Raw genomic sequence first — 72,089 nt, forward strand, 5'->3', positions numbered from 1 at the left:
TCTGCTAATTTAGCTATCTCACCCAGCCCAGCATGGGGTCAGACATGGGCCAGCAGAGTGAAAGGGAGCAGCTCACGTCACTGGATGACAGCAGGGAAGTAGATGGTCCTTAGATTGGCTCAGATGTTTCATAAAGCCTCACCCTCCTGCAAGCATAAAAGTTCTAACACTTATCCATCTCAATGGCATTTGAGGCAGGAAACTGTTCACCTTCCACCAACAACAGACATTTCACAGGTGTGACAAATATTTCAGTGAGGTAAAACAAGTAAACAGAGTAATCTGCCTATCATTCTGTCCAGTGAAAGCTCTATTGGTGGCCTACAAAACGAAGACATGTTCTTTACTGACCAGGAATCTCAAAATCCACTCATTCCCTGCCACTCATTCCTACCTTTTTCCCATCTAAACCAGTCGAAAGACACGAGACAGGCAAGTGACTCCTTTAAAAATCATAAGGTCCTTTTGCCTTAACAGTGTGCATTTCTGGACATGAGAACATTCTTTTAGAAAGACTCTTTTCAAAAGCACTCTCTATTCCAGGCACGCTAGTTTATCATTGTCATTACTGAGATGCACAAGGCACTTGCAGAGGGATTATCCTCACAGAGCAGGAACAAATCATCTTTCAGCCAGCACCAATAATGAAATGAATGAACCAGCTGGGAGCCTCGATGCAAAATATTTCATTAGATAACCTCCACTACTCCTTAGTAAAATTTAGTACAGTTTTTATTCACAACAGAAAAGGTACCATGTGTTCTTCTAGTAATTACTATAAATACCACAAGAATTAACTGCTATGAAATACTTGTTTTTAAATAAACTTCTCTCCTTCCTCTGTGCAATATTAGCAGAGAAGACAAATACAGCAGCTTGAAATAGCAGAACTTGAAGAAAGCAGGAGGAAATTTAGCACCCTTTATTTTGCCTCTTCATGCAAATTACATATATTTGCACTTCAGTAACACCTAGAAACAGCAACCAGGGCATCATTCTGCTGAGAAGTCTGCTGTGTCTGGCAAAAACGGATCCTGCCCATTGCCCTTTGAACCTAACCACAGCAACACAGGAGGGTCTTTAAAGTAGTTGGCAATTGCAAAGGATTTCTCCCTTTCCCCCAGTGCAAAACATTAGTTCTACTTGCCACAACACATTTTTTGAAAGATGAATCTACAGCATTCACCAGATATAAATACTTCATTAATATATAAAGACTCAGCACCTTTTTTGCCACATGTGGAGGGTACAAAAAGTAGGAATGACCAAGTGAGGTAACTTACTCTTTCCTGTTTTAGAAGTTTTTTAGTAAGGAGACTCAAAGTTGCTGATTCAACGGACCAAAGTTAAGACTTAAAAAAACCCAACTTTGCAAAAAGAGAAAATTAAGTCATACGCAGAAATGCAAAACCAGCAGCACCAAAAAGAAAAAAAATCTCATTTCCTTTGGCATAGAAAGGGAACAGGCAAGTGAGATGTCAGAAAAGGTAAGTCACAGGCTGTAACTCCACTTCCCATCATCAACAACCAAACAGCAAAAGGGTTCACTTCAACAGACAACCAGACCTTCCGTGTTCCATGAGAAAGGGAGAAAATTTCACCTGGTGCAAGTGGTGATGTTGAAAATAAAATAAAAATTCTAAGAGGAAGAACAGAGTAAGTGACTAAAGCCCTTCTGAGACAAAGGGGGGAATCAAAAAAAGAGGGTGGGGTAAATAATGACCCTGGAGCTCTTCACAGCTTTGAGTGCCATTTTGTGAAACAGTAACTGAACTCTACGCAGCCAGTCAAAAATTACATAATATGCTTTCTTTAGTGACACAGTGAGAATATTTTCCTTATCGTTTCAATAAAGTGAATGAAAAAAATATAAAGAAGTCATACAAGAAAAAGAGAGGTTGCACAAAAGTCACAATGTTCAAAACAAATGCAGTGGCAGAACCACTGTCGAGGTGTGCTTTTTGCATATAATAAAACCTCGTTATGTATAATCCCAAAACATATTCAAGCAACTCAAAAGGCCACACATGCATTTAAAGATTAGACAGATAGCTCAGTGCAAAACAGTACACTATCTTGTACACTAAACTTTTCTGATGAGCAGGAGAAAAGCAGAATTTCTGTTGCTGTACATGCCAAACAAATTGTACTACTGTAATCTTTCTTCCAACATACTCTTAAATTCTCTCTATTGATAGAAGGAAGATACAAGTTAGCCCTGCATTCACTGAGCTTAGCATAAACAGAACTTAAAAGTTGCACTGTTAGACTTTTTTCCCTGATTTTAATCAGCTGAAAATATTTATCAGGAATAAACACAGTTCCTGAAATCTACAAAGACTTGGGTTTACAGATGTATCTCACTGTTTCCTACAGTACTTTTCCCTTCCCTGTTATGTGCCTGCCACATGCAACACAACTGAAAACACAGAGCAATCAAGACACTGACTTGGCCAAAGTGGTGCCAAAAGCTCCAGGAGGAAGGACACACGTTTTGGGGCTGGTTTTATTTTTTAAAGAACTTCCAGTAATCATCATGTTAGGAGTCACAGCAGTAGAAAAGTATCATTAAAAAAAAATAAAATAAAAATCGAAAAGCAGAAGAGCTGTTGCTTTATGACTTATTCATATATCCAAAAAGAAGTAAAGTTCACTAAACATTCATAAGCAGCACTGAAATGCTGAAAGCTAGAGCACATACCCCAAGCTGAATGACACAATAAGAGTGAAGCATGTCTTACTCTGACATTTACGTTTTATTTCATAAAGATTTGTAAGGAAAATACATACTTAGATATTTAAAATTTCCTTAATATTTAGGGAAAAGTAAGGAGCACATTTAGCCAGCTCTACAATTGCAGAGCTCATTGCACACCCACAGCTCTAGTGAAATGAAGGAGAAGGGCAGGACAGCGCTTAAGTTCACACCACAGAATTGTGGTTTTGGCCAAGTGGCTTCTCACTATCACATCAGAGTTGTCTGCCATGAGGTCAGCTGTGCTGTCCTTGGAAATAAGCATTAGGTGACACATGGAGAGGTAGCAGAATTAGGAGAACAATGAAGCACACAAAACAAAGCCTCCAAATTCAGAATAATATTATTTCTGTATGTGTGGTATGTTGAGAGCTTCTCTGTGGCTCATGCAGCGTGTATACATTGCAATCCTTGGTTATTAATTCCTATTACAGAGTACTGCATAACAGGTGCTACTTTTAAGGACTTAAGGGAGGCAGCTGGTTATTTGGGGGGAAATGCTGGGGACTGTAAAGAACTTCTTTTTTTGATGAATAATAGTCCCTCCTCATCCCCTCCACAACTGAAAAGACAAGGAAGAAAAGCAAACACTGAGTAAGGTTCCTGTTTTCCAGTCTACCTGTGCTGCTTCTAGCTACTCATTAACTTTCACACATATTAACCAAACAATAGAAGAGAGGCAAACTCGGTTTTTCCCCTTCCCCACAAGAAACAAATGAAGTAAATATTAGGTTTAGAACCACCAAAATCACTCCAGAGATGCATCCTACCATCAACAACAGCAGTGTGGCTCAACACTCAATGATGGATCCTTACTATTGCCACAGGGCCATAGAAACACCAAACACACACTTCTGGAGCCAAAGTTTTATCTGAAAATTCCCATTCTGTAATGTAGTCAGATACAGCACATCAAGTGATGCCCAGAAAAAATAAAACCTAAAAATACCGGGTATCGCTGACCATCTGTTCTGACAACTTCATAGCCAATGTTCCTGCCATGTCTATTTGAGAAGCTCTATATATACAAAAAAAAAAAAAAAAAACCAAAACAAAACAACAAACCCCAACCCAAACAAAAAACTCAACACACCCCACAAAACACCAATTTGCTTTCATAGGTCAGGTGCTTGAAATGACAGCTTTCTTGTCCATTTGTAATGCAACACACTACATCCAAAGCAAGACCTCAAAAGTAGGCTTAAGGGCAACTGACAGTGCACAGACTAGGACATTCGACAGATTTTTACCTCAGCAGCTCTCAGGATTTAGATTTTGCCCTAGGCTCTAGTGAGGGGTCAGGGGAGACTCAGTAAGCAGTCCCATGGGTAAGAAGCCAGCTAACAGAGGACAAGAGCAGTACTATGAGGAACTTCTGACATCAGAGAGCAAAGGAGTACAGGCTCCTCCTCCACAAGGACACAAGGTGGTAAAGAGTCAGCATCCACCTGAGAAAGGTGCCAGCATCACCACCATCCACCAACACCAGTGTTCCTTCAACTCCAAATCAAGCAAAATCACAGCAGGTGCTAGAGGATTCCTCCCCTTAAAGGGCTTTCTTTTTATTAGCAATGAAAGAAGAACAAAACCAAGACCATGCAGCACAAACCCCCCTGTTGTGACCCCTAAAATGATGCACAGTCTACAAAAGACAAACTAAAATGGACAGAGCAATGGACCTTTCACTCTCCTTAATTCAATTCTCTCCTTTAAGTCAGTGCACTGTTATTACCCTAGCAATGAGACTGTAACACTGAAGTTTTTCAGCCTGATGGTAAAATCACGTAGTGTCCATCCATCTCCAATAATAGCAATATTGAGACAATGAACTCTATTGAGGCATCTAATAAGGCAGATAGTCATTTGCATAGTACATTTTCTGTGACTCTCTGTAATACAACATCTCAAAGACTCAATTCAGACTATTCTCCTTTCCCACAGACATTTTAAAAAAAGGATTCTTTTACTAGAAAAAGAAACAATGACCGCTCCCATAATAGGAGAAAGCAAAAGATAGGATTTTCCTGTCTACGATGGGTGCACCCTTTTGCCTGTGTATTTTTATTTAGTTGGGCTTGCCCTTTTTTTTTTTTTTTAAACTCTATGTGCTTTTCATCTCTGTTGTGGCTTGAATGCTCAAAAGTATATTTCTGATTTTTTCTAACAGGCTTTGAGCAGGAAGCACTTTGGGATCCCCATTCACGGGTACAGGAAAATTTCATCTTTAATTCCTCTCCTACAGTCTTTTTCTTCCTGTCTTCCCATACTCCTCTGCTACACGACTCACTGAACATTTGCTGGACATACCATAGTTCTGTAGATACAGCAGCCCGCTTATGAACCCTGAGTTTTAGGATGGGGTTTGCAATACAGTACTTGGGTAAACTTGACAAATCACTTCCTCTCCAACAGAGTGTAACAGCCTTGAAGAAAATGTACATGCATGCAATGTACACTGTGCCTCAAAGTCCAGCTCAAATAAGGTCTCCACGTACGGCCATATAGAAGCAGCAACAATTATGCCCTTGCTTTTTATAATCCTTCTGCTTTCTCCTCTTTCAGTAAATAAGCCTGGACTTTGTCAACGTTTTAGTTCACACAAGGAAGTACATATGTTATTCCTGGAGGTAGTTAAGTTACCTCTACCTATACAAGGAGAACACACACTCAAAATACCGTTTCACTCTACTAAAACAGCTCCTGTCTGATCTGCCCTCTGTCCCTCAGCATAGTCATAGGCAAGCTCCAGGATATTTTCCTAAATCATCCACCCCATTTCCTCTGACAGTGCCCACAAAAGGAACAGCATGAGGGAACACATCTCCTTAACTCATCACTCAACTCCCAGCTTGTGATACGATCATTACTCTACCTTTGGCCATGAACACAAGCTCTCTGCAGCCACCCAGGCCAGGGTGCAGCAGAGACAGATAACTCAGCTGTTTAAGTCCTTGGAGACTCCCCTGCCAGGTCCCAGAAAATCGGCAGCAACACATACTCTTCAGATGGGTCAGGCATGACAGACTCCCTGGGGAAGGCTCAGCCATAGCACTGCTCTTAGGTTAACCTTGGGCAACTCAGTGCTGGGCCACTGTGAAAGCGAAACTAGATGGCATTTTTGGCAAGTCAGAGAAGGTCAGTGGAAAGGGAGAAAAAGCTGCCACACAACAGCCCCAGTGAGGAACAGCACTGCACTCTTTATCCAAGTTTGTGCTTTTATCAGATTATGCCACAGTGTTAACATTGTTTATGGCCCTATTTTGTGTCTGTGAATCACCCACTACCAGAGACTCTTCCTCCACCCCAGGTTATAAATAGCACCATATACAGAATGGAGCTTGTGAAGCAAAGGAGACTTGCTGAAACAAAATAATGTATACTGAACTGACAAAAACCTTTCAAAAGCCTTTTTCATTTATTTATAGTGCTGGCTAGACAGGCAGATTCCCACATTTTGTAAACCCTGTAGGTCACTATCTCCATTGCTCATTCACAAACAATTCTGCTAATAAAAATAAAACCCCTCTGGTTATAACTGAACTTATTCCCCAGCACACTGCTTCTTGGCACGTGCCTCTTGAAAAGAATCGTTTTTAGATAAGTAATATTATGTATTTTTCCTATTTGAAGGCAACGTATCCCTAGACCATGATATAACAACATGACATTATTTCTATATCTGGAAACATTCAGGCTTTGCAACCAACCTCTTAGAGCTCTATCAGTACAGATAAGTAATCTTCTACCATGTTGCAGTAGACCGTGACTTAAATGTCCATTGATTCCATTTTCATAGGAAAATACATTCTTGATAGCAAGCATAAAATCCATCACGGGGTTTTTAATTCCCTCTTCAGAAATTATTTGCTTGCAGCAGGAAGTTCACAGTGCTATCATCCAGACAGCAAAACAAAGAGATGTGACCAAAAGCTTCAGAGAACAGGCTCCTGGAGTTCAAGTGACACCTTGTTGAACCTATATATAATGAGCTATAGTCCCTAGGGCCCAAACAAGCATGAGCCTGGGTATTAAAGAAACCCAAATTCCCCTTAAGATGGGCTGGATGGAAAGCGAGCTAGCAGGTTCCACTTCAGCATGGAAGACCTTCAGCGCCTGTGCCGAACCCCAGGCAACTCATCCCATCTTTCCATCCCCACACTGGGATGTATTTGCAACACGTCACCTTCACACCAGAGAAGGATTTGGACTGGATACAGATCAGCCTAGCAAGGGACTGCTGAGCTCAAACACCCACATCAAACCTGCACTCACAAATACACACCACTGCAACATCCCCACCAGCTGCACAGCCCTTTTTACCAGGCAGGCACACCAACATCAGGGATGCTGAGGCTGGAAGAAACGCTTGATTTTTCTTCAGTTACAGAGATGTGGGTACACAAAATGCCTGCGAAAAGAATCCCACCCAGATCGATTTAACAGAAACAGGAGAGCCACTGAAGTAAGACTGATGGTGTTCTACTGATAAAATTCCTTGTAAGGGCTTCAGGTGAATGCATGGAAGTACTTCTCTATTCCATTCACCAGTTTTTTTCCCCCTGCCCTTAATCACATGGTTATTTATCAAGCTAATGAGTCCCTAATCAGTTGTAGAAGTTAAAGCCTGTTGTAACAAGGTTCCTCTTTAAACACTGAGGAGTAAAACAAAGCACTCAAATGCATATTTAAAGAACAGTTAAATGTATTAATATTGTGGCTCTTTGTATTTTGTAGACTCAACAAAAATCAACTGTTTATAATCTTAACAAAAAAGGAAAATACTAGTGCCTGGAAAATATCACAGTAAGTCTGGACATCATTTAAGCCAAGTACATGTCTTTTTTTTTTTTTATTCTCCTACTGCTTATCTCAATGCAGAGTTCCTTTTCCTTTAGCCTCCTTCAAACAATACTTGATACTAAACAAACAAAACTAAATACCAAAATAAATTATTTCTCACTAAAGGCTCATTTCTTCTCTCCTGTTCTACATTTACAAATATATATGTGTGGGCATACACAGTCTCATGGATATAGATATATATATACAGATATCCTTGAACTGGCTAATGCTACTTAAAGTATCCTATTATCTTACAGTTATGAGAAATAAAACACAGATATATGAAAACTGACTTAAGTATTAAACATGACTTTCTGGCAGAAAGAGAAAACAAGAGTAGTGTCTTCTTGCAATCGCACAGCAGCACTGAAACTCAGCAAGTCCAAGCTGTGTGCCATCAGTTCACTATGTTACTTCAGACCCTCATGCCTTATCCTCCACATTTAAGAACAGAAGTTTCCCCAGTGGCTCAACATATTGATTTTCATCATCACTCTGAAATACAAAGGACCTACAGAAGCAATATTTAACTTATCATAAGCTCTTTCAATATAAAAAAATGTGTCTGTAATGACAATCTTTGTTAGCAAGTCTGATCAATGCAGACGGAACTGAGATAATAAAACAGGGTCGTGACACAATAACAACAATGGGGATCTCCCACATAAGTTCTCACTTATGCAAACAAAGGGGAAACAACCTGAAATCAGGGAGGAAAAAGAAATTTAATTAGAGCTGACTGAAAAGTGAGGCATATGGTTCACAGGAATTTTTGCTTTCAATTAAAACACACTCCTCCTCCTCAGCAAGCTAAATAAATACAAATTAAACAAAACTATTCTGTGACATGTATATCCAAACCCAAAGAGAAGCATGACAGAAAATTCAGGTGGAAGCCACATCATATACCACATGTAACTACAATCTGAGTTCTGCAAAAAACATATTTCGTTACCATGCTAAACAGGCAGTTATTCCTCCTCATCATCACTGCATGTAATTGTTTCCCCCACATCACTAAAACCCATTCCACCCACATACCTAAAATTTTATGTGAGGTGTAGGTAGAAAAGGAAAGGGGGAGATAAAGAGCTGTAAAGAACAGGACCGAATTTTAGAAATAGACTTTTTTGAAGAGGAATCATATTCTGAAGTTTCATATTACTAAAAATGCTAAAATATGAAAGCAGCCATGTTTCTAAAATAATATATAATAGGGAACTGTGTAAAAGACTGGGCTAGTAGGGAAGGATTTTCAATCAAAATGACAAACTGAAATTATGTATATACAGAGAAGACTTAAGAAAACAAGATGTATTTGGTTCGGAAACAAGTATGAGAAATGCTATGAGAAAGGCTGTCCATACTTGCATTAAGAAAACTCAGAATGGGTGGAGCTTTCACTTACTTGAAGTTATAACAGGATTATCTGTAATTGCTAAATACCCTGAAGACCTTTTTTCCTTATGGCCTGGCAAGAAACGGGCTTTCTGCAACCCCTTTAGTCCTTCCTTCGCTGAGGCTGCCCTTGCTGTAGCTAGGAAAAGCTTACATAAATCATAGACACTTGGGATACCAAAATAAAAAGTCTTAATTGACTTGTGGCTATTGGAGCCTTTGCAGAAGTGGAGCAGAGGGGAATAAATGCATCATAAAGCTACTAGTAGTTGCTCTATGCTAAATCAAGCACTGAAAGCAATTCTTACTAACCTATACATGGAAGGAGAGGGAGAGTGGGGAAGGAGGACAGGGCAAAACCAGGTGAAATAGTCAGAAGACACATGTAAGGGAAGTGCATGGGAAGATGGAAAGGGGAGCAGGGAGCTGAGCAGGGCAGCACAGCAGGAGGTGGAGGCTCCACCAGCCAGGTGTCCATTGCCATGGTACCCAAGTATTCATTCCCTGCAAGGAATGGTACCCAGGCTCAGCCTAGGGTTAGGATCACCAGCCACGTCCTGAGTAATGAGGCAGGTCTAAAGTCAAACCAGGAAGTTAATCCTATGGGAGAGGATCCAGATCTGCAAGGCACCAGTGGGTCATCTTCCCAGGCACCTGCTCAGCTGCAATGCCCCCAGAACCCAGTTGGGCAGACTTTCACCTCAGCTTAAAGGCTGCCCCAAAATCCAAGCAGACAAACTCACTTCTTGGCAAGGCTGTACAGGGGGAGCTGCACTGGGACATCCTCCATCTACATCTCAAAATGCATCCAGGCAAGGTGAAATGTCTACAACAGCACTCTGTGATGAGAGGGCTGGCATGCTTATAATAACATTCATTTGGGCATTTCAGAACAGACTGCCTTCCTATTCATTTTCACAACAAACAAGGTAACCCCACTCCTATCTAGGGAGCTTTGAGCAATACCCTGAATTACAAATAAGCAAACAGTAACACCAATCACATCCTCCCCTCAACAGCAGTTACTGTAGAGACTGGAGACTTTGCTACAGTGTGGTGCAGGAGATGAACCAGACAGGCTCACTCCTCCTTAAGCTTTCAGATCATCATGAGTTGACCATCAGCAGACACCAATTATCATCACCTCGTTGTAAGCAGCACACAGCTGGTGATCTCACATAGCAAGAGCCTGCAAGTTCAACACTAGCTGTGTAGAAATGCCTTTTATCACTTTTAAGCAGTACCCAAATTACAGAGGATAGTGCCATATTATCACAGCTGTCAAGCATGCAAAGGTCTGAGGCGCATGTGTGAATTTTATCTTTCTCTCATTTCAGGAAGGGATGTCTCATCCCAACAGGATGTAATTAAAAAGAAGGAGGTGGACTGGTCAGTTTTATTTCGGAGAAAATATAGTTCAGCTCTGTGTAACGAAACAGCACATATTTGGGCACTGCTTCAACAGCTGAGACACGCTGTTAACTTACGTAGGCTTGCTCCTCATGTCCACTTTGTGTTTACTCATCATCCTCCCCCAACAACATATTTCCTTTTCTTTAGAAACTTGTCTTTGCTTTTGGTTCCGTAGAGATGGACATGATGAAAGAGTGAATACACCCCAAGCTCAAGTAGCCTCTCATACACTTGCTTTTCCATGTCCTCCTCAACTGTACCCACACAACGGTTCTAGTTTAGCTCTCTGCATTAAAGCAGGAACAGGAACATCTCAAATTAGAGTCCTCCAAACACCACCCAATACATACAAACCACAGACTGCCCACAAGACCAGTCACAGCACTACAGGACATCCAGAAACAAACTGTAGATTTTGTTCCTCAGCAAAAAGCAGGATTTGCTGTGTAAAGGCAACAAAAGGTTTGTTTCGGTTCTGTACAATACACACTGTCTAGAGCTGGAACAGCCTGAGGGAAGCCATTTACAACAGACATTTTACCAGCATACTGATTTTTGCACCATTTGAATATAATGGTTGCTATCTTTAGCCTCAATTTCTCAGCAGGATCTGCACTGCCATGTACCATCCCTTCATAAGGTCGGAGGCACAGTTTGCTCCCCAGCATCCCAATGCCTCCCACTGCCCTAACTTGCTATGAGTAGCTGTTTGACAAGTGGGACTTGCTCCATGACACATCAAGTATCCAGGGTGACATTCGCTGTTTTGTACAGCCTCAGTGACACTCCTACTCCCTCTTCCCAAGCAATCAAGTGGTTTACCACAGGCTGCCCTGTGTCTAGAGGTGAATGTCTTTCTCGCAGCACAAGAACCCCTTCCCCATCTGTGACTGATGTAAGGAATGCCTCTCCTAGCTACAAACCCACCAAGAATTAGCCAATTCACTTAGAGAAGAAAGCGATGAGACCCCACAACCCAGCTTTTGTCTGATTTATAACCCATTCATGATCAAAAAGGAACACTGTATTCACAAAATAGAGGAAGTTGTATGAAGGAAGCTTTTTTCCCCTCCAGCTCTCATTTTTTATACAGTTGGTGAGCAGAAGTGAATCCTGGTGGAGACAGGTGTGGTGGGGCACTATGTTGAGTTCCTACATGAACCTGTTGACTGAGAAAGATTTTTATTTTGAAGTCATTGCCAGAGACCCTAACCCCATCAAGATTCCTTAGTAGTAGCCATGTACAAATGCAATGTCCCATGGCATTTACAACCTCCAGGTCACAAAACACAACTAGCGCAATAAAGGGGAGGAAAGGGTGAAGAGAAGATATGAGGAGTGAGCAGATCCCATATTCTCAGACAAATATTGACACAACAACCTACTGTAAGTCCTAAAACTCCTCAGTCATTAACTTAATCATCAAAACTCCATCTGGATTTCATCAGTCCTATGGATTCCCTGGAAGATGACAACTTTGGGAAAGGAAGAAGTAGGAGGTCTTTGCTCAAAAGAGAAACCAAAGTTTGGCAGTATCTTATCTCCCATCTTTTCCACACATTTCTACAGGAGAAGACAAAATGTTCAACTGACCAGTTTTCACTGCAAAACTCAGATTAACATAGTTGGAATTAATTTTGAGGAAATCTGAAGACAATAGTGACAAATAACACATGTAGCAAGTACTGAATAAATGTCTACAGATGAGATATCCGTTTTCTTTTTCATCTTCCCTTTTTTCAATTAAAAAACTCATTTAGGAGAGAGAAGAAGCAACTAGGGTAGCCAGCTAGCAGGAACAGCAGTGTGGGAGACTCACATCATCTGCAGCAACTGATCTTTAGCAGAGCTGGGCATTACAACTTATTATTCTTCCTAACTTGAAGAGGAGACGGAAAATAAATAAAAAGTAGCAACTGTGTCAGTTGTTGTGAATAGGCCTAAACTTAGGCATCGGACAAATCACTGCTTATAAATCATAAATGCACTGCACATGATCCTGCATGCAAGCATAACCTGTGGGGCACAGCAAAGGCTTTCAAAAATGACCTTCTGTCCAGCAACAGCACAGCAAGCAGGCAATGGCTTTGCTAGGATTGAGCAGGGGCTGCTCTGTGTAAATCACTTAATCATTAACTTAATGACTTAATAACTTCATTGCTAGATGGACAGCAGTCCCTTCCTGCAAGCTGAAAACCAAAACAGTGCAAGTCAATGAAAAGAACGCCCTCTTTTTTTTTTTTTTTTTTTTGTAGGCTGCTCAAACTTTCAGAAATTTAGAAGAGAATTATTTTACTGGTGGAGAAGAGGGGAAAACATGCTCTGCAGTAAATAATATCAGCTCTGACCTCCTGCTCACTCCTTCTGCAGTGTTATGCTTCGCACACTGAACCAGGAAATAGTTGAACAGATACAAGTAAAATTATGAAGACTGAGTCAGAAGACAATAGTTAAATAAATACCAGTTAAACCACATACCGTAGAACTGTCTTTTAGTACTGGGAAATGAGTATCGCCTAAGGCTGTTCCAGATATTGCATCCACCTGCAAATATTTGCTGCTGGCTAGAGCTCAGCACATAAAACTCTCATCAGCACTGTCAGAACTTCACAAAATATTGCAGAAAAGAAAGAAGAAAGTTAGCTTAATACAGAGTACAATAAACTAATTATATTTTAATTAGTTATTTTAATAAACTAATGATATTTTAATCACCAAAAGCATATAATGCCTGGTTGGGGGATTTTTTTTTTAGTTTGAATGTTTGGTGATTATTTTAAAGCACATTATCATAAAGTTAGTTAAGGATACAGCTTTTTTTTTCCCCAAGTATTTTAGGCTTTCAATGTCATGACTATAGAGAGCTGATTATTAGCTTCTTTACTGTGGATATTTTATGACTAGTGTATAGCAGACTTCAGAAATTAGAGTGTTACAGAGGAATCAGGCACACACAATAAAAGCTCAGAAGCAGTTACACTTTAATTACACAGTCTCAAATCCACAAAAAATATGCTAAGACATTTATATTTTAGATCAACTACCTTTCAGCTATTGTGAAAAATCATTACAGCTGGAGAAAAAGACAAGAAGATAAAAATGCACTAACAGAGTGCTGGAGAACTTGGCCATTAAAGTCTTGCCTTATGAAGAAACGGCTAAACATTTTATAACAATATTTCATCTGCAACTGTTAAACTGGAAAAAATGGCCCATTTCCAAACGGATTCAACACATAAAAGAATTTTTTTTCTGCTTCTGTTAGCTGGCTAGCTTTTTTATCTGGAACTATCTCTCAGAAATTTTAACATGTCCAAATGCAAGTCCTTGATAAGTTACAGACAAAGGAAAGTTTTCTTTCCTTTAATAGGGACAAAGGAGACTATTGTTGAGATTTATTATATACATACAATTACCTTCATTGTTATGGAGATTAAAGAACAAAGGCCCAACAGATCTAATTCTAGATCTTACAGCCTTGTCCTTTCCCATAATTATTTCTTAAAATTGGATTTCAGTTAACACATTCACAATACCAATACCTACCAGTGCTTTGCATGGGCTTAGAGATAGTTTCAATTATTCTAACACAGATGTAGGAATACATTTAACTCATCACTGATCACTCAAGTGAACATGTTTGATTTAATAGTACCAACAAAGTGTGGGTTTTTTTAGTTGGTTGTTAGAAGTCTTAAAACTAGTACAAGGTTAATTAGAAAGAATAACTGGATAGTCTATCACTCACTTTAAAAAATGCAAAAAGAACTTTCACAAAAATTTTCCCATTTTTTTTTCTTTCATCTCAGAAATAGGATTTTGAACTGCAGAGAGATATTGAATAATAATTAAAAAAAATACTTTTATTTGGCAAATATTGATGCTGCTCCTTTATCTCACGTGAGAGTATGTCAGCCTCCTTTCATCAGCTGTCAGATACAAGATCTGTCAGAAACCCTGAGTCTAAAACACTAGGCCTGTGTCTGTGGCATCCATAGTATGCCAGCTAAAAAGGCCAGATTCTGACCTCAAAGCTTATTTCTCCCTGGTGCTGATCAGCATGGAACTAGACCCTAGAGGTAAATTCCCCTCAAAGAGTTATGCAAACTGAACCAAAGATAATGAACTTCCCCAAAGAAAGAGCTTTTTATTTTTTTTTTGGGGGGGGTGTGTTGAAGATACGCATTTACAAAGACTGTGGAAAGGAAACTGTGGCTACACTTCCCATATTTCTCCTTTCCATTAAAAAAAAAAAAAAAAGTATAAATCCATAGAAGGTGAAACCATCAAAGACCTCAATTAACCAGGCACAGTCTACTTTACAAAAAAATCATATCAGAACAAGGACATTTTTATTGGTACTGAACTTCAGGCCTAGTATTAGAAGAAGCAGCTGACCCTGCAAGGAGATGGAAAGAACACTAGAATTTCAAGAGTAACTCACACAGCAGGGAGCCATGAACCTGATTCCAAACTTGGTTATAAATGGACGATTATAATATGTGTAGTGTCAAGAAGACATTAGAATTCCCTTATCTGCTTTCACTGGAAGAAAAAAAACCTAAAGAAAACCGAATATGATGATCTAAAAGGACCCTATCTATTTATTGCTGTTCTCAGTTTGAGGTATTTATAAGTATGTAAAGCTCTGGTAGAATCAGAGAGCATGATCTCACAAGCAGGAAAACCCTAAACTCCCTTCTTAACACAATAAAACTAAACATATGTAAATTTGATGCCAGCCACAGGCACCCATTTTTTCCCTTCACAGTGTTTTTCATAATAAGTCACATTTTAATGTTTAAAAAGTACACTGAGACCATGGCATGCCTAATAATGTAATGAAACCACCAGCAAGGCTGAGTCAATACCTTTCGGTAGTTCCACACTGCTACTGCCTGATAATGTGTATTTCTTTCACCTGCACCCCAGAGGGTAACAGTAGAAGTCCTTCTCTTTGTCAGCCAAAGGTACATCTTGGTCTCCGAGAGGTCATTTGCCCCAAATCCCTGCCAGCACAGCAAACTGGTCCCCTTTCCTATCAGGGCTATTCTTCCTGTTCCAGGATGTAGCTGGTGGTCCATTTTCAGATGGACACTATTTACCACTCTAGCATCCTCCCTGCCCTTTCCACTTCAAAAACACACAGGCCACCTTGCACAAAGCAGAGTAAGTTTATACAAATGAAGACAAAGATGTGATCTCTCTTACTATGAAATCAGACAGGAACAAGTCAATTGTACTTAAGCTGATACAGGCTGCAGGCAGATGAAGCTAACTAAAGTAGTCTCGCAGTTTTCCCCTTTGCCCATCTCATCATGCTATCTTTGGCAAAATTAAGTTCAAAATTTCAAGGGAATGGTCTGGGAATCAGTTGTGTGAGCCACTTCGGGCACAAGGAAACCCTGGGGAGGAAAGGCAGCAAAGAAGCAGCAACTTCCATTTACCTATAGGGACTACTGACACCGGAGGCACAACAGCTGCTTCAGGGAAGCAGCAGAAAGCTTTCCCAGTCTGTAAAATCATATATAGTTCCATGCTTTGCTGCACGTGTAAGCTGGCCTGCCCCAAAACTGAGTTGCTGCATTTTCTGGCAATGGCCCCATCCTTTGCAGCATCCTCCAGTCTCATTAATCAATACAGCACTTACAAACCAATCCTCCAGCTGGGTATTCTTTGCACAGCTCTTCCCTTATTTCCAGAAACAGAGCTGGTAGAAATTATAATCTGAAAAAAAGAGGACTCAAAAGCAGGTACGCAGAAATAGACTTGCCAGCAGTGACCTGTTCATGTGTGTACATAAGAAAATAAACAAGGAAGATGATTCAAAATGCTCTAACTTAGTAGAATCCAAGTACGCAAGAGGAAATAACGACTGAAAGCTCAGCCGAAGCTCCACCATGATGGGGAATGCAGAAACAAAAGTCACCAGCATTCCTGTGTGCTAACACCCTCCAGAGACATCTACAAAGAGACAAACCATCGGCAAACAGAGCAAGATGTGTAACATCATAACCTTGGCTAGGAGTCTTCCTACAGGTTTGCAAGGTCCCCTATCTTACCACTCATCTACCAAGATAACCACAAATGATTCATCTTGACACACTCTATTAAAAAAAAAAAAATCCCGCTGAACTAGTAAAAGTAGAGGTTTTTAAATATGCATTTAAACCCACGCCAAGCTACGATCCCTCAATGACCAAGGACACCCTGGGTTTCCACAAAGCTGGTTTGCACAAATAACCCCTCTTTGGAGGGCACTCACATGCAGGCTAGGTTTAGCCCAACTGCTTGCAACCTGGCAGACACAAAGAAAACCCTACCAAAATATTGCCAAAAGGAAGTAAGGAATTAATCTGTGAATGCACCTAATCACAGAGCCAGCTGTGTTGTAGATAAAAATACAGCAGCCTAAAAGGGACAAGCTCCCAGGCGCTTTGCCCCTCCGCCCACCTGGGCTATGATGGGAGAGAGGCCTCCAGCACTTCTGGGCTCAGAAGAGACTCTCTCAGAGCCAGGACCACATGTCACCCTTGCCCTTCCTCAAGCACCCACGGCCTCCAACACAGATACACTAAGAGTCTGCATCTGCTTACCAGGCTACAGACAGACTGTAATTTACAGTAAGTTCTGGACCTGATGTTCAAGTCTTTACGTGATGATTTTACACTCTCAGAAGCAAAAAGTTCTTACCTTCAATGGGGGAAATAGGGGTGAAGTTCACACAAATTATTCCTTATACTCAATCTCTGGCCCATATGGTGCAGAGTACACAGAAAATAGTACTACACTATGTTGTCAGCATTCTCCTGCACACCACAAAGCCAAACCAATCAACCAAAAAACCATGAAGACCTTCCAATAAACAAAACGTCCAACCCTACATGTAAAGAGAACTCCCACATTCTCAACCTTAAAATAGAAGCTCAGATGCAGTACACAACAAAAACTTTGCATGCATTAGGAACTTCCTAGTGACATACTAGGTATTTCTTTTAGTTGTTCAGTTTGGTTAAAACTGTACAAAACAATGAGAGAAGTCACATGTGTACCAAACAAATAGGAGGTACAAAAAAAATAGGAAAAGGAGACTGAGAGCAAGCAGATAGGCAGCACTGGAGAGAAAAGGACTTCTAAGCATTGGCTAGGAGAGTTTGAAGGTGATCCTTACAGTAGTCCCTTCTCCTTCCTACAGTAGTACTCCTGTCAAACACAGGCTTTAGCCCACTTCCCCACACATACCAACTGAGTTTGAAGCACCATGTAAAGCCAAGGCCAGTTCCAGACCCCACAGGTCTGGTACCACAGCAGAAACCAGCATCATTCCTTCCTCCATTTATAGCTGTTGGTACAATTTCTTCTATTCTGAGATGCAGCTAAAAGCACAGTTACCTTTTCTCCTATTGCATTGCTACATGGGCCCTTGGTATCTTCACATAGAGCACAGAGGGAAAATAGTGATGGTTGGACTGTGTGGTTTCTAATATCAAGGGATTCCTCCAATTTCCTGATGATGGTAGGAAAATAACCCTAATTGCATTCAGTGATGTGCCAAATACCAACATTTGTGGAAGGACATGGCCATATCTTCCCCTGCCTTTTCCACTGGATGCCCACAAATGGCATAGAAGACAACTAAATGAGGCCACAAATTTATCAGTTGAGCTCTAGCTGGACCCCATATACATGTCCATTCTTTTTTGGATTACAGAAATACTTTTCCCACTTAGTCTTGGATTTTCTCCTGGAATTTTGGATTAATAGCCCCAGGGGTCCTGTTTATGTGCAGATACATTTGGGAACAGCTGGAAAGCACTTATAGAAAAGCCTTGGTGCAGCCTTCCAGAGCAGTGCATATGTTTTGTTCTTCCCTTCCTGCACATGCCTGATCACTCTTTCCCAACTCTCTTTGTTTTCTATCACTTCATACTAGCACATGCTCACCTACATTTCATTGTCTTCCCCCCCCCCAAATTAAGTCCTCCCCTGCACAGTCATCTCCTGCTGAAAATTAATTTCCTACTGATAGCTCCATTTAAGGCAAGGTTCTCTTTCACTCTCCAATTTCTACATAGAAGTAGGCCCTCTCTGATAGAGAAAATTCAAATAGCTCCTCCTACACTTCCAGCAGCCTTTCATGATGTTCAAGCTACTATTTACATTCAAATTTTGGAGTCTAACTAAAAGCAGTCACATCAGGCTAACAACCAGATGTGCAGCCACTGACTGTTTTAATGGCTTCTCTCTCCTTGGCTCATATTGGGAATCTTCTTTCAAGCAGGCAAGCATAAACCCCAAGTAAACAACATGAGATAGGCTTTGTACCTACAAACATCAAATTCCCAGTCCCCAACCACTCTTTAACATTGTCAAAATGCTCACTCTACGATACACTGTAATTGTAGTAGAAAGAAGGAAATGCATAGATTAAAATTATACGGATTATGCCCTATACAATGAACAACCAAAGATTTTAAAACAGTAGCAATTTCGCTCATATTTAGAAGCTCCAACCAAAAAAAATTACATGCCATGAAAATTCTCAACAAAGACTTGCATGTAGCTCACATAATTGAGGAAGTACTAATAATAGCGTGTCTGTTTGCACAGGCAACATTTCCACTGTGGGCCTGAATTCTGATCTCAAACATGCAGAAGAAGATATTTTGTTGTGTGTTGCTGGCTGGAGACACAAAGTATTGGAAATCATCTGAGTGTGCTGCAATGTGCAGCCAGCCTATGCCGCTAAGGAAGCACTACACACATCCATGCCACGCTGGAAACAAAGCATCTATTGAGCACTGCAGAAGGTGCTTGTGTTGTGGGGTTTTGTGAGGAACATAAAGAAGCACAGGAAATTAACCTGTGTTGCAGTTTCAGACAAAAATGAAAGCCCTTGCACTTCAGCATCAACTGTCAGTCATCATATAAAAATAACTTGTCCTGACAGATGAAAAGTATATTTCTAAGCTCCTCCGACACAAGCACACTCAGTTCACAACTACAGCTTCTCTTTCTGGCCTATGCTGTGTATGTTCAGGTCTGCTCAGGTCTCCAGATAAGCGACACTCATACCCTTGCTTCTAACAGTGGCCATTAAAGGTTTTTACCCCAGAAGTGCACATATAGTAGCAGCAAGGGAGCCTCACATTTCTAAAGCTTTATTCTTTTTAAAGCCTCTAAATGAGCTGTATGTAGACCTACCATAAAGTATTTGCAAAATATTTTTGTTAGATGGTACTCACTATTAAGTATTTCTTGCACGTGCTGAAGATAACCCAGAATAATTTCATAAACTAAAATTTAGACTACTATATAGGAGAATAATCAACAAGAATGATTAAGGATGATTAATAATGACCAATATATAGCAGAAGTTATCTTACATGCAACATGCACACATGGCAAGCCCACATTTGAGATAAGACGGTTCTTCATTTAAACTCCTCAGTTGGAAATTCAGACCAGTAATTAAGTCATAATCCTATATAATCAACTCACACATTATCAGTAGTTTTGTGCATGGAATAAGCTGTAAGAACAAGCTATTAGGTCCACATAAAAGGCATTTATAATTCTAAGCACCAAAAAAAGCACACAAACACCAGAGCTTAAAAGTCTATTGCTCTTTTAGTAGTAGACATTAGTTGTCATTATCAGTAATATAATCACTCTCAATAAAAACACACAGAGCAAGGTTTGCTTTTAAACAACTCCAACCTTGCCCACTCTGTTGGAATTAATCAAAAAAACAGAAGATGCTTATCCTTGAGTAAAAGACACCACAGAAAGATCATATGCCAGTCACACCCCTCCAGATCTGCCACGACACAGTCGTTCCATAGCTTGGGCTGCTTCCCAGTCCTTGCGTGTATTTGGGCCGACAATGCTGTCTGTGTAAGGACTGCTGTCCCCTCACCGACCCCACAGTCATCTGAAAGGCAGTGCAGAGGCCAGATCCAGCCAAGAGCCACTTCCATCCAACTTGCCGCCTTTCTGCTCAGGGGCTGGCTGGGAGACTGTAGACAAGACGCAATAGTTCTTACTGGCAACACACAAAGTCCAGCTCGTGCCACATGCCTGACAGTCCTGCCAGCTGCTGTCATCTTCTTACACCAGCTAAATACCTCACCAGGTAGTCCCAGGCCACGTCCCTGCACCTCAGCACATGCCAGACCACAAGCAACAACCGCCAACTCCAATATCTGCCTTAGCCTATGCAAAGAACCCAACACAAACCGCAAAAGTGTGCCCTGTCAGAGAACATCCTGATATGTGAACGCATCTTGGAATGGACAACAAGACTATAGCGCTTAAAGTCAGGATTCCATCCAAGCAAGGCTTTATTCTGCATCCTTATTGCTTACAGGCAATATAAACGACCTTTTCACACATGAGTGATCCCACCCTACCTTCCGTAAGTGAACACAGGGAAATTTAGTCATTTCAAATCCATGGATGATTTGCAGAATCATACCATCAGCAAGGACTCAGTTTACATCCTATTATTCTAAGGAAAAAGCTCCTAAGGGGCATTTCTCCCCACCTCTCTCTGTAGATAAAGGAAGTGTTCCTAATGTTCATAACTTCACCAGGTGCTGATCAGCACTAGTTAAGAAGTCTGGTGAATGGAGACCTCCTTGCATCAGCTTTCACATTCACAGGTACACCTAAAGTCACAAATGAGACTGCTGTCTTCTCAGTTTTCAGTAATGACACCAGGAGCTGGGGAGCTCCTACCTAAAATTACGAGCCACACCAGAATCTGCAGATCTGTGTCCTCCTGTTGATGGGAACTCTGATACCATTGCAGATGACAGGACCTACCCGAGGATCTGCAGCTGGGTCCCAAGATGATGAGTTCATAAATATAACTACATGTAATTGAGGAGAGGGTCTATTTTTTTTTCATGTTATTATTAATCATACTAGACACCAATTAAGACCCTGGCTTAGAAAATGTTAGAAGTAGATCATTATGTCACAAGATTCAGCTTGAGAAGAAAAACTACAAACCATAGAGGTCATGGTAGACAGATCCTGCAAGGCTATACCCAAGGACAATCCAGGCCTGCTCTGAGCTTTTCCAAAATGCTGGAGTACTTTGATAACCAATTCAGTTTTAGCTCTTATTTAGAAGATATTTTTAAGCCTAGGCTTGGTACAACAAACAGAGATGGAATGACAAAACACTGCAAGGTACCTCAAACTGAAAGACACAAAAGGAGAAAGAAGCAAAGGTTTACAGTAGTCATTGGCTCCAATTACAAGCCAGCACCAGCGTAAGATAGGGGGAAAAAATAGTTAAACTAAAGCAGTGGTACAGTTCTGTTCTGCAGCTCTCAGGCAGAACTGTCACCAAAAATTACTGAGCACCTTGGTCCATCCCAATACACATTCACACTTCTGCAGCAGAAACTGTTGAGGCAGAGAGGCCAAGGAGGTACATCTGGAATCAAAAGTTCAAGAAACCCCAAAACATTAGCATTTGCAGCAGCCATGAAGTGTTCCTGCGGGAACACCAGGAATCTATCAGCTGAGAGAAGCACGGGGTGAAAGTCTATGCCAGCATGCTGTCAGTGGGTCACCTGGCAAGCGATTGTGATTTACATCACTGAAAAGTGTTCTTGGAAGAACATCCTGAAACACACCTGGGAACAGAGCAGGGCCTCAAACCCAAGTGTGCAGGCAAAGTCCTCCTGCTGCCTTGCATCGCCAGGTCTGCTCACTCCGCACAGGGCAGGATTTTCCCGTGGAAACTCCACACTGAGCCTGAAGGCTGTAACCCAGCGGGTGATGTGCACCACCGTCACGGACAATGCGCAAATAACCTATTACTAATTAACCAGCAGCGACACGAGGACGGCAGGCTACAACGCTGGGGAGACGGGAGCCGTCCCTATTCTACCTAAGGCAGCTTTTAGCGGGGTAAACAACCGGGGCAGCCTCACGCCCCGACAGGAGCCACGCGGCTGTACCGCAGGGTCTCACCCTACCCCATCCCCGCTGCGGCCGGGCGGGGCTCAGACCCCCGGGGGGGACAGGCGGGGAAGAGCCGGCGGAAGGCGAGCCGGGGAGTCCGCCCCAGGTGAGCGCCGGGGCCCCCCAGCCTCCCCTGCCCTCCCCGGGCCGGCACGGCTGAGCCGCGGGACAAAGCCCAGCTCCGGCCGCACACCTGCCCCGCCGGCCGCCCGCTCCCCGCCAGCGCAGGCGGGGCAGCCCCGGCGGGGGCAGGTGCGGCAGCCCCCCGCCTCCCGCACGGCGGTCTCACCTCGGCGGCTCAGCAGTTCAGCAGCAGCAGCAGGAGGCAGGGGCGCGGGGGCAGCGGCAGCCGCCCTCATTGGTGGCGGAGAGCGCTCCCCGCTGCGCGCACGGTCCGCTCAGCCCGACGCGCCTCCGCCGGAGACATGGCCGGGCTGCCGCCCCGCACCGCCCGGCGCCCCGGCCCTCCCCGCGCCCCGCCCGCCCGCGCTACCTCCAGCGCACTGCCCGCCCAAGGAAAAGGCGGGGACGGGAGCCGCGGGGGGAAGCCGTGCGGGCGGTGAGTTGAGGGGGCGAGCGGACAGCGGCTGCTGAGAGAGCGGCCGGTCACCTCCTCCGCCGCTGCCTCCTCCCGCCGGCTCCTCGCCCAGGGCTTAAATGGCCATCTTGCAGCGGGCGGAGGGTCTGCGGCTGGCCCTTCCCCGCCTTCACCCCTCCCTCTCTCCCGCCCGGCATCTGACATTTCCCCCCAGCAGGGCGGGCGAGGAAGTGGTTCCCTCCGAAAGTTTCCCGGCCGCGGTGCGCACCCCCAGAGGGAGCGGCGGCGCGGGGAGCGCCCTGGCCCTCGGACGATGCCCGGGGACGGGCGATCTGCGAGAGGGTCGGCGGTAACACGAGGTTAACCCCGGCCCCGGGGGCTGCCCCGGCCGCCCCTCCGCCGGCGGGAGCGCTCCGCGCAGGGCCCCCGGCGGGGTAAGGGACAAATGAGCCCGGCCGAGGGGATCGTGGGTTTGCTGCAGTGAGTGGCTCCATTTGTTGCGCCATCCATCACCCCCAGGCAGTCCCCCCAAAAATGTCCTCTCCCTCTCTAGGCACTGTTTTGGACATGTTTTATCCTTGTCATCAAAAGGGACATGACATCATAAAATGCAATTAGTTCTATAACCTTAACTTACTTCTTAGGCTTAATACGCTGTTTCACATTTCATTCATCTTGGAGAAAGGAAAAGGAGAGGCAGGGACAGTTTACAGAGCATATCTTTAATTACGGAAACACTGGCAGTCGTCATTTTCTCAAAAGTTTTGAGCTCACATGTTTGTAATTTCCCTGTCTTTTCTGAGCCCTCAAAACATATGCATAGCATTAAGGAAGCAACTATTTCAACAGGAGTTCATGAGAAGACTCAGAAGAATGAGGACATTGGGGTTGTTCAGTCTGGAAGACTCCAGAGGGACCATATTACAGCCTTTCAGTATTTAAAATGGGTTTATAAGAAAGATGGGAACAGACTTTTTAGCAGAGCCTGTTGTGATAGGACAAGAGGTAATTTTTATAAACTAAAAGACAGTCAATTCAGACTAGATATAAGGAAGAAAAGTTTTACAATGAGCATGGTGAATCACTGGAACAGCTTGCCCAGAGCAGTTGTAGATGTACCATCCCTGGAAACATTAGAGGTCAGGTTGTACAGAGCTCTGAGCATCCCAATGAAGATGTTGCTGCTTATCAGGGGAGTTGAACTAGATCACCTTTAAAGGTCCCCTCCAACCCAAACTGTTCTATGGTTCTCTGAAGGCACATAGATACCTTACTGTTTGGGAGGTTGAGACTTATAGCTGGAGTTAAACAGTGTAGGGCACCCCTTCATATCAATAAGATTTGTAGGAAATAATTAATTACTTCAGAAAAGTATTTTTTAAATGCTAGGGAGTATACACTATACAAAAAGAATTAATAAAACCACCTTTTCATCACTTTCCATTCAGTGCAAAGCACCTGAGAATTGTTTTCCAGCTGAAGATTCCTCCTGGTAAACCACACAGCTGACAGAAGTCTCAGCAGCTGCAGTGCTGACATAAACCTATCATTTGGAAATTACAGCTCTGACTCCTAAAAGAAATCCCTTGTAGCTGCTCCCTGTGTCTGGTCAGAGCTCCAGTGGGTCTAAGCTGCCAAACTGCAGCTTCTGGCCAGGCCAGGTTCCATTGTCTGGGTTGCATCCTAAGTGCAACCGACTGCCTTCGTGGGTGACAGTGCACAGCTGAACTTGAGCAAGCACACTTGGTCATCCTTGGCTCCAGCCCAGTGAGAACAATGTGGTAGCTTTTTTAATTGCATGCCTTTTCAGTACAGCAACCAGTAACTAATCCAGTTGCCCTTGAAATTCAGTGGGAATCTCTCCACTGATGTAAGCAGTAATGGCGGTCAGCCCTGAAAGAAAAAAATTCAATAAATTTAAAAAACTTGGAAAATGCACTGAGAGAGCAAGAAGTGGGATTCTGATATGTTCAAATTTCTAAGTATCTCCAAACTGATGTTGCCATCCCCAGACTCTAGATATCCCTGGGCTCTCAAGTTCACTCATTCTTCTCTTCTTAAGAGGCCACAGAACCCAATTTAGAAGCGACGGGCATTGTATTTCTATGTTAATTCCTTGCTCCAGAGAGCAGCTGGGCAGCTTACAGGAAGCTAAACTCCTTTCACCACACTGAGTCTGTCTGGATCCGGTATAACTGGTGAGGATTTTCACATACAAGCTACATGGAATCTGTGATTAATTACTTTCTCATTAACACTTGTGGCTGAGTGTATGTCATGTGACTGCTTGTGTGTGAAGTACCTGAACCAGGAGGCCTATGAAGTTCTGGAACACACTCACATTTCTAGAGCATCCAAAATAGTTGAGGACTGTATTAAATTTGCTTGTAGAGATATCTAAGCAGAGTATTTCTAGGACTGTAGTATAAAATTACTGCGTATCTTTAATTTTAAGCATAACTGGTGCCATCAGTAGGATTTATGCACAGTAGGTTAAACTGACACACACAGAGCATAGAAGGCTTGTTACTGTTTCAGGTACCTCCCTGACTGACTGTTGCCAGATGTCAAGGAAAGGACTAACTCCTTTCCAGAGACATTTCTTGGGTGGGAGAAGTGCTTTATCAGGGACTCTGTCTGCACTGAAGGAGTGAGCTGTGAAGATTCATTGACATTTGAATAGACTCAGATATGCTGAAAATGGCTACAGAAAAGAGAAAAAAAAATGCCAAGAAACATCGGGCACTAAAAGGTGTAAATATTTTGTAACATAAAATAGAATTGCAATTTCCATTTGATTTCATTGAAGGAAAAAAAACTGGTAGCAATCGAACTTTTTTTCTTTTTTTATTTACAGATTCTGATGAAATGTTTGTGTCCTCCAGACTGTTTAAAATTCTGGGAGGAATGTTCCAAAAAAGCTTTTCTGATTTTGAGAGCTCCACGGAGAAAAGAATCACATGTGTACCTGATTGCTTCCTTGGATCAATGTCTCAGCTCTTTATAGGATGCTCTAGTTCACGGATAGCTGTGCAGACCTCCTGAAAGAGGTGGATCTCAAAGAGCTGTGATTCATGCCAGAATCAGACTTCACATGCTGAAAATGGAAAAGAGAAATTAAAAGCCAAATTTTTTTAAGTCTTCAAGGTGTTAATTGTTAAGCAGCAATAACCACCACAACACAAACAATTTCCTAGGAATTAGAGACTCAAGGTTGCCTTTCAGGCCACAGGCTCTTCACAGGTTGTTACTAATCTGCTGGAAGTTCCCTGAATTACAACTGCTATTGCCTTATTGTTTCTATAGCTGAGTTTTGTTTATTCTACAGGCTTTTATTAAAGCTATATGTGTGACAGGGTTATAAAACTGGGTAGGTGTTGCTCCTGGGCTAAAGCTTCTACTATACTTTCGTCTGGAAGTTAATTTTTGCATCTGAGTCATAAAACCTCTTCAAAAGGGTGCATCAGAAGTGTTTCCACATCCTTATAATCAAGTTTTTGAACAAGAGACCTAAGCTTAAAAGTCACCTTGGGCCCCTGCACACAAATGCAGAAAGAACATGCAGGCATATTACTTATGGGTGCTCTAGTTTGCACCATAAGGTATACTACTTATGCTCTGGGTAGAGAAAAAGGGAAGACTACAAAAATACGGTGACCCAAAGCTGTCCAATTTGGAGCAGTTACCCTGGCTGATAATATTTGTTTTTCACTGAGACTGGCGATAGAATATGGTTTAAAAGGAAAAGTTAAATATGGCTATATTTAACTGCATACCCCAGCCAGCCTTGATCACAATAGTGTGTTCACATTAGTTGTTCCCTGTTTCATTCATCACCTCAATGTGCAGTGTCAGCCAGAAGCACCAAATTGTTGAGCATCGTCAGGAAGGGTGTTGAGAGCAATGCAGAGAGCATTGTTTTGCCAGTGCATAAAACCCAGGTGCACCCACATCCTGACTCATGCTTCTCACTGCTCTCAGCATTGCAAGAAGGACATAATGCACTGAGGAGAGGTACTGAGAAGGGCAGTACCTCTTATCAAGGGAGCCTTAAAAAGCTGAGGATTTTCAATGAAGGGAGGAGAAGGCTCCCTGGAAATAATATGAATGAAAAACTTGATCAGTAAATCCCATTTAACAGTTATAGTAAAGTACTTTCTTACATGAGCTTGTAAAATATGTAGTCACGGCATGTTTTAAAGGCAAACAATATGAGCAGTTCCAAAAAGAAGGTAGACAAATTCATGGACAACACGTCCACAAACAGGGAGAAGGCAGAGATGAGTCTATAACTTTTGGATGCTGGGAATGGTACTCAGATAGGAGTCATATTTGTTTGCACTTCCTAAACAGAATCTCCTAATGTCACTGCTGGAGACAGGATACTGGGTTGGATGGATTCATCACTGACTGAGCAAGCAGCACATTCCTTAGCTGCTTACAGCAGCAACATTCAAACCAGTACAAAGTATAAGCATACAGCATATATAAAACAAGTGGACTACCCTTTGGCTTGCTACCTCAGCAACACAGGTAAAATGTAACAGCATAAGTTACTATTCTGATTCGCAAGGGAGGAAGCACTCTGTGCTATGATTTCAGACTGAGGTCCAGGAAGTGCTGCCTTGAAGTCCTCAGATTCAGTCATTATGGGACCTCTGTGACACACACAGAATGCCAAATGAACTTCTGTTCTGTCCAGCCTTGCTCAGTGCCCTGAAGGTATGTTGGGCCAAAGTGCTCCTTCTGGTTGACATTGCTCTGGCTCTTCTTTACACCACTTCTGACCATAAAAGAGCCCATCAGGCTTTCATGTACCCTGAACCCAGAGATGAGTCTTTTGGGAACAACTCACAAAGCAGAACTACAAGCCCCTTTTACATTGCAATAGAGGAATAAGCAGAGAATAAACTAAATTGTGCATGCACACAATGTGCAGCATTGTCGCAGGAACAACTGCAGTTCTAATACTTTTAAATAACCTTGAAATAGAAAGACTGACTAAAGGTCTTTACAGTAGAGGGATTCTTTGATTTTAGTTTTGGTTTGTTGGGGTTTCTTTACATATACACAAAAGTAGTAAGAAAACAATGTAAATCGGTACAAATATATTTTTGTTTATATATTAGTTCAAATGGAAGATCACAGCTCATCAGGAACACAAGAAATACAGCACAGTAAATGAGAAATCCTCCTTGAGAGCAGAGCAGTCCATGGGAAAGATGTTACACTCCTGGAAATGTTAGTGGGATGAATGTCTTCATGAGTGCTGAGGACCTTCCTGGAGTGTCAATCTGCAGGCAGAAATCAAAGAATTTACAGCAAACACTACGCTAACCTCAGCAGCAGCTTTGGTGACAAAGCAGAAAGTTGCTAAATATCACATCTGGGGATGGTCCTACCATCAAAAGTGATGCAGAAAGATTTCAGATGCTGGGCATGGTTCTAACCTGCTTTCTGCAGGTACAAGCTCTCCACAGCCTGTAGCTGCAGGAGGTACTGGCTGGGGACTGCTGTGTAGCATTTTAACTCCTAAACAGTTTTTTTAATTTTTTTCTTCTCACATTCCTCACAAGGAATTAGAGGTGCATCGAGCTGCTGGCAGAGCCATCTTTCAGATGGAGGGTAAAATAGACAGGATATTCAAAGAAAACATGTCACTTTTTACAATGAGAGGAAAGTTAACTTGAATTCTGGTTAGGCCAGGTTGGGGATGGTTTTCTTTTGACTGAGGGGGAGAAGAAAGACAGTTTTTATGTGCTGATGGTCAGCAAAGAAAACAGAGAACAAGCCTTTTTGTTGGCTATTTTTTTTTTACACAACTTTCAAAAAGACTTCAAAGTGCAGTAACTGAAAATTACTTCTTGGAGGTGGGTAACACTTTCCATCTATGAAGTTCATTCAGTGGCCAGCTTCCTTTGTGTGGGAAGGCACGTGGGTGGGAGGATATCTTTCACATAACAATTGAATGGAAAATATGCATTAAAACCCCACAGACTGCCACACTCCAAAGCACTGAGTCAGCAGTGCCCTGGCAGCCGGGAGGGCCAACCATGTCCTGAGGTGCATTAGACAGAGCATCACCAGCCAGGTCAAGGCAGGTGATTGTCCTGCACTGCTCTGCACTGGTGTGGCCCCCCCTCAAGTTCTGTGTGCAGTTTTGGGTGCTACAATATAAGATAGGTATAAAGCTACCCTTCCAAAGAAGGGCTATGAAGATGGTAAAGGGCCTAGAGGGTAAGCCATATGAGGAGTGGCTGAAGTCATGGGGCTTGTTCAGCCTGGAGAAGAGAAAACTGAGGGAAGACCTCCTGCTGGTCTACAGCTTCCTAACAAGAGGAAGTAGAGGGGCAGGCACTGATCTCTTCCCTCTGGTCACCCAAGGGAATGGCCTGAAGTTGTGTCAGGGGAGGTTTAGGTTGGATATTAGAAAGAGGTTCTTCACCCAGAGGTTGGGCACTGGAACAGGCTCCACAGGGATGTGATCACAGCACCAAGCCTGACAGAGTTCAAGAAGCATTTGGACAATGCTCTCAGGCACACGGTATGATTTTGAGGGTTCTTCTGTGCAGGGCCAGGAGTTGGACTTCAATGATCCTTGTGGGTCCCTTCCAACTCAGGATATTCTATGACTCTACAGCACCTGACCTGCCTCTGACACAACAGAACATTTTTGTAAGAGACTCGAGTCACCAGCCTTTTAAACAGGTAATCTTCTATACAGAAAGGAATGGACTCTGTTGCAGTAGGAAAGAAGTCATGGTCCTACAGCCTGTCTCAAATGCAAGGTCCTGTGTAATCACTAGGCTTCAGCCACGAGTAATGTCATGGGTTGCAAAGGGTTATTGCACAATAAATATACATCAGAGTTTTACTCAGACTCGAAGAAAGGGCAAGAGGAAAGCCATGCTCAGTATAGGCAGTCCCTGTAGTATTACCAAAGGGTAGAGCCATAGCTCAGCTGCCCCATATTGGAGAGAGAGCTCTGAGGTGGCATTTAGAGCCAGGAAACAGTGACTGGCAGGATTCTGGGAAATACCAAAAGCTGGCAGCCTGTGTAGCTGGCAGGAACGTTTCCCCTTCTCCACCTGCCAATTTTTTTGTTCGTCTCCAAGCTCACTAAAGAAATGCATAGATGTTTCTCAACATATCAGTGGAATCACTTTCAATCACTATTTATGTCCCATAAATGATGCCATATAATCCAAATGAAATAACACCAAGCTAATTTTAAAATTGGTACTACATACATTACCAGAGCTGAGTCTGCTCTCATGAACGAGTGAAATCACCTGTCTCATGCAAACTAGCAGGTGTGTGTATGACTGGGGACCTCTGTCAAGGGCACTGGAAAACAGAGTGGCTGGATAGCTTATGCTGTCCAGAAGTCCCATCTACCATGATCTCTTACAACACATCCTACCCCTTTTAAGAACTGAAACCTTAAGAAACTTACCAGAAAAATCATGGTTGTGACACCACTTGCAAAGATACCGATACTTTAGCAGCACCAAGATTTCCACATCAAAAGATTATCATTCTAGAGTCACAGATGACTGCTGAAATCCCAAAGTGACAGATACCCATTAAAGAAAGAAAAAATTAAACGGTTAAAAATTAAATGTGTTGAAATTTATGACAAAATGACCGAGCCACCTTTTCCCTTCTGACATTACAAATTGGGGCAGGTGGGTACAATTTGAGTGCTAGGCTTTTATAACTTGTTTTGCTTATGCCCCCCCCCCCCCAAATATAAATAATAATGTGGAGAAATGATGAAAAATTGCATCCTTCCAAGTAGGATGCATGTCAACTACATCAGGAAAGGACCATTTATGGATATCCTAGGAGAGTAATTAGCATCTATAGTGTCACTTAACTTTTTGTCTATTGAGGAGATTGCCCCTAAAAGCTGTGCTCATTTCACACATGGTACTGAAGAATGAATTATTTCCATAGCAATCTACATTTGGCAATACTGTAATAAAGTGGGAGAAGCAGTTATTTGAGCAATAAAACTACTGGCTGGAATACAACTGGCCTGTTTTACATATAATCAGTATTTTCCTGCACAAATACCTGCTTTAAGATAAACACCTCTTGCTTTTTGCAAAGGTATGCAAAAAAACTGTCAGAAGTAAAAAGGCAAAAACGAAGCAGTGAGACTGAATCCCTGGAGTGTTCATATCCAGCACCGAGAGACCTAGATCAGCAAGATATCCTAAGACTCCTCTTGGTGGATATCATGTCCTTATTTATTGTGCTCAAACCACTGTGGTTGAATTGGGAAGGTTTCAAGCATCTGGGCAGCAACACATAGCAATTGAGCTTAAACACCAGGATGGCAAGAAGGCTAGGAAGACATCTGCCTGGGAAGAAAACAAAAGCTGACATAAAAAAATTATCAGTTCACATCCCAGCTAGCATGGCTGAACTCCCTGGCTCTGAATTTGCATCTCTGCACTTGCAACTCTAATACCTGGTGATGTGCTCTGATCTTTGTTCATTTACTGGTCCTGTCTGACTGGAAATAATGTTTTGGCAACAGCCTGCTATTTACTGTGGCATCACAGCCCTAAATATCCTTTAAGACCTACTGAGGCTTAGCTGGCCAAATTCTTATGCTGGCCTTTCAACTCTCAATGACATCTGAGTGCCTAGCTTGCTTATATCCTTTCCAAATATCCCACGTTCTGTTTTTTGATAACATATTTTGAAATATCTATTTTTAAAACTATCTCCCTTCTATCTACCACTTGAACAGTCAGTGCTGTTGTACAGCCTCCTGATACTACTGGGAAAAGCTCTTAAACTGATGTTCACTAAACTCTAGTTGAGTTCTAGTGAGCAAATGAAATAATAAGCTACACATCAAATGATGAAGCTTTGCTATTGCTGTTCCCCCATGTTCTTCTTGCATGAGAACAGCAATGATACACCAGCATATGGCTCTTAGGATTACTAGTTTCCATGTGCAATGCTTCCACCTGCAATTCCTCAGTTAAACAGGCTGTTTTGAACAGTATTTCTGCTCTGCAAGAAAACAAGAGTCCAAACAGCAAGGAAGCCATATCCACAACTAATAATTCCTGTGGAAGGTACAGCACCTTTTAAAAACTGATGGATTAGATTCAACCTGCTTCAATAGGCACTCACCAGGAAATAGTCCAAGTTAATTTTACAGCTGACAGCTTAAAAGGTTGGGTGAATAATCTGTTCTCTTAAAATGGAAAACTTCCATTCTCTGAAAGATCCTGGACTTCCCAAAATTCATCTATACAGATATACGCTGCTGCAGCAGCTTCACGGGATATGAAAACAAGCAATCATTCCTTTCTCTACTTGCCCTCCTTACTCATTGCTGCAGAGCAGAGTAACTCCAAAGCTCACTAGTGCAGGAAGGCAGTGGCTCTGTGGACCACGTTCCCTGCCAGAGGTGATGTGGCTTTGCTCTCTCTTTTAGTCCCCGTGAGTCCTGACTAAGAAGCTGTACCTGTCACCTCTGTTGTTAGTTGAGAGATTAGGCACTTAACTCCTTTCAAGTATATACTATATGTGGTTCGACAGCAGCACAGTTGCTCAAATTAACTGTGTCACTTTAAAAACATTACTTTTTGGCAAGAAATAGCAGTGACCAGGCAGAATGGAAACAGGAAGAGAATAGGGTGAGGGGGAAAACAGATATCAAGAGCATGGCAGAGAATTACTGCCATGGAGAAAATGCCATTTTCTCCATGACATTCATACCTCCAGGTGACACCAAAGCAAGGAAATAAAGATTTTTAAAGCAGCTGATCAAGAATAAAGCAAACTGTCTAGAACATGAAATCAGGAGGTGAAAAGCAAGGAAATGTTGAAACTAGTATTTTTTCTTTTTAAAGGAACATTGCTGCTACTGTACCATCAGTCTAAGTAGAGGTAGGACTCAGTCTATGGCTGCAAGCACTGCAGAAGAGGCCATAAACACAATGCACGGGTTTTCTGTCAGACTATGCTGTCATATTCCACAAAGCAGACAATGCTGAGGCTTTCTGCTAGGACTAAGCTCTTCACTCCCAGTAACTGGCTTCTTTGTGCTAATGCACTCTAAGAGCGACATTCAATGACAGATACCAGGGAAAAAATCATTGTCTTGAGAGTACTTGGCATGCCCATCTACCACAGTGATTTGACCAGCTTTGGCTGGGTCCCAGGCAAGTAGGTGTCTTTTCATTTCATAGCAGTATGTCCTTTTAAAAGATTTCTAATCCCTGTAGTTCAGGAAAGCAGGAGATAATGGAGGATGTGCTTCTTAGTGATTATCAGAGGGAATCATAATGGAGCATTTGCACAATTAATTCATTTCCTATATCCAGCATACTAAATTAATCTAGGGAATAAAACTGATTAAGTTTCTCTTCTAAGAAGCATATTCTTTCTGCACCAGAACTTGATCTTGCATTTACTATTTATATATGATTTGGTGAGATAAATATGATCCAATTTAAATGACTGGTTGCAGCATCAATCTTACCTAGTCTGTAAGCCAGCTCTGATTCTACAGGAAGGATGTATCTCCAGTATGGAACAATTCTTTGTCTAAAGGTAGAAGATTCAAAATTAAAGATAAAACCATGAATATGTTGATCTGAGTAACCAAGAGATTCTGTTTAACTATCAAAACTTCTGTTTGCTGCTGTCCTTCTCAAGAGGTCCTCAGGCCTTGGCTTGTCCAGGTCTCAAGACACAGGAGGATTAATCTTGATTGCTGTCTGCATGCTCATTAAAACTTTTGGTTTCTTAAACAAGCCTTATAGTTAAGAGAAATAATTTGGGTTTTTCTTTAGAGGATTTAAGATTTGGTGCAGTAATTCCTCCCTTTCTTGTATGAACTTACTTTTCTGGTGTGTGAACTTACCTCACCGGACCTTGGGGCACTGTATGGGCTGAGGTTAATGCATGCATAGGCAGGAGAAAAGTAATAGCTATAGCAGAAAAACAGAAGAGGTGGGAAATTTATTTAGCAGTCAGTGGTGGTGCTATTCCTTTCTAGAGTGTAGTTGCCAAGTAGACTGTGTATTTTCTCTCCCCTTGTTCCTCAGCCCTCCTTTTCTGGACACACAAGACTGCAGTACATGTCCTGTTTCTTCTATAACTCATTTATCCACAAATGTGGGCCATATTCCTTCCATATATCCCACCAGCTACAGAACTTGCTTTAGTCATGTGAGCTTTACTGCCTCATCTAGGCTGTGGCAGCATAAGCTGGAAGAGAGCTGTTAGTCAACAGATAACCTTGCTTTCAGGATGTCCTGCCAATGCCCATTCCCTCCTCAGATGACATCAGGTAGGCACCTATTGACTAGTAAACCCAGTAAGGAAGCATTTATATCAAAAGCAGGAAAGACTCCAAGCTTTTATTTAAAATAAAATATGATTGGATCCTGGAAACATGATCCAAAAGCTCCCTAAAGGATCATCACCCAGAAGGTGGGAGGGGTGGGGCAAAAAGGGCGAAGAACACGTGATTTACATGTTCATTTCATAGTCTCTAAACACCTGGCAGAGCCAGAATGAAAGTCTGGGGTATGAGGAGCTTTTGACACTTTAGAGGTCACAAACTTTCAGTCCTTTGCCATCTTTAACTTGGATTGCAAATCAACATTCAAGATGCAGAAGGTAAAGACGGAACTCCTTGAATTCCTGTGTTCCTGTTAAAGCTGTTCAGTGTCCACAACTCTGACCCTAAAGGCCTGGCTTGGCTAGACAGTGCTGTTTGGACAAGGAAAGTCTGCCCAGGTGCTTTTAATTACCAGGAAAGTAGTTTTCCAGAAATAGCTTACTGGCTGTTTGCCAGATCTATTTCTTCCGACAGGAAAAGCGAAATGTAAACATCCAGCACTTCATAACAGACCACAGAAATCTCTCTCCAACTGAAACAGGACTCTGGAAAGATTGTGCTAGCCTCTTGTCTCCTTTACAAAACCCTGGGCTACCCCCTAAGCAGAATTATCCCACCCAGCTTAGGAGACTGCTGCTGGGAGATTCTGAGAGCGCCCTCACGCTGCAGGAGACATTGCAGTGCTGAAAAATCCCCTGGCTTAATACACAAATGCTGCTCCTGAGAGCAGAGCAAACAGGGAGCTACTGCCATGCAAACACTTAAGGCCTTTGGGTACTGCCAGAAGAGACCAGTTCCACCTAGTTGCCTACGAGTGGCAAAACTGGGCCCACCTGGAATTGATAGAGAAGGAAGGCTGGTGGATATATAAATGTCTGCTCTCATTTAGCCCCTTCTTCAGCATTTATTTCTTCTTTGCTACTGTCAGATTTTCCTGAACTTCAGAGCTACTCCTCAGTTACATGGCAGTGTGCTTACTAGTGATACGAGTATAGAGGTATCTCATATGTTGTAACATCTCTAAAGGCAACTCTTTAGGAAGTATTTCACCTTCCCTTTCCTTGATCTGTGCCTGGACATGTCTTACAGGAGGCAAAACCCTGGGGAAAGTATCTCCTAATAACTCTAAGCATGACACAAATGGGGAGGCAAGAAAGCTTGTTTTCTGGGTTCTACTGCAATACTCTGGCAGGAAGAAAATGAGACAGAGAATGTTACAGTGAATATATAGAGCTTCACTCTTTGCAGCAACTGCCAGGCTCCAATTCTCACTTTGCATTCTTGCTCCCTGCCAGCATGGCATCTGTGCTCAGTCTTTCAGCATTGAAAGTTCCCTATTTCTGGAACCTGTAGCCAAACTCCATGACAGGAGATATGTTCTTATTAATGCTTTAGTTTCTAGTCTGGCAATTTTTGGAAGACATCCAGAGGATATGTTAAAGAGCTGTAGGTTGAAATAAGGAAATTTTGATTGGTTTGATTACTCAGATATTACTCTTAATTCCAGTGATGCTTAGGGATTCCCAGGAGCAAGGTTTCTTTGCTGGTAAGTGCTATACAAATATGTAGGATAACATTTGCAATAAAGAGGTGATGCATAGAATAGGAAACACAGGTAAGGGGAGTTTTCTAGAGATGGCACAGTAAGCGATTAAGTAGCTTGCCCAAGGTTGCAGAAAGAGACTGTGTGAGAGCCAGAAACTGAGTCTATGTCTGCTGAGTCATACAACACGAGTTTACTCATCTGAATTTTTTCCCATTGCCTAAATACCAAGGGGCTCAGCTGTGATATAATACACACAAGTTGCTTCAATGGAACTGAACTCAGTAAACAGAGAGTGGTTTCATTAGCCTAAAGAAAAAAAGACCTTTATCTTACAGAGGGTGAAAAATAAACTACTTATTTGCAAGGAAGGCAGTGGCCTACTCTTCTGGGTCGCTGCTGGGTAGTGTCACTATTGTGCTTGGTTCATACAGGGAGATGACTCACTAGTGCTGACACTGTGATGCTGCTGTTGGTCTTTCTTGCACATCTGACTTCCTTGCTTTGAGCAATTTTTACAACTGTACCCATCCTCCACAGTTCTTCAGCCCGTTCAAAGTCTCCGTAGCCAAACTCAGGTCTGGAGGGAGCGATGTGAAAATAGTGCTATCTGCTACATGTACAGGTAGATGCCAAGGGAGGTTTCCAGCTAAATGAAAACCTTGCAATTTATGGTAAAGAGGATAGGAGAGGGCATCAGGAGGAAATTGCAATGCAGAGCACTGCAGATTGCATTATGAATTTCTCCTCTGGAGACCAGTTGTGAAGAAAACCAAAGGGATAATCTTGCTTCCTCTTCACAAGAGATCAGCCAAGGCAGAGAGTTGGAGTCAGCCCCAGACAGCTGAAATTAGCAAGAATTAGCAAAAAATCCAGTGTCCATAAGTAACCTTTATAAAAATTAAGAACCTTATGTTGCACCAAATAATGCAAAGGAGAGCTTCTCAGGAGGACTGTGGAAACATCAGCCCAGTTCCATTACACAGTCCTTCACATATACCCACAAGGCAAACAAACAGCTAATTCAGTCACTAAAGAGATCTGATGCTTTCCAGGGAGACTCTCGGAACTGAAGAGATGGTATGAGACAGGATGGTAAAGAAAGAATCAAAGCTGGAGCAGAGGGTCCCACTGTGTAGGAAAAAAAGCTCCAGTTGGCCAGTATTTGACTGTTTGCACTGTTTGTCCTCTGATCTGGCAGAGTTCTCTCTGTAACTTGTAGTTCACTGAAGGCAGTGGGGCTGCATCTGGGCTTGGAGCATAACACAAACTGAACATGCTACTACACTGCTGTCTCGAGGTGCTTCCCAAAAATGCAAGAATGAGCCTTTCTGGCTGGATATTTGCCTACACTAGATTTTTGCTAAACATTTCCCACCAGTCCCTATCAGGTCTGATGGGGACATAGCAACAATGTGGACTCTTGAGCAAGGCTGACTTTGCATTTACATATTAAAAGTCTGAGTCCCTGAGGAAAGATTTTTAGAAGGCCAAAATGCATTAGGAGCCTAGCTAGCATTGATTTGCACATTCTAGAAAGAAAACCTGTACCTCAGAATCCATATATATGTTTCTAGAAAAATAATTTGACTTTCAATTTAGCATCTGTTCTCACCTCCAATGAGACTTGCATATGTCCAGAACTTATGAAAAAGTAATATATTCCTCTGTAGGAGGCCAATCCTAAACATTTATTAACATAACTTGATATTCACATTTGTAAAATGTTGATCTTCTTCTAAAATACTGTTTTACTAACTGATTTTTCTCATTATCTAAAAGTTGTTCATGCAGTGCTGTAGAACTACACCAATAGGCTGGGTGTGTAAATCAAGACTATGTTAAAACAAACTTAAAAAAAATTCCTGAAAATTTGTGTCTGTTTGGGTGGTTCCCACAATTTGTCATTTCATAAAATGGCCTCTTGCCTGGGGAAAAATTTAGATGCACTTAGTTTTTGAATATTGTCCAATGAAAATTTCTGAAGGTTATTTTTTTCCATTTGAGAACAGAAACGTCCTCTCCATGCTCCCCTGCTCGCAGCTGTTAAAAGATATGTAAAAGCACAGAAAAGAGCCCAACCCAAAACAGTAGTTATTAAACTTCCCCCTTCCTCTTATTTTGCAATAACAGTTCAGAAACACGCACAGTTAACTTTTCATCATGAAAACTATTCTCATCTAAGTTGCTAATACACCCATAGAACTGATAAGCTAAGAATATTTCCTGATGCTTTTTTTTAATTATTTCCATTTAGTATTTATTTCCATGCCAAGTATTAGTATATTCTCTACCCATTTTGAAATTCATATCCAAAGACACATTGCCTGTAGAAATGCAGACTTTAGGAGGCTTTTTTCCTTCTCTTTTTTTTTTTTTCTTTCTATCTAATACTTTTGCTGATTATGGAAAATTGTTCTAAACTGATCACTCAGAGCACTCTGAAAGAACTTTTATGAGTAACAAGCAAGGTTAATAGGCCAAGGCAGCACATAAACAAGAAGTTTCTTCTTTTAACATCAGGATCCCTGAACACAGGGATCTATTGATCTTCTAAACTGTAAGGCAGATCACTCAGCTTTCTCTGTGTTGCCTACAAAGGCTACTCTAACTTCCCACCAGGAAAATGATGTCAGACTGACTTCATAAAGCACCCTAAAAGTGGTTTGAGCTCTTATGAAAACTGGAAATTACATATCTATTCTTAATACTCTTATAAATATTACTAATATTGCCTGATTAATAGGCTGTTAAGAAAATTCTGTGTTATCTTCCTCTATGAGCTTTTACTGCAGTAACATTATGCAGATCCTTACTACATAAGCACACTATGGTAGTGGCAGGAAAAGGATTTTGAGCCCCTGAGCACAGGTACTCACACCACTTGTCACAGGACCCCAGAGGATATCTGTGAGTGGGAGTTCTGTTTCTGCCCAAGGGGCAACTCGGCTGCTCTTCAGTCTCACAGGCATTGCTGGTATTGGCCTTGCTTGAGTATACTGTCCCACCAGTGGACTCCCTGCATTTAAACATGTCCCAGGCATCATGGTGTGCCACCTGAGGGCTGTGTTACTTGGGATTTAGGAACTTTGGTAGGACTGGCCACACTGGAACTCAACCAGGCAAATAAGTGACAGCTCTGCTACAGTGGCAGGTGTTTGTGTTCTGCAGGAAGTGAGGCCTGAGAGATGATATCTAACCTCCTGTTAGCCTGATATCCTATAAATGACAATGGCCAATAGCAGCACCCTAGGGAATAAAAGGAGAAGAAAATAACAGCATGTTAAGCATGTAGTAATGGTTTCCCAGGGTCTTTCCACCAGGTTTTCTGCAGCATCCAATCTGCAGCTCAGAGTTCTGGGATGTAAAAATATAGTCATTTGTATCATATCTACATGGTTAGACCCTGACATTGATACTTTTTATGACAAAGTACACAATTCACCAAGAACCAAAATATAGATGTTTCTTTCTTCAAAAGTTAATTCAGACTCACAAATACCAGAATCATTTGATGAAAGCCTGGAGAATTTTAGGGAAAAAGAAACTAAAAAGCAAGAGAGAGGGAACTTCTCAGCCTGCCCTGACCTCATATTCCCTTGTCTGCACCCCACCCATTTGACACTGTTGAGCTGAAATTGGATCAGTAATATGATAAACTGCAAACTAGGTGAGGTTATGCCAGTAGTAGAGGCAATCATCCTGTCTTAGCTAAACCATTTTCAGAGGAGAAAGAGGAAGGACTAGGAAGACCTTTGTAAAGTGCACAAGTATATCAGTACTTTTATAGTCCCGTTACTGGAAGCCCTACACATGTTTCAGTTGATAAGGCAATCACAAGGCTTTCATTCTCATCTGAATAAGAACATTTAATCTTTTCAACATAAAGTCCCATGTGCTAAATTAAATTTCCTGCCAGCTCAGCAAACAGTTTTGCCACTTTGAACTGCATTGTGCATGCTTTCCTTTCATCACAGGATGCATTCTGTCTCGGCATCAACAGCCAAGAGGGGAAAGACCAGTCTGCTCCAGCACAAGCATCAATATGATGTGGGTTTCAGAACCACCATCAACCAGCAGGCAACTGGGGTGGGATGCAAATGACCAAGCAAAGGTACCTGCAATGGGGGTAGCTGTGTCTGAATAGTCACTGCAGATTCCTTCAACTGTCCACAGAGATAAAAGGCCACTTGGTTGGTACAGTGCAGTTCATCTGACACAAGCAGCTGGGCAGACAACATCCTAAAAGTGCCTCTTTCTCTGTATTGGTGTTCAAGGATATGTGGAGAACTATCTCAGGTGTAGACAGCCACATTGCAAATCTCTGTGATCAGGAAGGAAGAATCTGACTTTCAGTTCCCCCACAGTTCTAGCTAATAGAATTCTTTGCCACAGTAGGTTTGGGGAGGCTTCTCTATTTCCCCTGCTGCAGCTCACTGGTCTATGGGTGTTTCAAAATGCTTCATGCTTATAGGCTAAATTTTGCATATTCATTCAAGAGCCATATAAAAACCTAAAGCAGAGAAAGCTGGTCATATTTTTCTTTCACGCAAAGAGAGGGAAGAAGCTGATTGCACTATTGAAAAAGCAGAGGTGTTTTTTTCATGTCATATATTCTCAACAAATTTAAAACATCTTGGTAAAGTTCACCAAATATTTGTGCTGATTTTGTAACAAGTTTTAACTGGTTTGATTATTTGTTAAACTTTCCTTATTTACCTTTTTACTACACAGGAGTTTGTGATTTAAGAAGATCTTAAACAAACAGAAGTACTATGGATGCTACAGTACAAAGCAAAAGGAAGACTGGGGGAGGAATATACAGTGAAAAAACTTTGTTTGTTGCCTTTGGTTAGGTCTATTCACAGCTTAGTTCCTTCCCAGCTTTTCTTGCATCATTTGGAGTTCATATCATTTTAGAGATTTGCTGACACAGATTCAAAAGTAAATGGATTTTGGCTATTAAAATCAAACTCAAAAATATACTTTTCTTTGTTATACCAGAGAAACATCACAGGAAGATGAGTTTGACCTATAAACCTCAATTCCTCCGTTTACCAAACTCTAGCCTTACTTGATCAGAATAACTGAACATGCCTGAAGAAGAAAAGCTTAATTTGCTATAAGAAGGAATTAAATGTGTATAAACAGACACTAGGTTTTGGCAGGCTATCCTCTTTCCTAATCCTCAGTATTTCCCCAATTACTATACAGCCCAATCATTCTACATAAGTTGTTTTTATTAACACTATAAGAGGCCATCTGTCTGCAAATACCCAGTCAAATAATAGAAACCAACATGAAAATAATCAAATTCAGCTACTGACAGATTTAAAGATTTGTGTGCAGAATAAATATTTACTTTTTAGGCACTTCAATATCATTCTGGGAGTTTTCCAAGCATTTATCATTTCAGGGTGGCAGGGTAACAATTGTTTCTCCACCCATTTCAAGAATTTTTATTTTCAATCACCAAAAATGATGTAACATGAGGCCTTTCCAATATGCATCGTGTTATCACACCCCCAAAATACTGAGCACGCTGTGAGTGTTACAGGCTTATAGAAAACAAAAAGGTGCATTTTGATCACAAAAATTTTATCTCTCTTAGAAATGTCTTGTCTAAAAGATCGGAGTTCCTCAACAAAACTATGGCTGCAAAAATGGGCAGGTCCTCCGGATGGATTCCCTAAATCAGTTTAGATGGATTAAGTTTAGTAATCTAAACTAAAATACTTGGATTAACTGAACAGTTTCTGTTGAGAACTATTTTGGATTTGATTTTAAACACACTGATTTGCATAGAAGCTTCCTTTGGTAGTTTCGGTTTGAAATCAGCATTGTTTGCCATAATCAATATTCCTTTAGAAAACAAGGAAGAAGAGGCAGAAAAATGGGGGCGCTACATAGAATAACCCTCTGGGCAGTGCTAGAAAATATAGCAACTTGTATCCTATGGGGCACATGCAGTGCTACAGGGGGAAGAGCTTCTGGAAAGCTGGCCAGTGGAAGAGGACCTGTGGGCGTTGGTGGACAGCAGCTGAACATGAGCCAGCAGTGTGTCCAGCTGGCCAAGAGGGCCAGTGGCATCCTGGCTTGGATCAGAAACTGTGTGACCAACAGGGCTAGGGCAGTGATTACCCCCCTGTACTCGGCACTGGTGAGGCAGCACCATGAATACTGTGTCCAGTTTCAGGCCCCTCGCTGCAAGAAAGACATTGAGGTGCTGGGACATGTCCAGAGAAGGGACACAAAGCTGGTGACGGGCCCAGAGCACAAGTCCTATAAGGAGCAGCTGAGGGAGCTGGATTGTTTAACCTGGAGCAAAGGAGGCTCAGGGAGACCTTATCACTCTCCACAACTTCCTGCAAGGAGGCTGTAGCCAGGTGGGGGTCAGTTACTTCTCCCAGGTAACAAGTGTTCAAAAAACATGTGGGTGTGGCTCTTGGGGACATGATTTAGTAGTGAACACAGTGGTGCTGGGTTAATAGTTGGATTTCATGATAGTAGAGGTCTTTTGCCATCTTGATGACTCTATGATATTATGTCATTATTCTCTTCCATCCAACGTTTTCATGGGGACAGAAGAGATTGAAAGGATTAACTAGGAGTTGCAATAGATCTCTGAGCAATGAACATAACAAAATGCATGCCAGTGTGGAAGAGAGTGGTTTCCCTTCCTGTTCAACAGTCTAAGAAATGATGATGATCCAATGTTGCGTAGCTATTTTTCAGCTACCCCTCGTGTCTCACCACTGCTCAAGCAGATGCCTAAGAGAGAGGAATACCCACTTACCCTGTGAAAGAAACAGCTGACAGTCACAGTGCCTCCTCCCAGGGAAGGCTGTTGCTGCACTGCACAAAAACAGCTGTAGAGCTGTGCACTTCCCACTTTGCCACATGTAGGCTGGAGCTCCCAGCCCGTTCGTAGAGCAGTTACTTGTGTTTGGCCCTGATGCTGGAAGGTAAACATCCAGAAATGTTGCAAGCACATATGATTGCTCTGTTTCCTTGATTTTCACCAACTTGCCTCAAAACGGAATATGCCTCAGTGGCCATAATGATTCTAACCTGTAATCGTAGGTTTAAATAAAATGTCAAAATAAATTAAAAGCAGCTGATCAGACAATTTATTATGATGAAGAAAGGTCTGAAGTCCCTTTATGGAAATGGACTAGATTGCCTCTTGAATGATTATCTCTGCTTGAACACAGAGATGCTTTAAATAAAAGCCTGTCTTTTCTTAGAAAGCCCTGCCTTCAAAATATATTTCTTGTTCTTAAGAAGATAAAATATACAGGAGGAATATCTTTTCATAACTATCTTACACTGTAGATTTATGATATACTGAGAACAATGACCACGGTAACTAAAAAGGTACACATACAACAGGTTTGTATAAAAAAATTACATAAATGTTTGCAATATGGTCTGAAGTACTATCATTACTGCTTAGGGAACTAAAACTTTTCACCAGGGATCACTACAACTGCCAAAAAATCAACTATTATGTAATAGCTGAAAAAAAGACAGAGAAAGAGGGAGAGGGAAAAAACCCCACTTTGCATCTCCTCATGGTCCCTGGAGTATCTGTCCAGACCAGATGTTAGGAGGGAAGGATGTGCTTGTACAGCCTGCTGCACAACAAATGACAAAAGGATTAGGCTTCTTACAATAGGGTAAGTAAAGAGGTGTCAGAAATGCTGGGGAACTCATGCTCATGGAAGGCAACGGGGAGGAAGAAACTTCTGTGCTTAGCTGTAGGTCTCACCTTCAAAAGATGAGGGACTGGTATCCTGGCTGTGATGTCTGGTAAATCAACTCCTCTCTTTTTGTGCCTAGCTTAAGCCAAATTGCAATTTTAACTCATTCAGAGTCGTGTTAAAAATTGACTCATTAATTTTAAAATCAAATAGTCATATTAATAGAAATTAGTTATTATATGTTGCTATACAATAATGTAGTTGTTATAAACTATATTTGTATCTGCTTTGCAGAGGAAAAAAAGTGGAAAACAGTTCTTCAACTACAAAAACTACACTAATAAAACATATTCCACTTCCTGCTTAAGCTATACTGTTCTAAGGCACTTACCACCCACGTAGCTCAGTAGAGTGAACTTCAGAGCACAGAGAGGGACCAGCAATAAAAAAAGCTCTTCAGCTGTTAAAGCCACACACCATTTTGCTGGGCCTGAAAAAAGGATGGACAAGTAGCAGGAGAGTTAATGTCAGGAAATAATAATAACACTAATACTTCACTAATTACTCTTTTCCTCTGCACTCGATCAAAAGTGAGATTAGGACTGCAGCTAACCAAAAAATAAACCCCAAAAATTTATGTTAAGAATAAGAGGATGCATCTGTTTCCTGCTTTAGCCAGATCTGCTCACCCTCGCCATCAGAATAGCTGCACTGAGACGCGAAGTTCTAAAGATTAAAGCTGAGGGTCACTATTTTTACTCAGAAGAGCTCAAGAAAATGCGTAAGAGTAGTTCATTATGTCATCTCTGCCTGTGACAATGCAGAAGTACTGCCAAATGGGGAAACTCCTAATTGTGAAAAGCTCATCTGAGTGAATGCAAGTAAGAGATTAAGGAAATATCTGTCCCAAAAGAGTTCTTTACTCCATTTATGGAAGTCAAAAAGCCAAGCTTACCATGGATTTAACTAAGCACAGCATTGACATTTGGCTTTAGCAGGACTTTGCCAGTATGTCCAATGTGTCTCTGTTCCCACAGTGAAAAGTCTTTTCTGTATTTTAGAGCTGAAAAAGAGATATTTTGAAAAAGGACTCCTGCATTTAATTTTTCTTTCACATATCTCCAGTTTTGGCCCATTGGCAAGATTTCTTAAAAGATGAAAATTGCTACAAAAATTATCAGAGTGGGAATACCTAGTCACACTGACAACTTAAAACCATCTGTTACTGCTTACTCATGAGTGGCTGGAGTCCCCTTTGTGCTAAGCACTGCATGTATGGATAGAAAATGAGAAAGTGCCTGCCCCAAATAGCTCAGAACAGACAGAGCTAAGATTTGCCCAAGACTGCAAGATGTACACAGTAGAATTGGGAAATGAGCCCAGGTTCTCTCATTTCAAATTCAGTTCCAATTCATCTTTCTATCTGAAATAGATTAGAAACTGTCCTATGTCTATAAGGAAAAAACATCTGTGTCACTGACAAATATGCACAGGGTATTCTATGGCTAAATACAGGAGGATGTACAGATGCCGTGAACAAAAAGATTGAATTATTATTTAAGCTGAATGAAGGTGGAGGCTCTGATACTGCCTGCACTGTTCCAAGTGACAGCAGCAGAAGTAATCACTTTGTTTCAAACAGACTTGTCTCCCTGTGAAGCCTCTTGTCCTAGAAGAAATAACAGTGTAGATTTTACCATCCTATTTTTCCCTTCCCTAGTATACACCCCAACTTTCTATCATTCTAGTAAATTTCTATCTTTGAGATGCCTGAACCAGATTTCTACAAATCTGAGATTTACAGAAGAAAAATACCTTTGGAACCCTTTTTAGTTGTCTTGTTTGGGTTTTGGTGGGGTTTTTTGTCCAATATCTCAGGATCTGGTTAGGCAGTGGATCTGAGTAGGGTGGAAGAAAGGCAGAAAAGATCCCTGCTCAAACAAACAGCCTGTTCTTGCCCCTCACTGGTCCCTTGCCCAAAAGACCTGCTAATATCAGAGTCTATGTTGTAGACATAGATTCACAACATCTTGAACAACTAACAGAGAGCAACTGGAGTTACTACCCTCCTAATTCAGACATTCAGTTAGATGGAACAAATTCCAGCTCAGGTATATGCCTGGATTACTGTTATATATGCCCCATCCCTGGAAGTGTTCAAGGCCAGGTTGGATGGAGCTCTGAGCAACCCGGTCTAGTGGAAGGTGTCCCTGCCCATGGCAGGGGGGTTGGAACTGGATGATCTGTCTTTAGGGTCTCTTCCAACCCAAACCATTCTATGATTCTATTGGAGCCTCAGTGACATGGAGGTGCAGGAAGTTCAGAGAAGCAACGTGCAGGAATTGCATGTATTGGTGCAGTGATTCCTTCTGTAGCAGGCAAACAGCAAGAGCTGTTGTGTGCCTGTATTTGTCCTACTGATCTGCAATCAGGTCTGTTCCTCAAAATCCTTTCATACAGGAGCATAGAGGAGGTCATAGCTATGACTGCAGGCCAGGAGCCATGGCAGTGACCATGCAACTGCTCTGTGCTATGTCTGCCTTCATGTTGTACCACCACTAATTCCAGAGCACAGGAAGTACTCACACAGACCTCTTTTACCCTAACTTTGCAAGGAATTAGTTTTTGGAGTGAAATAGCACTTAATTGTAATGTAAATGAAAAACTGTGGAAGGTAGTGCCTGGATTTTCGACAGTAGGATTGACAGTGGTTACTTTTGTCCTTTCAATGAAAGTGATGTAATAAGGGAAAGCACGGTCAGATTGAGTTTGCTTTACTGAAGGAGGCAGAACTACAGTGATGAGCACATAATAGAGCAAGGGAAAATCAGCTCTCCTCCACAGGTCATGCAGCACTCACAGTGTCATCTTTGAACTATTTTACAATGTATTTTGAATAACACCTTACATATATGCCTGGAATAAAACATAGGAATCTTAACACTACACTGAGTGGATTTTGTAAGTGGTTAACTCATAAATCCTCTTAGTCAAACAAATGTATCCAGGCTGAAGATTGAGATTGTTTTTAGGAATTTTTTTTAAAGTCACCACTGCTGAATTTCAACTGTAAGGGAAAGTGTTATATGTGCAGTTTCTAATGTTACTGCTTAGCCTGCAATGAGATTATGGCATTGTTAAAATGAAGGAATTCCTGTTCCATGGTGTTGTTTTTGGCTGATCCTGTATTCTGAGTTAACTTCATGGGATGTATTTTCTTTAGAACAAATTTCCTTCAATTCAGCAGCAGAGGTTCAAGCTGCTCTGCTAAGAGTTTGTGACATTTTTTTGGAAGTAGTTATGAACCCGCCAATGCAAAGTTAACAGATTGTCGAGAACACTCCCTTGGGAATGACGTTTCTAATTTTTCTTTATCCTTTGTCTTTTGTTTATACTCTTTTCCCTTTCAAGACTCTATCTTTCCAGCCCAGAAAAACTTGTGTGGAGCTTTTGACATAATCCTAGAGAGCTGCAGAAGAACCCAGAGCAGGGAAGAAAGATCTAATTATCTGCTGAAACGGAGGCCTTGAGCAACAGAGATTCAAGAGCAAACCTGCAGTTACTGGTTACTGTAGACTCTGTTCCTGGCTCGTTTGCAAAATCATAGTCAGTTGATTACAATGGGGTATTTCAGACCCAGCCATAAAGATAATCAACAAATTGTCAGTGGTGCAATTGGTGCAGAACAACCTGCAGGTCACCTGTGGAATTATCTCTAAACAAAAATAGGTTTGTGTTCCTATGTTTCACAAAGGACAGAAGCAGGCAACATACAGTGTAAAATTGGAATGAGCTCTTTGACAGAGTCATCTGGATCATGACAAGAGTATGCTATTAAGTATTTAGTCAGAGGTATGTTATTGTAGATAACATAGCTAAGTCACTAGTCTTGATAATTACAGGTAAGAAATCAGTATACTCAGCCAAGCAGTGGAGAAAAATGGATTAAAATAATGTAGCATCAGTAAGAACAAGTAGTGACAAATTCTTTTGCTTTCAAGCTGTTTATTTTTCTTTGAAGTTCTTTATATTTTATAGGAATGAACCATTTTAAAAAATTCTGATTGGCTCACTTAACACAAATGCCTGTCCAAGCCTCTTCAAATCCATTGAGAAAGGCAAAGAGGATTAGTTAAATTAAAAACACCAACGGAAACAGCCAATGAATGACCTTGTCTTATAGTCCTGTTCAATCATACACCTTCCTTAACAAGTGCAGTAAACTGCAGCTTTGAATTAGATACAGAAAGAAATATCCCTCCAGAAAAGTAGGATTTAGCTGAGCTGTGAAAGCTGCTCTCTTTAATGTGGCAACAACAGGAATACAAGGGCTTCACATTCCCCTTTTATATGTTTAACCTTTGACAAAAAGGTTAAACACTTTCCTCACAACTGACTCACATCAGGAAACGCAAGAACTCTACTCTCCAGATGAAGCCTGGCTGGCTGAAAATGCAATGTCAGCGTCTAAGTGCATTAAAACAAGGATTCCTTGTGCAGTTCCTAGTACTGCTACAGGGGCAGGAAGTGGGTCAGCAAGAAGGTCTTTTACAGAGAGGAGAGAGATGAAACGGTGACAGGAACAATAAGGAAGTTCAGGGTGGAGGACGAATTGGCTCCAATTACAAACATCTCACTGAGATCTATTTTAAATACGTTGATGTATTAAAATCCCCCTAGCAACATAGCAGGAAAGTTTACAAAACATTAAATAGAATATCTATGAAAGCTTTCCATTCTTTGTCTTACAGATATTTTAGGGCCGGATTCTCATCTGGTGTCAATATGACTAATTCCCTTCGCTTGGCTGATGAATGTAAGCTCAGGTCTGGGTAGCTGTGTTGGTTTATTCATTGGAAGACCGGTGGCCAAACTCCTGAACCATAGCAGCTCCAAAGTCAGCCAAATCTGCAAGTACTTAGTACATCAAAAATTCAGGGCTGGGGACCAGGTAGGGCCATTGATTCTTACTTAGTGCCCTAACTGGCATGTTCTTCAGGATAAATACAGGCCCTGTGAGGTGGGACAGAGTTGCTTGTGGAGTGCTGAAGAACAAAGGCTGCAGGAAAAGAGGAAGGGCTGAGCACTGACATCTACTCGGGATAAAGCATAAAGAAATTATTGGAGGTGAATCCAAGGGTGACTCCTCACCTTTTCTTAATATTTGGAAGGATCACCTACACAGGTAAGAGTGCACCTCCAGGACACAGCATAGGAAGACCCAGAAATGCAGTTCCTTTACTTGGAGTATGGTGAAGAATGAGAAGAGTAATTGTTAAGAACATGGTAATCAGCATCTGGAAGTAAGGTCTGCCTGCATCCATGGACAGACCATGCCTGGTATGACAGCCAGGCGATAGAGATCTCGAAAAGGTGTTGGTGGAGGTAGGTGGTGCTACTCTCCTTCTGCATACTCTGTGAGGGAAAGGAGAATGGAGGATGTGAAGAATCAAGCACTGTTTTCAGGAGCAGATCCTGGAAATCCTCTCTGAGGATTGCCATCTGCCCCAACTTAATCTCTTCACTCTAGCACCCACTGCTTTGTTCAGCCTTCCTCATTCTGTACCTTGATTTAACTCATTCTTCTCTGGCAGGACAAAATCCACTATAAAAAGTCATAGGGCTCCAGAACTTTTTGCTCCTCCAGGCTTCCTAGCTGCTCCACCTTTCCCTGCCACTAGCAACCAGCTCACCCCACTGCCCTGCTCATCCCCCTCATGACATCATATGGCCTAACACTGCCCATGCTTTTGGTGGTGACAGCACACAGGGGAACATTTCTCCTGCCTGAAGCGTGCATTTTAGGGTAGAAGGGTGAGCTGGCACCTCCGCTTGGCCTAGGACACAAAAGTTCTTGAAAACCACAGCACAGTGTAAGGAACTTAGGAAATGGTTGTGGCCAAGTTCCCAGTTCCCTTATGCACAGTGAGGCAATTGTGAAACTCTGCAGCTCAGCACAGCATGGGATGGTGTCCGAGTGTTGGCCAAAAGTATTCCCTTCAAGACAATGTGCAGAAAGGATGTGAGAAAGAGGCCATTCCAGGACTCTCTTGACTCAGAAGGAACAGAACTGCTTGTCACAGCAGCACAGACTCCTTCAGGCAAGCTGGAGTGAATGCAGGCTTCACAACATATTAGGGCATGGAAATAGAGTTTTCTCTGGATTGAACCTACAAGGAGGTGATCCTAAGCCATGAAATAAAATTATAAAGTAAAATCAGACTGTAGTTGTTATCTGTCCAGCATATCTGGAGAGTGACAATGCTCTACTACCAGCTGTCCTGAAGGCCTGTCTCCTGCTTCCTTCATTATGTGTGCAGTATAGCAAAGGTAAATCCCAGCTCTGGAACCCTGTGGGACTTCCCCCATGATCAAGAACAAACCCACTTTAAGGGAAGCAGAAACTGGCTCTTGATTCAATGTCCCTCCCACACCAAAGCCATATAAATGAAAAGGAGCTCTTCTGCATTAGAAGAGCGTTCAAAAAAGAGTTTTCCTGGACACTGGGATGAAGAGGGTGAAAAGGTATTGTCAATACATTGATCTGCAGCTAACAGGGGACACAGCCACCACCTCAGTGTTCCCCAGCAGACCCACCACTGCACTAAACTACAGGGTTATACTGGCTTGACTAATGGCAGTGAGGACTGTGGCAACCAGCACATTCCGGAATCATCAGGCACCCAGGCATTTTGGTATCAGCTGTGCCCATCCTGCCCTTCTCACAAGAAGCCTTTTAAGCCATGTATTTTACATCAAGCCCACAGCATCTGCTGCAGAAATTGCCATAGAAACGCAGCCTTTCCTGCAGCTTGGTATATGATGCAGCAGGCACCAGGTGGCGATGTCATTACAAGATTAGCAGCGACACTGCAAAATCACATTGTAGCAGAAGTGTTAAAATTGTTACCTAGGCACTTTCATATATCATTATTGATCCAAAATTAAAATTTTATCGCTCTCTAGCAACTATCTGGTTTGTCATGTGCTGACTTTCAGATCCTCTGCAACAGGATAGATTTGACCTTTAAAAGACCAAAAAGAAGCTTACCTCAGTGTGGGATAACTGACAGCTTTCAGCAGGAGTTTCTGAGACAGATTCTGAGTGGGTTTACTCGTGTTTTCATGTGCACATGCACATGTGTGTTGCAAAGAGTCAGAATAACTTGTTATGAACTCCTGCCCTGCTCGTGGAAATGGCAGACACTGCATCACTGTACTTTGCAACAATTTTCCACTGGGTGAGAAAGGGGGAAAAAGGAGTGGGTAGAACAGTCATGTAAGGGCTGAGTCAGTGGATAAATGCTCACTTAGTGGAACAAGCAGAAGAAAGTAATAAGACAGTAACGAACATCCCAGCCTGCTGACTGGAATAGCTGGCACCAAGTGCTCAGACCTGTACCACTAACAGGCTCTCCAATTCAGGATCAGGAGCAAAGAGACCTCAGGCCTGTTTCTCCTCTCATCAGGAGTAGCAGATTAAAGTCAGAAGAGCTATTCTGACATCCATTCCCATATCTGGATGCCAGATGGGAAATAAGTAACACATTTTTAAGAGTGACAGTGACTAACCATTGGAACAGACTAGCAGGGAAAGCAGCAGATTCTCTGTTTCTGAGCCCAGACTGGATGCCTGCTTTGTGCAGGCTGTGTTTTAGTGAGACACACAAAATTCATTGCAAGGACACCAGTCTGAAGTCTATGATTAGAGAACGTACTATTCAATCTGGCTCTTAATTTTATTAATCTGTAGCAGTCCAGAGTAAATAAAAGGAGAACTGGGCCCTGCATTATTGTTTAGCAAGTGGTGCACAAACCAAGCTTCTGGTGTAAACACTTGCAATGCAGGATTCAAAGGGGATTTTTTGTAACTCATCTACTGGCATTTGAAATTCACATTACCTCATCTAAACTGGTTATAACACAAGTGAATTATCTTCCTTTTTTTTTTGGAATGAGTACCTTTGCTCTGCATCGTGATTTTGGATAACCGAGATCAAGACTAATATCCAGGCATAATCCATGACCACAACACTTTGGTTTTACTATTGCATTTCTGCTGTTTACGATTCCAGCCAACTTTCAGGAGATGGACAAAAGCCATTCAGGTAGAATTTGCTCCTTTTTGCAATAAAGTACAACTTTGAAAGTTCAAAATAAATAATAGTGATAACAAAGATTCATTGGCGCATCATCTCTTCCAGATGGCAAAGCCTGTGAGCTAGTTTAAAATATTTTCTTATAAAAAAAGACATATATTTCTCTCCAAGCAACTAATATAGTTTGTAAATGTTTGTCTATATGTTTTCAGACGCATACATTTACCTCTAGTGAACTGCAGCACAAAAATATCCAATGAAGATGGGCCCGTGCTCCTGTAACTGGCAGTTGACAAAACTGATTTGGAGAACTTCATTAGCTGAGTTTTGTAACAAGTGTAGATGAACCAGCTTTTGATAAATGGGCTAGATTTAACAACAATGAACATGCCACTGGCCATAAGGTTTTCTACTGGTTCAGTTAATTGTGATGGTCTGTAAGAGGTAAGATATAATATTTCTAAACTGTGACATTTTATTCTTGGTGTGTCATTATTATTCATTCAGTATTCATTGCATTGCATCTCATCTTGATTAATGCAGTGGATATTCATGTGGATTTCCCCTTACTTGAATTAAAACTGTGCTATAATTCACAACTGGCATAACTAATGCTTCCTTTTTCAACCACATAATCTATTCATTACAAAAGTATATAACAGTCTTATTGTCTGCTCATTAGGAAGTTGCATGAGAAGAATAGATCAGAACTCTGTTTCTTGAAATAAAAGAAAAGCTTACTTTCTTCTGCCATTTAAATCTGTAGAGAGCTATGAATATTTGTGAGTTTCCCATACATATATGTGCTCATCTCCATCTCCAAGCATCACTGCACATAAAAAAAAGAACTATCCTGTTCAGAAAGGAGTAGTCCAGAATAGTCCCAAGACACCTTACTGGACTGTATGCAAGAGAACACAGTGAACAAGCCCTTTGTCCATCCAAAAGCTCAATTTCCAGTCACTGTGCCATTCCACCCTCTGTGTAAAACAACTAAAGCTATTTGGGATCTCTGCTGCCTTCCTCCTTCAGAGGTCAGCAGAAAAGAATACTTCTTTACTGTTCCCAGGCAGAGAAGTCTGAATCCCCAAAGGACTGACTGTAGCAGAGCAGGCTAGAACACTTCCCCCTCCCGTCACAGGACCCAGCCTATCAGTGCTGGTGTTCAGGTAAAGCTGACTCCTTCCAAAACCTCAGCTTTGGGTCCCAAATTATTAGTGGTTTTTTTCAAATTTTGAGATCAGACGTAGATCTACATAATCAATGTCATTCAGGAATGAAGTCATGTGCCATGGTCAATATGGTGAATGAGCCCACTTTTGTTCCCTATTTTACATAGTGCTGCAGAAAGTGGACTCTTCTGCTTTCATAAATTCTAATTCTGCCTGAACACTTGCACTCTCTTGGGTCATTGCCCCTTTTCTTGAACAGTGTGTTTTGTTCTGCTTCAAACAACAAACCAAACTAAGCATTTCCTCACAGTACTCTTCTAGTTTTACCACCTCTTTTACATTGAACAGGATTTTAAAACATTGTTCCAAACCCATTTTTGACACGTTCTTGCACTGCACCAAAGTTAAATGTTATGTTCCCTGGGGTAGGCAGATACTCATTCTCTTTTCAATTAGTGGTGCACTTTGTAAAGCACAAACAACAGCCAGCTATTTCAGCAGAGCCGAGCCTAAGCTGTGTTTTCCTGGAAAAATGTATTACCAAGCAGTAACAAACACAGCTGTCTCTTTTTTGTTTTGGGTCAGGTGGTAGGAGATCTGATTAATTCAATCTCCAAGATTGAAATCATGAATGAACATAAATAATATGAAAATCTACCACTTGGGGAATTATAGTATATGTTCATTTTTCACTGCCTCTCTCTTAGGAACAAATTCTACTTTCTATTACACCAACATAAATTCACAGCAACAGCACTGATGGTGATCTTGCACTCAAGTATACCCTTGTATATCAGATTAGGGGACATCCCTCCATCCAAAGGTAAAAGGCATGGTATGAAAAATGCTGATTACTTATTAACAGTGTAGTGTCTGCAGTGTCATTACCAGCTGAACTAATATGTATTTTCCAAGGCTTGAGGATCATTTACTAACAAAGCTTTTAAATATATTTTAAGTTTAAAAAATAGGATCCTGAAGAAAGCACACATTGTTTTTTAGTATTTCTCCTTAGTATTTCTCCTCACTAGTCTATTTCTTGAAAATCCAAGAGAAAGCACTGTCCTGCTCATAGTATCCTCCCTAGCTGGATGACTATGGACTAGCCAGCTCCGTGATCTCATGGACTAACCTCTAGCCCCAGCATCCCAGCAGCCAGAGCCTACTGCCCCTCTGCCATGGCCTGCCCCTCTCCTAACCTCAGTCTCTGATCTCTCCATCCTGCTTCCTGTGCTAAACTTCAAGCTGGGAAAGTACCACTCTTTGGGGCAGTCTTGAAAATAAGTCTCATGAAGGATTGAACAAAGCCTGTGTCAAAACGCTTTACTGAGACTGATGAGTGTTTGGCCAGGGCTTACCTCCAGGAGCAATGGCCAAGCTCTAGCTCTGCTGGCAAAGCCCCTTGCAGATCCTTGTTGTGCAAAGACTAAAGGAGCTTCTCTGAAAGTATTGTTACATCAGGGTGCCTTCCTCCCCACGCCTCCAGACAGCAACTACTCGAGCCAAACACTGTAGGGTAAACCTGCCCTCAATCCATCTGCATCTTCCCGTGAACACAACAGCACTCACCTACAGCATTTCCCTCCTGATGTATCAGAGATCAGCTGTGCTCAGAGCCCTAAGCAGGGATCTGACTTCAGGAATCAGTAGACCCCCAGTACCACCAAGCAAAGGTATGTGTGGTGGGACAGGAGCACAGATGATGCACAGCTGCCCTCTCCACTGCAGCTACTCCACTTGGGACTGAAATCTGAAATATCTGGGTGTTGCTCTTTAATTAACAACTCAGTCTCTCACCCAGATTGTTATTAATTAAAGAGGTTACTTTATGCTCAAAAAATTCACCTTAACAAGCAAATCCTCCTCCTTGTTCTCTGTTACCCTCCCCACCTTGCCCTATCTTCACACCTTTGGCTCCTTGTCTGAAATTGGCACCTAAGTCATTGTCTCTGAGGGTGTAAGGGGGTAATTTTCCTTCTGTACTATTTTTTTTTCCTTTGTGGAACTGCCCTTGCCATTTTGCAGACAAGTTCCCAGCTCCAAAAGAACAGTGCATGCCTGCTGTGGGTGTTATGTGAACGGAAATGATGTGTTTTGGATTTTTACATGAGAATTCCAGGAGAAGGCAAAATGTTGCAAATAACCTTCATAAATCCTTTTAAACAAAGCTCAGGAAGTGCCATAATGATTTAGCTCTCAATATCTAAGACGAAGTTCACACTGTTCTCTGACTCCTGGTAAGTATGTTTGCTTAAGATGTAATTGAAAAAGTACTGTGTTACTGTTTACATGTTCCGTTTTGTATCTCCTGTCCAGGCACAGCTCACTGCTGGCAGCTCTTAATTTGTACTCTGCAGTATTTCATCATCCAAACAACAGTCCCTCTGGGGCTACAAAATGAATGGCTGGAGGGAGATAGGTACGAAGCAAAACGTCTGGGTAAGGCTAGAGCGAAAAGCTGGTGACATCTATGGAGCTGCGGAGTAACTGCAGTTTCTTTTGCCCTTCCCTTTCCTCAGTCACTCAGGGTGAGAAACCCTTTACTCAGCGTGGGATTCCACACTTAAAACACCAGTCTGCTTTTTTGTTGTCCTGTACTGCCTCAAACACTTATTTATGTCATTGCAAAATCCTGCCTAAGAAGATTATTGTTTTTTAAGGAACGCTCTTTACAGATGGACAGACAGAAAGTGAAGAACCTGGCTTGTTTAGTCCACACTGGTGATGATTATTGGTTGGGAAAGAGATATATTCTCTACTGTAAAACACCAGTTTTAGTAACCAAGTTTAAGGAAACAAAGTTAATATTACCAACCAGAGATGTAGTTTCAGGACAGCAGCAGATGTTGCATTCAACCTTTGACACCCAAAGACATGCTGAAATGGGATTTGGAAACAAAAAGAACAATGTTTGCAGAACAAGAGTAAAATTTAGGGGTTTATGACAATTCCACTTACTAATTTACCACTGGGCTTAAAGACAGGAAAATGGATGAGCTGTTTTGAGTTGTTTTGTTAGCATTTGCAGTTACAAAATTCTCTCTTGTGTCATTAGTTTTATATGAAGAAATTAGTTTTCTACAGTCAAGTCTGTTTACTTCTGTTTCTCCCAGGTAAGTTTTATACTGTTAAATAAAAGCTCACCTGTCTTCATAAATAGAGAAATTCTTCTTATTTAATATATAAAAGCCATACCAGCACATCCTACATTAATTTCAAGGTGTTAGAAATAATTTATTTTCCCTACTTACAACTATTTTTACTTCTACTTTTATTGCTTAGCTACCCCAGGAAGGCTGGGATTCCAAGACATCTATTTAATGAGAAATGGCCTCAGTCTGATGCTCTGATACAAGATAGAGAATAAAAAATATTATCATCCTTTTTTCTTAACAGAAGCAACTGAGGGAGATGGTAATTTTCTCATATACTCCAAAGGTCTGTGTCAGAGATGGAATTTTAATTTAGATCTCTTGAGTCTCTGCAGTGCCATTTCTAATGTCTCAGTGAAAGCAGACTTGAATTTCTGTCACATTTCTGAAGGTAGCAGGCCTCACACAGGCCTCCATCAGCTTCCATACATGACTGCAATGCCTCAGAGAGTTCCTCTGAGTGACAGGAGGCACTTTCTTTCCCTGCTGGTAAGATAAGTGTGTTTATTATTTTCTCAACCTGCATTTTGGAAGGTTACTTATGCAGGCTTAGAAGTTCACATGTGACTCTTCTGTGCCAGTACTCAAGAGCCATGGTCCCTGCTGCTGAATATTTGCAATGTGCTTTTGATCCACAGCTTTGAAGAGAGATCTATCAGAGAAGAGGGGTAACTGCCACAGCTGTCTTTTCTATAAGTATTTATTTATGCTTATAAAACCAGATGGGAAAGGTGCCCATCCTGTGCCCTAGGCAGTGCTGATGATTATTTAAAAGCACAGCATAACAGAAAGACAAAACCAGTAGACACACAGCAGTAACTTTTGCTTAGAACCCACATCAAAACTGAGAGAGTAATATAAAAGAGAAATATCCAGACCTCCAGGGTGAAAAAAAGCCCATGAACTAAGAAGCAGCCATGTTTCCAAAAGCCCTAGAATTTGCCAGCTCCTCTAATCACAACAGATTGGGGAATTCTGCAAAAATACAGGGTAGAAGTTCCCAGGTCAAGCTGTCTGACCAAAACTGAGCAGGTCTCGAGAACATCCCGAATGTGGTTTATCTACGCAAATTAAAATAATTAACAGTAACTTTTCTTGATGACTGAAGAGCTTCTCAAAATTTCTGACCTGGAAAGATCCAGTAATTTGCTCATCATTGGTCACACATATAGACAACTCTATATGAAAATTCTTCACCTGCTCTTCTCTCTTGCTCATGCTCCTAAAGGCACCAGGGATAAAATACAGCAGCTTCACAGTCTCTGCTTTAATAAAATAACATTCAAACACAGGATGCAACCATACACATTAATGTCACTGGGAAAAAACAAAACCAAAACCAAAAAACATTGACAAATGCCTTTCCACCCTCCCTCTCCTTCTGAGGCTTTTCTAATCACTCAGTGCCGTTCATGGAGGCTGTTGTTTTCACTCAGGAGGTGACAGCTGCCTTGAGAGAGTATTCCTGAATTACCTTAACTGGCTTTCAGAGGAAGACGTGATATTTAGATGCAGGCAGAACAAACCAGAAGGTTTAGAACACCCCACTGGTGGGGTCGCTTAGAGCTCAGAGTGCCTCAGTATACAGAATTACAGCCCTACTCAGAGAGGAGGTAGGAATTGGGAACCCATTTTCAAACATATCCCAGTGAAATCCCAGGCACTCCGGTTGCAATTCTTTTCCTTCCTGAGGTTGAGTTCGCAGCTAAAAACTAAACCTTTCAGTGTAAGAAAATATGCCATTATTTTCTTCAAAAATCATGTCCTAGTTCATAGTCTCCTTAGATGTTAATTTCCTAGAAGGTCTAGATTGGTTTCTGTAGGTTCTGTGTATTCTAAGCAAGCTTTTTGAAATGTCTCTGCATTTGGCATGTTGGTAAATATTTGGACAGCGTGAAGGTTCACTGAATTTACTCCCATTAGACCTATATATAAACGTCTCAACTCATGACCAAATCCACCTCAGAAGGATGGGGAGAGTTTGCTTAAGTCATTGATTTAGGTTTGGAAAAGCATTTTCCAGGTAAAAATATAGACTAGCTTCAAGTATCATGAACCAGTTATGCCTGTGACAGAAATACAGGCTTCTGGAATTTTATGTTAACTATTCTTTTCCTCACAAGGCGCAACCATTTCACCCTATCCAGATTTCTAAACTCATGTTAGCACTGTTCTTGAATATCTTGCATTCTCACATCTGTCCTGTCACATATTCTATTGGATTTCACCCTAACATCACTCGCATGAACATGGTAGATTAAGGGATTGCTTCAGTTTCCTGATGCCAAGAGCCCTGGACTTTGCTTCTTCTCACTAATAAACTTCAGGTTTTTGAGCCAAACTGGAATGGTTCCAAGTCACATCAATGTTAATTTGCACATATGATCTTCAGTACAGCTGCCTTGTGCTTTTTCCCCTTCAGTCCCAGCTATCTGAGTTCTCCTGTTAATACTGAAAAGGCACAAGGTAGGGCAATTACCAGTATGCCCTGGGACTCATCTGACCCTAGACAGCTTATAGAAAACCACTGGGTTTGCATGACAATCATGAATAATTCTCATGACACCCAGATAAGTCAAACACAGAGACAAATAAATTGAATTCAAATAAAAAATCAAAAGTTCAGGAAACATAATACAGCCAATTCACTTTGGGACTACAGAAATATCTGAGGCCTCCATTTCCTAATCAGCACTTATTGTAACTTTTCAGCCCACAGAAAGGAAAGCATATCAATATTATCATGTTTGGCCCCATTCCTGATAAACACAAATTTTCAAATACCAGACTTTTGTGTGGAATAAAATGCTTACATTTATTTGCTCTTTTACTGCAGAGAGTGGGAAGGAATCCTAGACATAAGTAAATGAACCTCAAGACTACTTCTGCTTTTAGATGGAAAGATGGAGGCATAAAGAGACTGAGCTCTGACTGATTCAAGGACAAAAAAATAGTAAATCACCCAAATCACTCTCAGGAGCCAGGAATTCTGACTTTTTGTCCACTGCTGTAATGATTAAATGATGATGCCAGCCATGAAAAACCATATAACAGGAGAAAGTGGGTGTTAGAACACCTGCAATTAACAACAACTAGACTAATCATATATAGTCTGTGTAATCTGAATACTTAAAAAAATACTTTCTCCAGCCCACAGAGGAAAATTGTATCACTCCATACTCCTACGATGCATTGTACTACATTTCTTGTTAAAACAGTATCAACAGTTTGTGTAACACTCTTACTAACACATTCTTGAGTTAGAAATGGGAAGTGAGTAGTAACACAAGTAAGAGCATCTCCTGCCTTACTTCTGTGTGTGTATACAATATATTAGTGATATGTGTTACTACTCTGAATCAATAAGAGAGATACTAGATAGTTTGATTCCTGGGTGGCATTAAATTCAAGTGGTCACCCTTTTGTTTCTCTCCTGCTCTCGGGGACATTGCATCAATAAATACAGACAGGACTTCCATGTTGTAAAACAGTTAATGTCCAGAGAACTGAAATTTAAATGAACAGTTTAAAATAGTGTAAATTTAACAAACAAAATGGATCTCAGATAGAATGGACTTTGAAATACGGATCTACTCATGTCTCAGTACTGCTTTAGGCAAGTGTCTCACCCTCACATGGCAATGAAAACTGGAAAGGGAGCTTTCAGTTGATACTTTAGCAAACAAATAGGAACTTATTCTTAACTCTTCTGTTTCTCAACTGTTGAACCATTCCAGTAGCTATTTGCATTCAAACAGCTGTAGGCAGTCATGTGAAGAACATGGAAAAATTAAAATCAAACTTTAGGTTTTTTAAGACTCAGTCTACTCTGGATACAAGCGGACATAACTTGCATCAGCTTCAAAAATAATTACCCTGGCTTCTGCCATCAAGTGTGACTTTTGAGCATATTTGTTTTATATACTAAGTCAAGTATATGTAGGTATGAGTTCAGAATAGCCCCTTTGAAGTTAGGCCTGGGGGCAAGAGGTTAAGGAGGCAGTAAGGCAGCTTTGTGCACAGCCATACCATTTAAATAAATTACAAAAGTTCAAAGTAAAGTAAGCTCTGAAGAATTCAAGAAACTCCAGTACTTGATAGTCTTGACCTATTATTTAGGTTTAGAAAGAATTTTCCTATTACTTCAGCTAGAGTTGCTGATGTATTTGAATCTTCAGTGACTCTAATACACAAAACAGTACTGCAGTTCCTCAGACAATGCCCTATCTCAGCCCTCCAGACCAGGAACAAGACAGAGTCCTCAGGCTGTGAGGCCTTTTTCTTCCCTCATATACCATCCACCCCACTCTCAGTAAAGTCGCAGTGCGTGGGCCATCTCTGGTGAAGCCTGAGAGCACACTGAGTCATTAAGCACTCTTTGCCATTTATCTGTCTTCATAGGAATTGGGTGGCACTACAGGAAAGTCAGGTTACATCTCCAGAGACAGAGGCTGCAGCTTGTCCCTTTGACAACTCCAGCCAGAGGGAGACTTTTTTCAGAAAGTAATAGTTGAGAGGTACAGTACAAAAATGAATCCCTCCCTTTTGTCCTACAGTACCAAGCTACCAGGTGGGTATTAAAAAGCCAAGTAAAATCAAAACTGTTTTCAGCCGCACACTTTCAATTAACCAGACTCCATTTCCCTGACAAAGTAGCACTTGGCAATAGGCACTAATGACCAGTAGTCACAGAACCAAGCTTGTTTATTGCTTTGTTCCAATGATGTTGTTTCATATTGAAAATAGATGAAGAGATGAAGTGTAACTATTGGCATTCAGAAACAGAGCAATAGTCCAGTTTGCTCTGAATACTACCTCTGTATATGTTTTACACAGAATGTTTATAAAGACAACATGAAAGAAAGGAAAAGAAAAGAAAATCCACATTCTTACCCTCTTTAGTGCCACAGTCTTAACCACTTTTGTTTGAAAACTCTTTACCTGACTCCATGTGGTCATGTCATCACAATATCATGAAATGTGAACATCAGTATTGTGGTTCAGCTCCAGCCCTCAATTAGACACTAGTGAGCTGCTCCCTCACTGCCCCACCAGAAGGATGGGGGACAGAATCATAAGGGTAAAAGTAAGAAAACCCTTGGGTTGAAATAAAGACAGTTTTATAGGTAAGGCAAAAGCTGTGTGTGCAAGCAAAGCAAAGCAAGGAATTGATTCACCCCCTCCCATGGACAAGCACGTGTTCAGCCATCCCCAGGACAGCAGGGCTCCATCACATGTAGTGGTCACCAGTGAAGGCAAACACTATCACTCCAGACATCCCCTCCTTCCTTCTTTTTCCCCAGCTTTGTATACTGAGCCTGATGCCACATTGTAAGGAATATCCCTCTGGTCAGGTGGGGTCAGCTGTCTTGACTGTGTCCCCTCCCAGGTTCTTCTGCACTCCCAATCTCCTCGCTGGTGCAATAGGGTGAGAGGCAGAAAAGGCCTTGTCTCTGTGCAAGCACTGCTCAGCAATAAAGAAAACATCCCTGTATTTTCAACACTGTTTGCAGCACAAATCCAAAACACAGCCCCAGACCAATTACTGTGAAGAAAATTAACTCCCTCCCCGCCCAAACCAGCACAACCAGCAACTGTCAGAGCTGTATAGCTTGGAGTAAGTACACTTGCTTTCTTTAATAATACCCATTTACTTCTTACTTGCTCCTCCTCCTCAGGCCTGTGACAGTCCACTCCTGCTTTATTTTAGGAAGATAAAAAAACAGAGTAGAAATATAGATAGAGGGTAGGGATATAGATGTTATATCACTCTATATAGTGATATAACAGTTGGCCACAGGTAAGTATTTTTTTTCCTGAAGATGAAGCTCGCACTGCAGTTTAAGTTTGGATGACCTTTCAATTTCTCTTGCTGAATTCTATGCTGAAATGCCATATGGATCCTATGTCATTACTCCTACTGTGAGTATCACACACACCAACTGGTGTGCGTTCCCAAGCACTAAATAATGGAAATTGCTTAGTTATTGCTCAAATGGTTATTACGGAAAATTAAAATTCTGTTTCTTGAAGTATATAAACTTTAACAGCGTTCATGTTTTGTATGTAGAGAGGTAATAAATTGCACAGTAGACAGTACTGTTAAGCAATAGCAATAAGGCTTTGCAAAGACAGCTACTCCCAATTGTTAGTTTAAGTAAAGCAGGCTCAAATCAAGTATTTCTGAAAGTGTATATTTATACTCTCTATATTATTTTTTTCAACTATAAGTAAGTTAAGCTACATTATGGTTATTTGTGCAGAAAATTTGTGTAATGGCACAAACAGGCTAAGAATTAAAGATATATGTATCTATTGAGAAGACACGACATTAACAATGGGTTCCTGCACATATTCTGTAAATAGCATTCTAGAAAAATGATTATTTTCATCTACTGAAAATAGAGTAGAAAAATGCCAGCTGCACTAGAAAACTTTTACCTGACATAGGCTATTGCTATTTAGTTGGAGTTTTTTAATTGTCATTCTTCATTATTTCAAACAGGGAAAATTTAACTCACAAGGCCCTACATGTCACAGTTTGGAGTAACTTTTGAGCACTGCCTGGTGAGCTAAGCTTTGACACAACAGGCAGAAAGAAAGGGTGCTGCTGCTGGCAGTTCAGTAATGCTAAGTGACAACGAGACTGGGAACGAATACCAACTAGAAAAATTCAAAGAAAAAGCTTGACAACAACTTCAGGTGCCAGACAAAGCAGTCTTGCAGAGCATATGTCAGCTTCTGATGACTACATACAATGTGAAGGTCCTTGGTTTCTTGATCAAGTTATTTTCAGCAAAGGGATATATATCTTTTCTTTACGTTACCTGCTGTGACATACCAATTAAAATTCTTAGCTGATTATATGCCCTGAAACCTAATTAAACCAGAGACAAATCTTGTCTTTTACCTATAGATACACTAAAAAGCATTTTTTAAGACATCAAGATACTATCAAAACCAAAAAAGTTAGTTTCTATTGTGGTGACCTCCTAGAAATATGATACCAATTTATCTCTGCTCAAGGTATTGATCATAAGGCCCTAATCAGTTTGATTTCCTCAGTTTAGTATTTTGGCCTGCCATCCCTCAAGGTCACCATTATTCATATACATCATATACATATTCATATACATGTCTCTGTGCAGCCATAACTGCTGCTATATACTGGCAATGAATGAACTTCAATAGCAGAGGATATTTATTTATCACAGACACATGGAAAGCTTGAGAAGTACCACTGAAGTTACTATTTTCTCAATGAATTGTCTGAAATCCCATGTCTTCAAGTGTTTCTGACTTCGGTAGGACTATTTCAAGTCAGAAGATACTTTCTATGAAACATTTTTCTATGGTACTCTTGGACCAGATGTACTTGCTTGTACTTCTGCTTCCAAGGATGATTTTTTACATTAATTTTCTTCATTCTGGAGCAAGAGGACTATTAAATCAGACAAACAGGTAAAAATCTTTAGCCATACTCAGCTATATATATTTCAGCTGTCTCAAGTGTCTATCAGTGCTGCTTAGCAGCAACGCATGCTGTGAAAGGCTTGTTTACTAATATTTGCGAGACTACAACAGATGTACAAAATGAGCCAGGCTACAGTGAACATTAAGAAAGGGCAGCTGATTGTTTAATCTAGAGAGAGGGAATTTGCTAGAAACACCGCTAGCTGTTTGCTGGCATGGAAATTTTTATAGTCAAGAGGAATATTCTCTACAGCAGCAGCCTTTCCTTTTGGACTTCTGCTTTTACCCCCCCCCCTCCATTCCCTCTGGAATCACAGCAGCTGAAGCTAGACTATGGATTTTTATTGGTGATTTTTATATGGTGATTGCTGTTATTTTTGCAAAAACATTTGTGATTTGACTATTTGTATGCAAAATATGCAACAGCACGAAAGAAAAATGCATGCAGAGCCAATGTTTTGAATGCTAGAAGTGGATAGAAGGGATCCTGCAAAGGTCAAATGAATCTAGGGATAAGTGGGGTACTTTAATGCTTTGGGAAGCTCGACATGCATTAAAGGTCAACATTTTAGAGTTGACTGTACACATCTCATTGATTTCTTCACAGTTAGGTTTTCACAGTAGCCACTGGTCCTTTTTCTTATTGGATAATAAAGAATATTTCATGGGCCGTGAGTAGATATACATAAATACATATATGTGACATACTGTACTTTTCAATGGATTGCATTTCTGTTTTATCATCTAAAATCCATCTCATGTAGTTTCACGCTTTAGTAAGAGTCTCACATGTTTTGTTATGAGTTGGTGTAGAAAACTACAATCCTGGCTTCAGAAATTTACTATCCAATTTAGAAAAAGATGCTTTAATCAGTGACAACAAGTATTAGGGGAAAATGAAGGAAGAACAATACAGGTGATAATATGAGGCAATTACAAAAGCTAACAAAATTGTTTAGATTTTGAAATTTCCCCATCAATTCTTAATACCTAATATTTCATTATTTTTTTTCCTACCTGATTTCAAAATCAGCCTTGCACCAACTGAGCAATCCTGAACTCACAAGAGTTCCAAAAAATGAATTTGAAATTTTAAATGCATTGCATTTGTGGATTCTGTCTGGAACTACCTGCCAGGACCTGATACTGACAATGTGTGGAATACCCAGCGATTTCCTTAAGCAGTCTCAAGTTGAACAGTTACTAATACCAAAGGTCCCACAAACACCAGCTGCTTTTGAAAATATAGGCATAGTCTGTTTATTTCTGCCCCTTCTCAGATTCACACATAAAATGGTCTAAAGCTCTTCCACATCTCATTATCGGACCATTTTCAAAATTGTACATTCTCACAGTACCAGAGCACTTGTTCTCTCCTTCTGCAAAGGTATCTTTCATGCTGTACCTGTAGAGGTCTGGAGGCATGATCCCCTGAAAGCACTGTGCCACCAGTATACTTTTTGTCCTCAAAAAAGGAATAGCAAGCTGCTATTCTGATTTCCTCTGAGCCATATGCTTCAGCATCTTGAAAGCATCCAAGCCAAGACTTCCTTTGCTTTCCTTGAACCTCTAAAGTAAGATGACCTCACAGTCCCAATCTTATACTTTTGGATTTTTTTATTTCTGACATTTGTGTAAAATGAGGTTTACAACTAAATCCAAAATTATCCTTCCAAAGTTTTGAATCTGACCACATTAGCCTTCTGCGATGTGTGTTTATCAAAATAGCTGCTGGTGACACAAACTGAGAGAGGGGAAACCCCAGGACACGCACCATATGGTGGCAGGGACAGCAGCAGAAACAGTAAGAAACAGTAAATACTAATTAAAACAATTCTTCATGGTTTCAAGAGGGCTTTTTCATGAAGTATTAATAACTGCTGGTTAATCCTTCCTTATGACTACTCAATTCTGAATAAACACATCTCTTTCTCAACTTTGGGGAAAGTTTTTTTTTCCTCCTTCTGCCTCTTTTAACATTTGAAATATAAGGAGTATTACAGTAACCATGGTATCCTGATGACATAATGGTTACCATGAGAACAAAGCTGAAATAGTGTCATCAGAGCCCCTTCTCACTGCTGTGTGTTGAGTTTTGTATTTAATAGAGATGGCCAAACTGCTGCCACCCAGCCTGGCCAATTCTATCTGGCTTCATGGTTTCAAAGCTCATAAAAGCAAAGCTGCCCTGTGCTGCTGCCTTCCACCTTAGTATAGGTAGTTTCAGAGCAGCTGTACCACCAGCTTATAAGATTAGTCTGCATAGCAGGCAGGTAAGAGTAAAACTGTTGTAACAGATTCCCCTAAGTCAGTGGCACGTGTCATGACCAAAGGACATACTCCAGTACAGCCTTTGGCCATGTGTAAAATGGCAGCTCTTGGTCTTCATCTGCCAGGCAAACCAGATTCTATGTTGTGTTTACTTATCTGTGCTAGAAGATTTCTTTGCTAACCTGTACAGGGTCTCTCAGTGCGTGATTGTCCATGGTCCTGTCCTGTAATAACCTCTGCCCAGAGAGTGCTCTGCACCCACAAAGGGATCCACTGGCCTCAGGGGGTACTAGCTCAGTGCAGAGATGTGTCACACTCAGCCTGTTATGGGACAAGCAGCCAGCAGGACTCAAGAAAACACTGTGACTCAGGATGCACACGATTCATCTTCCTGAGTGCTTCTGAGTGCTGCAAATTCAGAAATTGGTTCAGATTCTCTGTTACCATCAGTCTGACTGCTGTGAACACGAAGTGGTACCTTGCCCTGGGGCCAGCACACCCCGTTGCTACAGGGCAAACAGGCACTGCCAAAATGCTGTACCCAGAGGGTGGCTCCAGCTTCAGGTAAGTAAAAGCTATTCCCAGCTAGTTTGCTCAGAGAAGCTCCTCTTTCTTTTACTGCAAGAACCGCTGGACATGACTCACTGCATATTGTTTGTTCATTTTGCTATATATATTTCCTAAATGCTATTTTAGGTCGCATTTGTCCCTTATGCACCTACCAAGTTTACTGTATGAAAACAACCCTACAGTTTTAATTTCATATTTAACCCAAACAAATGTGACGTGGCTCTGTTCACTTCAATAAAGCTATCTGGATTTATATCATGCATACAGAAATAAGAAAAGTGGTCAGATAGAAAGACATGGAAGGTACTACAAATCAGAGGCCAATGAAGCAGGCAACATTTTATACAAAACTTCTTGCATTCTGCCTCTTTAACAAAATGTTTCCACACCAACCCAAGTCAGTTCCTGCAGATGGTTCATATGCATTTCCTTCCTCTTCTTACCAGAATCCGCTGCACAGGCTCTTCCTAGAGCTTCTGGCCATAAAGTTGGCCATAAAGTTTCTATTGTAGCCCCTTTTCAGTACTTACTACCTGACTGGTTTATTTCACTTTTTTCATACAGTTCTTCCTTTTTCTTTGCTTTCACCTTTTGGGAAAATCAGCATACATACAGAGTCATTTTCAAAGGCTAACTGCAAAGATTCCCTCTAAATCCATAGAATAATTCAGTTTGAATAGGACCACTGGAGGTCATCTGGTCCAGTTCCTACTAAAAGCAAGACCAATTTGAAAGTTAAGTGAGGTTGTTCAGGGCATTGTCCAGCTGAGTTCTGAGTACCACCAAGTATGGAGATAACACAATCACTCTGGGAAGCCTGTGCCAGTTTTTAATCGGACTCACTGCAAAAGTGAAAGTAGTCACAATTTCCTTCTATCTGGTCAGAATATAGCTCTTCCTACAACTTAAGAGCACTTATTTCTCTCTGCTATGCAGAGGCCGATTCTGTCTCTGTTACTTGCTATCAGGTAGGTGAAGACAGTGCTATGATCCTCCCTTTGCCTTCTCTTATACAGATTTAAAAAAAAAAAAAAACAACAACAAAACAAAACAACAAACCTCAGTGCTTTCAACCCCTCTGCAGCTGCACGGTCTGGTTCCTAACTATCGCAGGTGCTCCTCCAACAAGACTGTCTCCTCCAGTTTTTTAATCTCTCTCTTGTATAGGGAAGCTCAGAACTCCTGATGCAGGCTCACAAGTATCTCACAGAATGGAGAGATCCCTTCCTCCAACATAGCAAATATGCTGTTACTAGCATAACCTAGTATGCAGCTGACCTTCATTCTGTAAGGGCACGCTTCTGACTCAGGTTCAACTTGTCATACATTGGAATTCCCATATCCTTTTCTGCAAAGCTGCTCTGTGGCCAGACAGTCCCCATCTTGTTCTATTACATAGAATTACTCCATCAATACAAAAAGTACAGTACAAAAATACAAGAGTTTGCACAAAACTTTACATTTGCCTCAGAACATCATGAAGTTTTTGTCAGCCCATTCCTTAGCTTCTTGACAATCTCTGAACAGCAAACAGCAGCCCTAATGTGGTTTCATTTGGAAAGGAGGGTGTAGTCTGTCCCCTTGTGTGTGTCATTGATATTAATGTTAGACAGCAACAGCCCCAGAGGAACATCATTAATAACAACTCACCAGATAAATTTTGAATTGTTGACCACCACCCCTCAAGCCCTGGGGCTCAGCAAATTTTTTACCTGCCTTGCAACTCACTTTTTTATTCCATACTTGCCCAGTTGCCTAAAAGGATGCTAAAGAAGACTAAGTCAAAAGCCTTGGTAATGTCAAGGTAAGAAACACCTATGGTTTTCCTCTTGTTCCCTGAAGTAAATTTTTCATCACAGAAGATAGTCACACTGGTTAGGTATGGTTTGCCTTTGGTAAGCCCATTCTTGAGCCCATTCAACCATCTCTGCACAAGATCCATCCTGTTTAAAAGAAGACATAGGCTGAAGTAACCAAGAGAGTGAAAAGAAATTTAAAAGCCTGCCAGGTTTCACTGGACTCTTCCCACTGAAAGCAGTATGAATCCTTTCCTAACACTGCAAAATGAAAAAAAAAAAAAAAAGGTTGTGGCCCACATGTATTGACATGGCCAGATAATTGCAGTAGGTTTGGCTAATTTGCAAGAACTGAGCTATCCAGGATTGAGGCCCAGAGCTGTTGCATTATTTATTAACTGTCACTTTGATACTTTTCCCCAAGATCATGCAAGTCCACTAGGGACTGTGTTGCTTTATCACCTATGTTGTCTGTGAGTCCCTACTTCTCTTTTTGAAAAGAGCAACTGAATGGCAACAAGAAGCATGAGAGCTACAGCTGAACAGTTCAGTGTTTTTCTGAGGGTGTCACCTTGGTGTTTGGAGAGGACTTTTGCTGCAGCAAGCTGCTCCTACTCTCTCAGCCACAGATCCTAAAAAAAACCCACAAAGATCACTTGTAATGGTACCTGTGATTTGATAAGGTTTGCTGTTATGTCTAAGGAGAACTGGGTTGGTGTAAAGTGGTGATTGTTTATGCACGTCAGCTGTTCTGCTGCAGATGAAATGCAGAGGAAGGAAACAACCTCACTAGTCCACCTCAGGTAATATTTTGACCTCAGTATGTCTATTTTGTCATAAAACTAAAATCTTTACTGACTTTTACCCTTAGAAGGCTGATTTGCATCTAGGAACCTGAGGTTTAAAAATATATATATAATCTGTATCAAAGACAGTTCCAGAGAGCAGCCTCAACCCACATTCCTCATCTATTAACAGGAATTTCACAAAAATACCCCATGTTGTGAGGGCCTGACTGCTCTTTGCTGCAAGCATTTGGAAGTTGCAGAATCACAGAATCCCAGAATGGGTCAGGTTGGAAGGGACCACAGTGGGTCACCTGGTCCCACCTCCCTGCTCAAGCAGGATCATCCTAGAGCACTTTGCACAGGATTGTGTCCAGACAGTTCTCCAGTGAGTGAGACTGCACAACCTCTCTGGACAATCTGTTACAGGATGTGGTCATCCACACAGTAAAGAAGTTCTTCCCCATACTCAGGTGAAACTTCCTGTGCATCCGTTTCTGCCTGTTGCCTCTTGTCCTATTGCTTGGCACTACTGAGAAGAGCCTGGCTCCATCCTCCTGACACCCTCCCTCCAGATACTTATACACATTGATGAGTCCCCTCTCAGTCACCTCTTTTCAAGGCTGAACAGACCCAACTCCCTCAGCCTGTTCTTGTAAGAGAGACATGTTCCAGTCCGTTCATTATCTTTGTTGCCCTCCACTGGACCTGTTCCAAGAACTCCATGTTTCTCTTGTACTGAGGAACCGAGAACTGGAAACAGTACTACAGGTGAGGCCTCATCACAACTGAGTAGAGGGGCAGGATCACCCCCCATGACCTGCTGGCAATGCTCTTCCTAATGCACCCCAGGATCTCATTTGCCACAAGGGCACACTGCTGGCTCATGGGCAGCTTGTTGTCCACCAGGACCCCCAGGTTCTTCTCCATAGAGCTGCTTTCCAGCAGGTCGACCAAGGTCTAATGGGTCCCAGGCCCAGCAGGTCAAACGGGAAATAAAACCCAAAGCCATTTAGAAACCAGATGGATTAGATTTTTCAATGACTTCCTGAAATCAAATGGACATTGAGCATTAACAAGGACACAAACACAGTGGTGTATCAGCTTCAAATATTACACATGTATAGCTATTCCCACCTTAACCCTCACCCAGGATCCTTAACAGCTGCCTCAGACGCAGCTTAGTACAAGTGCCTCACTCTAAGCAAGATTAAACATTTATACAAAATTCACCTATAGACTCTGCTCCACAACCATTTCAGTGGGTGCCCAAAACTTATGTAGGTAGCACCTTCTGAACACTACTTCAAACTCAGCTCATCAGCCATGCTTCACTCAAAGTTCAACCCTGATCCCAGCTGTAACCCCAAGTCAGCAACCTCTGCCTGCCTAGGAGAGAGCTGCTGCCACAGTCAACACTGATGTCCCTGGCATAGCCGGCAACAAACTCGGCTCACTGGTCACTGAATCTCTACCCTTCACATTCTGCCCCATGTGTGATGTTAGCCTCACCACAATCTCACACTTAAACCCTTCCTAATTGTGTCAGGGTGACAAAACACCAGAACAAACCCAGATTGCCACCAGCCTAACTCAAGGGCATCATGCCCTCGTGGCTCAGCTATATACTCAATCCCAAAATACGGCCCCTTTTCTTCTGATATAATTTTAACAGAGTAGCTGGTTGACCTATTCTGGCATGTTCTCCGCAGTGAGCAGTTGGCAGAGTACAGGGTATCCAAATTTTGTTATTCAAAATCAGTTCAGGTAGATTTGGGATGCTTTTCAGCTAAAAACCTTCAGAGAACCACATGTGGCAGCACATGTGATTTTAATGTCATACCTCCTGCACTTCTGTAAGCCCAAGAAGCAAAATGGTTTCTCAGAATAAAACAGAGAAGCCCTGCTGCCTCTCAGCTATTTGCTGCTGCTGGCCCCACACTCCTGCAAAGCTGCAGTGCACTCCACAGCAATGAGCAATAGATGTCTGGTACAGCAACTAGGATCATTTGGGACCAAGGAGAACTAATTCCGTGGTCCACTGCAGTCTTTCTGAACTCTAAAAGGAGGTCCCATGACAACCTCATTCCAGGTTTTTATGACACTGACTTTTGGAAGGGAAGAGGATACTAGGCTAGTCCAGTAGTAAGTGATGAGTCTAGCTTTTGTCTCTTACATCAAACTCTGACTCACCCTGCACTGATACCAGCTCGAGTTCTCTTTTAATTGGGAAAATCGCTAGGATAGTACTCACTGCCAGAATTCTGGGTCATAAAGTCATTCTCTGACTCAGAAGAAGGTTTACAACAGCTGTGGCAGTGATATATACTGTAGGTGAGTCATGTTGAACTATTAGCACAAATATAAGAACCTTATAAAACAAATAGATAAAGAATTGAACTGACCTATCTAAATTATAACAATACATTTGTTATTTTATAGCAAAAGGCTTGACAATGTTTTATTGTGCACTCAGTTTTCAGAAATGCAAAATTTAAAAAATGAAGTTACTAAGACACTTCTCATCATATGAATCCAAAAGAGCTTTTTTAAATTCAGAGGTTAAAATTTCAGCGGATACAAATTTTCTGGCAGGCATTAAATTTGTGGAGGCACACTGATTTAAAACAGCTCAGAATCTGATTCCAGATTCATGGGATGAAATCCCATGTTTATTGATTATGTAACTGCAAATGCAGATTTGTCTCAAGTGCAGCATGCAATGTATCTAACAGCATATAACAAAATATTCCATGCATATTCAGAAGTAGAAAATGTCCTGCTCAATTTAAATTGTGTAAGATTTAAATAGAGAAATACTATTGGGTTTTCTAATCAAGGATTTCAATAGATAAAGTTAAGAAAATGCATAAAATATTAATTAATTTTAATGAATTACTGACCTTCAGTGAATGGACACTAAGATAATTTCACTGACTTAGGAGGCCCCCATTACCTGAACATTTAATCCTTTGACTCTCCAGTAAGCTAGACTACTACAACTAACACCACAAACCAAACTCAGCAATAATCATGCCAAAGCACTGGGAAAACCTCTGGTCTCCAGCCAGAGATTGTGAAGTATGTGTTTAACAAGTCACAACCATCTGTGGGACAACTGATCCTAGGGGAAAACGGACTACAAGGCTATCCTGCAGTACCAACTAATCACTGGGAAAACCAAGTGGTCTTAAAGCAATCTTTGAGATCACTTTCT

The 72,089-nt window shown here is 41.5% G+C and overlaps 2 long non-coding RNA genes across 2 annotated transcripts; one reads left to right on the plus strand and one right to left on the minus strand.

Annotated features, from left to right (window-relative positions):
- Positions 1-22,263: 22,263 nt before the first annotated feature.
- On the plus strand, positions 22,264-26,074 carry LOC115307601. The gene is made up of 2 exons (XR_003915922.1): positions 22,264-22,336; positions 25,786-26,074. It is a non-coding gene; the product is annotated as an uncharacterized LOC115307601 (long non-coding RNA).
- Positions 25,991-43,998, minus strand: LOC115307600. Its single transcript, XR_003915921.1, has 3 exons — positions 43,946-43,998; positions 30,385-30,487; positions 25,991-26,025 (listed from the first exon to the last, which is right to left on the minus strand). It is a non-coding gene; the product is annotated as an uncharacterized LOC115307600 (long non-coding RNA).
- Between the last annotated feature and the right edge of the window lie 28,091 nt (positions 43,999-72,089).

Source organism: Manacus vitellinus, unplaced genomic scaffold, assembly GCF_001715985.3.
Source record: "Manacus vitellinus isolate BGI_N305 unplaced genomic scaffold, ASM171598v3 scaffold_30_pilon, whole genome shotgun sequence".
Lineage (NCBI taxonomy): Eukaryota > Metazoa > Chordata > Aves > Passeriformes > Pipridae > Manacus > Manacus vitellinus.